The sequence below is a fragment of the Pygocentrus nattereri genome, chromosome 11 (assembly GCF_015220715.1).
Source record: "Pygocentrus nattereri isolate fPygNat1 chromosome 11, fPygNat1.pri, whole genome shotgun sequence".
NCBI classification, from domain to species: Eukaryota; Metazoa; Chordata; class Actinopteri; order Characiformes; family Serrasalmidae; genus Pygocentrus; species Pygocentrus nattereri.
The window spans coordinates 11,277,357-11,349,445 of NC_051221.1; the positions used below are offsets into that span (position 1 = coordinate 11,277,357).

At 40.0% G+C, this 72,089-nt stretch overlaps 2 protein-coding genes across 8 annotated transcripts in view; both read left to right on the forward strand.

The window, feature by feature from the left end:
* Nucleotides 1-20,126: 20,126 nt before the first annotated feature.
* LOC108435846 (CMP-N-acetylneuraminate-beta-galactosamide-alpha-2,3-sialyltransferase 1-like) lies at nt 20,127-50,005 on the forward strand. Of its 4 annotated transcripts, none has more exons than XM_017711955.2 (8): nt 20,127-20,222; nt 34,519-34,635; nt 37,933-38,126; nt 38,598-38,777; nt 38,937-38,982; nt 39,155-39,274; nt 47,180-47,358; nt 49,189-50,005. In XM_017711955.2, exons 1-7 carry the CDS (start codon nt 20,199-20,201, stop codon nt 47,345-47,347), a joined length of 849 nt encoding a protein of 282 aa, XP_017567444.1. In that variant the 5' UTR covers nt 20,127-20,198; the 3' UTR covers nt 47,348-47,358; nt 49,189-50,005. The 4 variants fall into 4 exon arrangements, 3 of the variants coding, with proteins under 3 accessions (XP_017567444.1, XP_017567445.2, XP_037398994.1); XR_005131025.1 differs by lacking the exon at nt 20,127-20,222 and adding an exon at nt 48,445-48,492 and having other exon boundaries at nt 34,360-34,635; XM_037543097.1 differs by lacking the exon at nt 20,127-20,222 and having other exon boundaries at nt 34,361-34,635.
* Nucleotides 50,006-53,312: 3,307 nt separating this feature from the next.
* The window catches only part of LOC108435830 (CMP-N-acetylneuraminate-beta-galactosamide-alpha-2,3-sialyltransferase 1-like), a 20,080-nt gene continuing 1,303 nt past the window's right edge, over nt 53,313-72,089 (forward strand). The window contains exons 1-7 of one of the 4 annotated variants that reach the window (XR_005130899.1): nt 53,313-53,577; nt 59,401-59,594; nt 60,966-61,145; nt 61,347-61,392; nt 61,559-61,678; nt 70,175-70,353; nt 71,280-71,362. Coding sequence is in view for 2 of the 4 variants with exons in the window: in XM_037542341.1 (XP_037398238.1) it covers nt 53,332-53,577; nt 59,401-59,594; nt 60,966-61,145; nt 61,347-61,392; nt 61,559-61,678; nt 70,175-70,342 (954 nt within the window). In the remaining 2 variants the exon portion in view is untranslated. Of the gene's footprint in view, nt 53,578-59,400; nt 59,595-60,965; nt 61,146-61,346; nt 61,393-61,558; nt 61,679-70,174 lie in introns of all 4 variants that reach the window. The other 3 variants (XR_005130898.1, XM_037542341.1, XM_017711937.2) reach the window with 3 other exon arrangements.

The following is a 72,089-nucleotide window of genomic DNA, read 5'->3' on the forward strand; positions in this document are numbered from 1 at the left end:
CTAATTTATTTTCTTGAAGTAAGGTAAATGAGTCTGCAGTGATTATAATATTCTCAGGATCTAGACTGGCATTATAAGGCAGCAGATTTGTAGCGTTTAACTATATGTTCTGAATTTTATGCCTAAATTATCACTACGAAATTCATAAAAATCATTGCTGCTATAGGCTAATGGCATCTGGGGTTCAGTAACAGATTTGTTATCCGTTATTTTAGAACTTGTGCTAAATAGTAGGCTAGGATTATTCTTATTGTTTTCTATAAGAGAGGAGAGTGTTGCAGTAAGAGCTCTTCTATAGTCTATGAGGCTCTCTTTCCAGGCAGACTGGAACACTTCTAGTGCAGTCAGGCGCCATTTTCGCTCTAGTTTTCCAGCAGTCTGTTTTAAAGCTTGAGTGTGGTCGTTATACCAAGGGGTGAGTTTTCTCTGCCGTACTATTTTACTTTTTAATGGAGCTACACTATCTAGAGTAGATTAAAGAGTATCCTCTAAGAACTTGGTCATAATATCTAACTTGGTAGGATTAGATGGACAGCTGACAGAGGCTGATAATTGCGGAACTTTTCTGATAAAGCTGCCAGCTGTGGAGGAAGTTATAGTCCTCTTAATATGATAACATGGTGATGAACGATTTTGTATGAGATTAAGTAACGATCTGAGGCTGCTGTGCTCTGGGGGAGAACGGCTAAATTATCCATGTCTACACCAAAGGTCAGTATTAAGTCTAGAGAGTGGTTGAGGTAGCATGTGGGCCCTTTTATAATTTGGGTGAAACCTATGGAGTCTATGATAGATATAAATGCCTTACTTAGTGCATCTTGAGGATTGTCAATGTGGATATTAAAATCTCCGACAATTATTATTTTACTTGAAGATGTTATTAAGCTTGTGCCACGATTGGCCCCTCCCAGTCCTGTCCATGTGCATTTTGTTTTGGTCCAACCCCTTGTTTTGTAACTCCTCCCCTGATTGTTTTCACCTGACCCTCGTTATCCCTGTGTATTTAAGCCCTGTGTTTGCCTCTTGTGTTGGCCGGTCTTTGTTCGATGTATTGTTCTGTTTGTTGGCTTCGTTTGAGTCTCTGTGTTGTTGGTTGTTTTCTGGTCTGTCATGTCTGAACCCCGTTTTCTCCGTGTTGGCTATATGAACCTGGACTGTCTTGACTATGACCCCGGATTTGCCCTTAATAAATCTCGCTTATCTCAGCGTATGCGTCTGCCTCATCGCTCCTCGTTACAGCTTGATAGAAACTCAGAGAATTCCTGAAAGAACTGAGAATGCGACCTGGGCGGCCTGTAAATTGTAATTAGTGAAAGAAGGGGAATAAAAATGATCTAAGGAAGCATCTAATGAAAAGTTTTTGAACAACCAAAGAGGTTCTTCTGTAGCATTGCACAAAGAACTCTTTTTGGCAGTTTTATTTTTAAGAGTGTGGGCTTTTATGACTTGTTTGAGTTTTGAGTTCACTGAATTTTGTAGGAGGGTCGCTTCTAGAGAGAGCAGATATGGCGCTGAATCGCTTCTAAAACTGCCTGACTGTAGGTTGACTGTAGGCTGACAGAGGCCACTTTTGTCAGATTTTCGAGTCTACAACAGCTTTTTTCTCGTGTCCATATCATATCATATATTGCACTTGAGCAGAATTTTGTTGTGCAGAGAAAGTAACTAAACCTTCTAAAACCTTTGTGTGTACACGTGTGAAAGAAAACATTTATTTAATATAAAAAGTATGTATTTTTAAGGTTTATACTTCAAACACTGACAGAAACTAATTGTGTCATTTTGGAACAATGCAAGACAACATAAGTGGCCACCACATGCTGGATGCACTGTGCTGTGTAATGCAGCACCCAAAAACTCAAAACCATTGGTTTTAATGGAGGTATGCAATGTGCACACTATTACTATATTAAATTAAAGCCATATTGAGATCACAGAAAGCAACAGAAGATCACACGCGGCTTTAAGTTTAAGATAAACACAGAAATGCTAATGGTGATGTGGTGAGTTTTACACCCCATCACCAGCCCTGATACATCCTAGAGACTGGTAATATAACCATCAGGAGTTATGGACTTTTAAATTATTGATGACTTTGATGTGTGTCCTTTAGGGGAAGACGGTGAGAGCTGGGGCTCCTCTTATCCTAGCTGGACAGATCCACTGACGGAGGGAGGTCCTGTAAAGAAAAGGGATCATGATCTTTATATGCAATATTTGTATATACTTACCGGTAAGACTGTCATGGGTTGCAATCAGGTGTATGTTGTTACTGTACAGTATGTGTGTGTATTAGTTATGTACCCCGGGGTTGGGTTTGGTGTAGGTTGGGGGGGTCTTAGAGTACAAGAGCTCTGGGTCAACCATTCAGAAAAAGGTCTCACCTGTAGTCACCACTAGCCGCCCGTGTAGTTCAAGTCAGCGTATGTAGATGTTTGTGGAGCTCCCTTACTCAAATCTACTTGTAAATAGTTTAAATATAATTTTTTTCCCGTTTTGTTCAGTATTTTGTTTATTTGTTTGATTATGTCCTGTCGTTTCATTAACTCACTTCTTGCACCTATCTGGAGTCATCACATTAGTAAGCGCCGGCCCACTCACACAGACCCGAACCATGAAGCCCATGTAAAATCCCCCACAGGGATCTGGCCCTGTGACCGGAAGGTTGACGGTTCGATCCCCAGGGCCGACAGTCCATGACTGAGGTGTCCTTGAGCAAGACACCTAACCCCCAACTGCTCCCCGGGGGCCGTGGATAGGGCTGCCCACCGCTCCGGGCAAGTGTGTGCTCACTGCCCCCTAGTGTGTGTGTTCACTAGTGTGTATGTGGTGTTTCACTTCACGGATGGGTTAAATGCGGAGGTGGAATTTCCCTGGTTGTGGGATCAAAAAAGTATCACTTAACTTAACTTAACTTAAACTGCAATCCTCCATCCGGAGGCGGGGGGGTCTCACCATCTAACAGTCAGTTACCTCAGCTAACATTACAGCCTCATCTTTTTTTCACCTCCTTTCTTTCAGCTTGAAAACAGTGTGTTGTTAGTGAGGTAGTAAAATGATGTTGTGCGTCATAAATGATTACGAGTATATGTAAAACGAGTGAAAAATTTATGTCAACTTGATGTTTACTCGGTGCTCTCACTGCATGTATTATACAGGAGTGCTCTGATACAGGACGCTAAGTGATACTGTGCTGCTCAACACTGTGCTACATGACGCCGTGTATCAGATGCACACTATTTAATGTACCAATACACTTCTGAGCTACTAATTAAGTTATACTGCACCTAAAGTGCACTAAAATGCATTTTAGATATTCCAGTATCACTAAATACACTTAAAGACATGCAACAAAAATGTATTTACCTTTTTAAAAATATAACAATGTGTACATGTATGACAAAATACAGATACCGTTGGTTCAGCTCATTCCACTGTGGAACACGTTTTTCTGCCACATATCTCTATAGATGGGGGAGAGCTAAGTGTTGGCCATATTTTCAGGAGATCATGAGTTCTATTCCTGGTGATGCTACAGCCGTCCATAGCTAGGAGTCCAAGAGAGCACAATTGGCCTCATTCTCTCTGGGTGGGTATGATGGCCCCCCTTCCCCCCACTTCACTCAACGCGATGCTAGTCGGCACAGGCGTCTGCTAACTGATGTAACAGATCTGGCGGTTGGCGCTTTCCTCCGAGCGCGTTCAGCTGTCCAATGACGTTGCGTGAGCAGCAGTTCAAAAAGGTGTGATTGCTGGCTTCACAGGTCTCACACCAAACCTGTGCTAGCCTTTGCCCTCCTAGCATTGATAACATTGTGTGATTGGGGGTGTCCTAACTAGCGGGTGGGATTAGAGATGACTAAATTTGGGAGATAATTGGGTAAAAACAAAAAAAAAAGATCTCCATGAATAGAGTTGAAAAACATTCAGCTTCAGTGGTAACCAATCAAAAAAAGTCTACAGTAAGACAGTTTTAATGGCATTTGAGCTCAGCTAGAAGATAAATCTTAAATCACTTGCATGTCTTTAGAAGTAGATGATGAGCATCACTCAGCACTGTAGTCTGGTGAGTAGTTAACTTTAACGTAGAAATATGATGTTGCTGATTGTGGTGTTCATGGCACAAGTTCATAGTCTTTGTGCAATAAGTGCTTCTTTAGTCTGTCTTTTTAGCGTGAAGTTTCCAGCTTCCCACCCCAAAAAGTGCCCATGAAGATCCGTTCCACTTTTTTTTACATCTGTCTCAGATGGATTTGCAGATTAGACACGTTAGCTAGCATCGCACTATGATGGGGTAGATGAACGACCAGCGTACGCCACCAGAGAAAGCGAGATAATGTAGATGATTTAATGAACTGTCAGAAAACATGCATTTTATAGCTACTATGAAAAGGGATTTCATTAAATAAGTGAAGATATATGATTAAGGCTTAGCTGAAGATCAGACCACTCCTGACAGAATTACACAGATTTCACAAACTGTACATTGCAATCTACTCAGTGACTATAATAAGGGCCTTATTACAAATTACTGTTAGCGCTGACATTCTGCCCTGGTGGTTTCCTCCCACAGGAGTGATGATGAAAGAGAGCGATGGAGCTTCTAATGCTGCAGGCTGCACTTACTCTAATATTGCAGACCACAAAGCAAAGGTCAACATCCGTTAACGTATAACAGCGGCGCTCAGTGGTCCGCTGGCGCTCCTCTCTCTTGTGGATTCTAGGAAAGCGGCCCTGATGTTTTGATAGACAGGGGCTTATTCGGTTTCACAGCGAGCGCAGATGCGGGCTTATTATCGGAAAGCCTCAACATTAGAGAAGCCTGAGTCCATCGACTTTCCTCAATGGTTCCTCTTCAATAATGCACACTCTGGCAAGAGCTTCCTCACTGCTGATATCAGGGTCGCGTTCAACGTCGCGCAGCTATTTGTCCCCAGTACGTCCGCTGCTGTAACCAAACACTGATTTCATGTGACATTCTCAAATGCGAGTAACTGAACGGCACTCTCAGAAACGCAGAGATCACTGTCTGAAATTACTGACCCAGCAATGAGTTTTATCTACAGTCTTTAAAAAACAGATGATTCTTCAAGGGTTGTTTAGTATTTAGTAATTGTTCTATAGAAGAACCCTTTGCATGATTAAAGGATACATGCATGATGTACAGTCTGTAACTATTGGAACTAGGCCTTCAGTTCCACTATTGCCAGAACTAGAACCTCCTTACAATCCTTACGTTTGGCATTAGAGGTCATTTTTCCCACCACTTTTGGAGGTTTGGCGCCACTTCCTACATCAAATTTGATATTCATTGAATCTTCCTCCTGTGAGTTGAGGGAGATCCAAATCAGTGAAGATTAATTTGATATGTTGAGATTCCAATTAGCTGTTTGAATTGATTTTATTGCACTTTTAATCCTATTTATCACTTTACAATTCACTTTACAGCTAAATTCAGTTCACATGTGTGAAAATCACATTATTAGCTGTAAAAAAATCATTTTACTGAATTTTTATTGAAATCTAATATTTATTAGTGAATTACTGAAGGAATTATAATTTTCGTATGTGCAAACTGAATTCATGAGATCAAGAAAAATAGGAAATTCAAGCTAAAGCAGCTTGCTATAGTAATTCATTTCAGCATGCCAGTTTCAGTTTTAATCATAACGGTAAAAACTGTTACAGCAATTAGAAGTAACTGGAAAAAAAGGGCATGAATTTCTGAGGAATTGAATCAGAAAGTTACAAAAGTTACATTCCTATGTTCTTAAAAGTTGAATTTTAAGATGCTTTTTTATTCATATATCTTTTTGATGGAAAAAATTCTTGATAAGTTAAAAGCATCACAATCAAACTATTGACTATTATTGTCCAGCACTTCATCCTTTAAGATCTGTTTCTGATCATTTTGGTTTTCATTGTTTCTTAGTTTTCATTTCTTTAAGCAGCTTCACAGGGCGGGTCTTTAATACGTATGACATGTGGATGTTAACTGGCTCTTGCCCAGGACACTGGTGACTCAGATTTGCTAATGACCACCACAGTGACTTTGCGAAATAGCTCTTATTTAGTATGTCACAGATTTTGGCTGGTGAAAATCTGTAACTGATGTTTTATGAATCTGGCCTTATTTGTTCTGAGCGTGTGGGCAGCGACATGCTCAGTCTTACAGGTTAACCAGCACTGCAGAAAACTTCCCTTCTTATATGTCTGTAAAACAAACTCTCTATGATTATGTGATTAGTGAGAGAACAGTGGTCTGTCTCTATGGCAGCAGACCATTTTTACTGCATTCCATAATAAGTGTGGATATTTGTCCATTTTTTCATCAAGCATTGCATGACGACTCTTTCAGGCACGCACATTCCAACAAAAGGGAGTCAGTCAGTCAGTCAGTCAGTCAGGACCAACACTGACTGGCCTGTTTTCCAGCATAATTACTGACTATGTAACCAAATCCAATATATTCATAAATTACAGTAATATGATTATTTTCTGTTACATCTGTATTACTTGTTATGTAAAAGTCATATAATTGAATCAATTTAAAATTTTTTAAACAAGGAAAACAGGACAACCATACCATTTTATCAGACAAAGTGATAAACAGTACTGTGTAGAGACTGTCAGAGACCACCCTTCATTTAATTTCCAGTCCAAACAGCCATTAGTTTTGCATTTTCAGGTGATAATTCTGAGAAGATTTGATACAAGATAATCAGTTTGCATAAGGAAAGAGAAAATATAATAAAAATAGAATGTGTAGCTGTTCAAGAAGCCTCAGTGAGTGAAGGAGACACATTAAACAAAGAAGCTGAACAATGGACTGACCACCCCAGAGTCCTGACCTCAACACTACTGAATGGGTTTGATTACTTCAGAAACTGATCAACCAGTTTCTAAGAAGTTGAAAGTGAGTCTCCTGAAAAGAATGGAAGCCGGAATATGAAAGTAATGCATGGCCATGACTTAGTAAGGCGTGGGAATGAGATAATTAAGCCTTGACCACAGCTTAATCAGGCATAGGAATGATGTCCTAAATGCATTTAAGGAGTGGGAATGAGATAAGTAATCCTTGACCACAGCTTAATAAGGCATGATCTCAGTCCCACACCTTTCTAAGTCATGGCCACAATAGAATTATCTGGCTCCCATGCCTTACTAAGTCGTGGATATGTATTAGGATCTTGTTGATCTTGAATCAGCCAGAAATGAACTGAATATAATTTCGCCAAACATGTAATCTCATCTTTAGAGTCTGACCAAATCAGACTGAGCCATAAAACTGCTGCAATATCAAGTTTAGCTCAGTTTTGTCCAGATCAGTATTAATGTTGTTTTGTTCCAGCCAGTCTGTAAAGCATCCTACAACCCTTTTAGTTTGGCGAATGGTATTGGGTTCATTTCTGGCTGATTCCAGGTTGCTTAGCTGCTCTTCTGCCACAGCTGGTGACTGAAAAGCTGCTCAGTGGTGATAAACATTTGGGATCGGCTGTTGGTCAAATGTGATCTTAACAGTATCCGATTTCTGTTTGTGGCAAAATAAGAAGTAAAAACGTTCAAATGGCTTGTGCGACTCTTACAGCTGTCAAAGTCGTTGCTTAGTAACAGTGTCTCAGTGAAGTGATACAATGTTTGTGAAAAAAAAGTGATGTTATGGCAAAATATCAGCACAGTTAGAACACTTCTCAACCAATCAGCTTGGCCAGAACTTACTGTTGTATAACGTATTTATACTATGCTGTTTTTTTTAATATATCCTGATTACATAACACTGTTACATGTACTATGTTATTGCCAAAGTCTGACTACAAAATGGTCACACTTTTACAAAAGCTGTAATTGTGATATTTCTCTGGAACAAACTAAACTCAATGCATGTGATCAGCCTCTGTCTCCACCAAGTACATCTACTCAGAGTAAAGTAAGGCTTTGTTAATATATTCCCATCTCTCTCTTAAGAGCTCTTCTCTAAGTGGGCTCTAGCCTGCTGAGATGTTGCTGAGCAATGTGGGCTTTCCAGGACAGCAAGTTTTAGCACTGATTTTCTCCTACATATTTGTAAGATTTCACGTTTTGGAGGTAAATGGGGAATACTGAAATCAGTCACTGGCCCTTTTTGTTCTTTTTTTCTGATTTTCAACACCTTAAATGGTCAGGGACTGTTGGCAAGTCCTAACTTCTATTCCACTCCCATAACTTCATAATAATTCATTGAGTTTGCATTGCTTTCCATGGAATTGCTCAAAAGTCCCTTCCTCATATAGTGAATGGAGACAGTCCCAGCCTGTCTTAACCTCAGGCCGTATTACAGAAACAATCTAACTATGAAAAAGTATCTTATTTGTTTAGCCATCATGCCCATTTCAGTTAGGACTGAATTTAAGACAGCAGCTTTTGCAGAACAGTAGTTCGTTGTTTTATCTTAACTCCAGATAAGAATAGAATGACACAGAAATATCCTAACTAAAAAAGATTTCCAGAATACTGTCCTAACTTTAGGATAACCCCAGTGGTGTCCTAACTTCTAAAAACTGCAAAAAGTTGGGAAACTATGTGAAATGCTAATAAAAATAGAAAGCAGTGATCAGTAAATTCTGGGGGCAGTCGTGGGCTGGAGGTCAGGGAACCAGCCTTGCAACCCGGAAAGTCATCAGTTCTGAGTCATCAGTGCTGACAGTCTGTGACTGAGGTGCCTTTAAGCAAGACACCTAACCGCAAACTGCTCCCTTGGCACCATGGATAGGGCTGCCCACCACTCCAGGCAAGTGTGCTCACTAATGTGCATGTGGTGTTTCACTGGACAAATGGGTTAGATTGCAGAGATGAAATTTCCCCATTGTGGAACTGATAAGGGTCTCTTAATCTTATGCTGAAAGCAGTACGAAGCTTTATAGTATATTTTGTGAATATACGCTAATTCATGTTTGATGGACCACTAATTAATACACCTCCATACTAATAGATGCTGACTTTTGAACTTTACACTGGTAACAATCTAGCTGATCCTTCCCATTTTTTTGCCCAGAGAACACAATCTGAAAATGTAGCTCGTCGGACCACAACACACATTTCCACTGTGTGTCCGACCATTTCAGATGAGCTTGAGCCTAGAGAAGTCGGCAGCGTTTCTTATCGTTGTTGACGTATGGCTTCTGCACATAGCGCATAGCACAGTCTGAACACTGAATTTATGTGTAGTCTTTTAACCACTAACCCATTAAAAATGAATGTTGTTTTTAGTCAACTGTGACAGACCATATAAAGTTCATTGTAACTAGATTGATGATGTTACATCTATTTATACTGCAAAACTTGTGAGGCTTTTTGAATTCTTCAGTTAAAAAAAAAAAAAAAAACTAGAAACTACAGGCGTGTTCTGCCCATTATCTTTTATTAACTGTATGAGTTAGCATCAGTGAAAACTTGACAAATGAAATATTGCAAAAATGGTGGTGAACAATAAGGAGACAGAGTTGAATGTGTAGCTTTTAGTAATTAGTAATTCATCAACACTGATTGAGTATTTTAGGATATACTAATTTAAGATAAAAATCTTATAAGATAAGAGAGAATTCCTAAATTAGGATAAGATTAGCTTCAGTAATATGTAAAAAATCTTACAACCCGGGATCCAAAAAGGGGACACTACAAAAAAGGGACAATGCTATGATGTGCAAACCATAAATTCAAAACAGGCATATTTTTTAAAAAGAAATAAAATGTCTGTTTTGGCATTTGATATGTCATGTTTATAGTATTTTCAATTAAATATTGGGTTTAAATGATTAGCACATCATTGCATTCTTCTTTTTTTTTAATTTTTTACAGTGTCCCAACTGATTTGGAAATGGGCCTGTATCTTGGGTTTGTCATATTTGAACTTAAGGCAAAAGATGGAGTTTGCTTTAATGCTGTCTCAGGAGAGATTTTACATTGAAGCACTGGAGAAGTTCATCGTGGTTTCCTAAGCTCTTTCTGCCGTGTTTTATTAATATTTGACTTCATAAGAAGAGAAAGAGCTTAATGTATAATTCGTTATATATTTATACACTTTGCCTGCGTGCATTTGCATGTAAGGAATTATGCGATATGAAAGTGCTAAGGGAGTATTGTTCGCTCAAGGACTCTGTACTCCTGGCTCTGAGACGCACACCAATGTGGTGAGGAGGTGCAAACTGTGGGGCTTAGGGATGACTTGGTTCAAGCATAGATACTGCTGCTCTTTTAGGTCTGTTTATTTGATTTTTATGGTGTAAACAGGACCTGAGTGGGAATTACACTGTATAAGCAAGCAAATAAACAAATACATAAACAGGGCTCAACACCTGCATCTGTTTTCACCGCGTGACAAAAGCTGTGTCTCTGTTGGAAATGACAAATTTTTATAATGAGAAAGGACACATCATGGAATAAGGTAACAATTATTGATGAGCAATTTCCATCAAACACAAAGACACAAAGGCTGCTGTCTGACGTTAAACAACTAAAAGCATGAACACCACAGTCCATTATGACTATAATTCTGCTGGATTCTGTGAAGAGAACTGAATGGCACTGTAATTATGATCAACATATACATCACAAACAAAAATATAAACGTATAAGGGAATGCCAATATGAGTCTGTCATCCCTCGCTGTAGCTTGGCTCATTTACGTTGCTCATCAAATGTTTTGGCACATCTTCCTTTTCTTTAAAATGTAAATTTTACCACTATTAATATTCATGGTCTGTTATGTGCCAGGGGGGGTTTGTCCTGAGTCAAAATCAAATTGTTGACGCTTGTGTTCATAGAGCAAAAGGTTCTAGGAGCAGGAATCCAATTTGGTTGAAGAATACAATAAAAAAGGAAACGAGGAAAACACTACTTTCTCTAGATTGACAAAGCACTTCTTGTAAGTCACTCTGGATAAGAGCGTCTGCTAAATGCTGTAAATGTAAAGAAAGTAACCAGGGATCAAACACTCAATCACTGTGATTCCACACTAATGTGCTACATGCTGTTCCACCGAACGGGTGATGGTTGCACCGACTCAAAGGCTTAAAAGGGCTAAACTAAACTGGAAAATTCCCAAAACTGAACTTAAAACGCTCCCTCTAATCTCTCTCTTGCTTCTACCTGAACACAGTGGGTGAGACAACACTTTTTTTGTTTGTTTTCTTTATACTGACACTGGGAATCAGCTAAAGAAAAAAAAACAAAGGGTCCAAAACTCGAGAGAGATACCAAAATTACTGGCTAAGTCAGAACGTCCTGCAGATTCTACAGAGGACTCAAGACTGGGCGCCGAGTAGCGTGTGAGTCTCACTTAAGTAGGGTAGAGCTGCTACTGCTCAGCCTTAATTACTCTGTCCCTGCTCTCTGGCCCTTCCTAGCAGCTGGAGATGGCATAGCAGGCCTCTTGAACATTACATGGTCCAGCTACTCGAAAGCTTTGCAGTATTAAGAACATCTTAAGTGTTAAAGATGGTGTTTAATATGATGCTTACTCTAACCACTGTAACTCCCATATTATGGAAAACTGAATTTTCGTTGCGTTTTAAATAAAAGTTTCATGTAGTGTGCATTCATACATTTTCAAAATGTACCAATAATTCCTATCTAAGGAAAAAAGCTTCCAAAATAGGGTATTTTAAATAACATACACTGAAGTTATAATGAATGTTTCAGCCCAGACTGCCTTTTAAATGAAGCTCAATACAGAGCAGCCAGTCAGAAGAGAGCTCATTTACATATCTTGCTCTTTAAGGCTCAGTAACAAACCCAGCCTGGTAAAGAATAAAATTTCCAAATTTTAAGTGAATGTCTGAAAAAGTTGGGAATAGAAAATGCAGAGTAATCAGTTTTTCCATTAATTACATTGGATGGGTTTGTACCTTTATTAACTCTCCGTATAGCAGTTACTGCCCTGCGATGGACTGGCGACCTGTCCAGGGTGTATCCTGCCTTCCACCTGATGACCTCTGGGATAGGCTCCAGCACCGCCCAGCTACCCTGAGGGAGAAGCAGCTTAGAATGTGTGTGTGTGTGTGTGTGTGTGTGTGTGTATAGCAGTTATGTACTCTGTCAACTGTACTTGACAGTAGCCCTAACTGGTCAGAGACACTGGGTGAAGTGGAGTAGGCAATGGCTCATTTAACGAGGGCTGAAGTCACTGTACCATTTCACTGTCGCCCACCAATTGCTCCCACAGCACACGTGCCAAACATGCGACTTTTTTAATTCACACTACATCAATATCGCTGTTTTTCTCATTTCTCTTTTATTGGTAAACCAACTTTTTTCAGCTCATCCAAGTGTAAAAACTTCTTTTGCAATATTTAAGTTTTTTTTCTGGCTTTTCCATCCAATTTTATGTGCAAAGCTACATTAGGTGAAACAGATTTTTTTCTGACATTGGGTTATCATGACACTTTGTTGGGTGAAATGGCACATTATGACAAATGACATGGCAGCTTAGTGTATATCACAGTGACATAATGCTGATAAGGTGAAATGAAAAAAGAAAAAAAAAACTCACTTTAAGGGCTGCAGAAAATGCTCACATTTGTTCAACCAGCCTGACATATTATGAGCATTATGTCACTCAAATACAAAATCTGTGTCATTTTACCCCAGAAAGTTTAACAGCAGCATAATATCAGTAAAATATCAATGTCACCTGACACAGATGTTATGGTAACTTGACATCAGAGTTGACAACTGTTATGACAAATGAGGCCTACTAGAAAAAAAACTTTAATATGTTCATGTTGGTCTATCTCAGGGCTTATATGTTTTGTGGACTTATGAACAATGCTTCCAAATTCTTTTGGTCCCAAAGTGGTTTCCATGTCTGAGTGCTGATGAATGCTGACATCCCAGCAAGGGAAACCAAGGTATGGGCTTTAGTTTTGGTGGTTGGGATAGTGTAGTGGTTAACACCTCTGCCTTCTATGCTGTAGACTGGGGTTCAATCCCCAACCGGGGCAGCACCCTACACTATACCAATAAGAGTCCTTGGGCAAGACTCCTAACACCGCCTTGGCCTACCTATGAAAAATGATCAAATTGTAAGTCGCTCTGGTTAAGAGCGTCAGCCAAATGCCGTAAATGTAAAGTTTTATTCCCAAGATAGTACTGTTGCTAATATTTGCAAGTGTGATGTTGTTTTCTTCTAAATAAACATAATTACCCTTTAAAATGTAAAAGGCTTTTAAATTCATTTAATTCCATTCAAAAAAAGAGATATTTTGAATAGATTAAATATAAGACAGTCCACTTACATAAGAAAAGAGAAAGTAAAACTGAACAAAAAAAATGAGTTTCCATTTTTGTGACTCCTAACAACCACCTGGAAGACCTGGTGGACACCAACACAGCCCAATCAGATAAACAGCACTTAAAGCTTTCGTCTCTGAGAGCGAGGAGAAAATCAAGCTGCTTCAGATCTGAAAACATCCACAGGTGTTTCTGTCCATCCTTCCACTGTGAGAAGACCACTCAGCGCTATGGGTCTGAAAGGATGTGTAGCTGTTCAAGAAGAACCTCACTGAGAAAAGGAGACGGACACATCAAACAAAGAAGCTGAAAAATGGACTGACCACCCCAGAGTCCAGACCTCAACACCACTGAATGGGTTTGATTACTTCAGAAAATCATCAACCAGCTTCTAAGACTGAACTTTGAAGGTGTGGAGAACATCCCTGCAGGTTTATTAGTCAAATCAAATCAAATCAAATTTATTTGTATAGCGCTTTTTACAACGGATGTTGTCACAAAGCAGCTTTACAGGATTTCAGAAAAGACAAAGTTTCCACAGGACTGAAAGAATGTACAGAATGTACAGAAACCCCCCAGTGGGCAAGCCAGGGGCAACAGTGGCAAGGAAAAACTCCCTCAGAACTGAGGAAGAAACCTTGGGAGGAACCAGGCTCACCAGGGGGGACCCATCCTCCTCTGGTCAAACTACCTACACGTGATTATACTACTAATATTATTAGCAGTAATATTGATATTAGGAATATCTAGGAGTCTATGAGAACATCAGGGTAGGGTGGGCAGCTCATCCAAGGTGGTTGGTGGTAGGCGTGGGCAGCTGGTCTGAAGTGGGTAGCAGGGGGGCTCGGCAGTCAGTCGTCCTTCAGTGTCCAGCCGGACATGTGGGCAGTTGTATACTCGGAAAAAAAGCAGGTAAATGGGATTAGTTTTGTTCTATCCGTTTGTATATAAACAGGGAATGTAAACATTTACAGAGTGTGGCTAACGACTCCGGCAGATCTGACTATGACAGCTTAACTAAAAGGAGAGAACCAGAAGGACACAGACACGGCAGCACTCTGAAACAGTTCGGCATCCCTCCGCTCCACCGTCCACAAACTTGAGTGACCGCGTGCGAGCGGCGGGACGACAGCACCAGCGTCTCAGTTTACTATAATTCCCTGTGTCCATGGACCCCTGGATCTGCTGCCTTTATCTAAGGGGGAACATTAGCTACCAAAAGCTAAACTGAACAAGTGTGTTTTCAGCCTAGTCTTAAAGATTGAGACTGTGTCTGAGTCCCGAACAGTTTCTGGAAGATCATTCCAGAGTTTGGGGGCTTTATAAGAAAAAGCTCTTCCCCCAGCTGAAACCTTCTGAATTCTAGGAACTATTAATAAGCCAGCACTCTGTGATCTGAGTAGTCGTGATGGCTCATAATGAGAAATAAGGTCTTGCAGGTATTCAGGAGCAAGACCATGTAGGGTTTTATAAGTCAGTAAAAGGATTTTATAATCAATACGGAATTTAATAGGTAGCCAATGAAGTGATGATAGCACTGGACTAATATGCTCAAATTTTCTAGTTTTAGTGAGGACCCTAGCTGCGGCGTTTTGGACTAGTTGGAGTTTGTTTAAATTCCTGCTCGTGCCAGTAGCGCGTTACAGTAGTCTAGCCTAGAAGTAATAAAGGCGTGTACTAGTGTTTCTGCATCACGCAGGGACAGGGCATTTCTGATCTTGGCGATGTTGCGAAGATGTAGAAAAGCTGTCCTAGTGATGCTGCCTATGTGTTGATCGAATGATAAATCTGAATCTATTATAACGCCGAGATTTTTTGCTGCTGAGCCAGGTGTGATTGGAAAGTCGGCGAGATTTAAGATTAAATCTGGTGATTTACTTCTTGCTAATTTTGGACCCAGAAGGAGAACCTCCGTTTTGTTACTGTTTAATAGGAGGAAGTTGCGTGACATCCAGCCTTTCACGTCTTTTACACAGTCCTCCATTTTCTTTAACCTGTATTGGTCATCAGGCTTGGCTGATATGTACAGTTGAGTATCGTCTGCATAACAATGAAAGTTTACACCATGATTACTTATAACTGTGCCTAACGGTAACATGTATAGTGTAAATAGTAATGGTCCTGATATAGAATTCCAAATCTCACTTTTGAATAATTGGAAGATAAATTGTTTACCCTAACGAACTGATAACGTTCTGATAGGTAAGATCTGAACCATGATAGGGCCGTCCCTGTGACTCCAACCATGTTTTCTAACCTTTCTAGGAGAATATTGTGGTCTATTGTATCGAAAGCCATGCTGAGGTCAAGTAGCACTAAGAGAGATATGTAACCTTGATCAGAGGCAAGAAGAAGATCATTAGTTATCTTAACTAGAGCCGTCTCAGTGCTGTGGTGTGGCCTGAATCCAGACTGAAATTTTTCATATATATGGTTCTTGTGTAGATATGAACTAAGTTGTTGGGCCACAGCTTTTTCTAAGATCTTAGATATAAACGGTAAGTTAGAAACAGGCCTGTAATTGGACAAAACGGCGACATCAATTATTAGAGAAACTGAAAGAGAGTCTCCTGAAAAGAGTGGAAACTGGAATGAAGGTCAAGAGTGGACACAATAAATACTGAAAAATTTGATATATTTAGTTGTTTTCCTGACTGAAAAACGACCAACATGTACTCGTTGGTCATTTACTGGACATGAATCAATGAAAGGTGGTCTCTGACTTTTGCACAGCGCTGTGTACAGATACTGTTTCTTATGAAAACTTGCAGTTGCATTACATCCATGTTCTACACTCTGTGTTGGCTTCTCTCCATGTTATTTAACACCACCACAGATGTATATCAGGAATACATTTGCACCACCAAGTCTGAAGCAAATAGACTACTAGTAATGTTGTGCTGCCCCCTGCAGGACAACTGAGATATTTTTCTGACTGTGGTTGTGTGTTTTTATGATGTAACTCACTGCTGTAAATTATTTGAATCAGTCTCAAATTCTCAAATTCACAGCGGGACGAAACGCTGCATATTTTAAAGCAGAACACAGAGATAATTATGTTTAGAAAAAATATGAAGGCGCTTTTTAAAACAGTATCTCACCCAAGTAGGCGGGTATGCTGGCACTGATCTGGCGAACCTTTGGGTGCCTCCATTCTGTGTGGGAGTTAGAGGGAGGACTTTCAGAGATGCTGAAGCTTTCGCTGCACATGATGAACCCAATTATAATATAGACAAATAAACTGACCTCTGGAGAACATTTGAAGAGCAACACTGTGTTCAAGGATGGACAATACCAGTGAGTTCCACCAATCAGTAATAACCATCCTGAGCTGACTGGAGACGTTAGAAGATGCTGCGAGAAACATGAGCTATTTTTACATCAACTGCAAGTGATGTGTAAAATATCTTCTGGTGCTTTTTTACTGACTGTTAACTGTTAACTGACTATTTAGCCATAAAAATACAAAACATATTGCTTTGTTTTCTTGCATAAACTGTTGTGACTTGATTTATTAGTAAATACTTGTATGTGAAATGTATTTTTCTGGACTTTCTCTTTTCTCTTTGTCGTATGCAAAAGTTGAAATGCCCCTAGTCAAGCAGTAAAAATCAGAGAAGAAAACAAACGGGCATTTTTAAGATAAGATAAGACAATCCTTTATTAGTCTCACAACAGTGTCATTCTTTAGCACACAATTTTTATTTATTTACTGGATATTGGGGGTGGGGTGGGGGGGGGACCACATTGCACAGACCACATTGCACAGACCACATTTTATGTTTTTATTTTCCCCAGTATGTTAAATTCTGTAAATAATCAGTAATTGTGTATTAAAACGTGCAAAGTGTGTTCTCTGTAGTAGATGTGTTCACTAGATATACACTTGCAAAATCAATAAAACGTCATTTAAACAGGGGTGCCCAAACTTTTGCATATGACTGTAGTTAGTGTCTTTTCCAACCACCTATGAGCATGTTTTAGATAAATAACTTAAAATATTAATTTAAAAAAACATGTATCGCATTTAGCCCACAATAACCACACCTATTACTCTTACTTTAAAAAAAAAATCTTAAAAACATGTAATTTGACCAAGGGTGCCCAAACTTTTGCATATGCCTGTATAGAGCTGTTTGAGCACTTTACATTTAGAAAGGCTGTAGTGTTTCCTGTAGTGTTGCACAGCGAAACTTTACGGCAGCTCCAGTTGCTTGAAACCTACATGACACTAAATTGCATTGGAGTTGCATAATGTAAAATGTCCTGCAAATCACTTGAAACTCTGCTGCAACAGTTGCAAGCATCTCATGTTTGAGAAAAAAGTTTCATGAAACAGCCAAACGAAAAGCTGGTGACGTGATCACATCTAACAACTTTCAAGCCATTGATTTCACAGGATCAGTGGACGCGACAACAAATTGCAAAGCTAACATTTCTGTAACCAGCTGTGTTAACTAGCCAGCTAAAACTAACAGCTGTTTAAACAGATGTTTGCTTCTCTGAATATTCTTCTTTAGCCTGCTGCTATTGTGATTTCTATCGCTAGATTCATGTTCTCCACCTAGTTTTACACAGGGCTCAGATTCAGAGACAGAGATGCAGTCCTGAGTGACCTCATGCTCCTAGGACAGGAGAAGTGAGACAACAAGTAGGCCATATACATAATCATTCAGAGTCATTCAGACTGGTTTGGTGTGAAATGGTGATAGGAACCAGATGTCACAATGTCTACAACACAGATATAGACGTTTCATTTACTATCCAAAACCACCAGGGAACCTACACAAGTCTTCTGAGTTTTATATGGAATGTTAGCAATGGGAAAATTGTTAAGGCACTATTTTGCCTTACAGTGCCCTGCATGTACCTCTCTGCCATAAAAGGATCAAAATTAATGTATTAAAAATACATTTTAAGCCAAACTTTTACTACAAAACTAACATAAAACAGTGTCTCAGACACCAGGCAGTGAATTCATAACCATTTCATGTAGTAACTTTCCATGAGGTAGCTTTTAGAGGTGGATGTCTGGTTCCTATCACCACCACTATTAACAGTTCTACTCTAGTTTCTCTAGAACAGAGCATATATGTGTATATCACTGCTGTTGGAACAAAACCTCATATCTCCAAAATGGTAACTTTACAGGAGAAGGAAAAACATGCGTTACTTTCAATGTAAGTCAATGGAACCAGGCGTTTTTTCCAAGTAATTTTTGGCTATTTATTTTGGTCCATCCTTCATGAAATGTACAATACAATGTAAAGGCCAACATGCATTTTTAAATTAAGTCAAAAACTGAAAATCTTGTGTGTGTGCGTATAAGGAAAAATTCAAGCATCACATGTTAAATACATTCACACATTATTGCAAAAATACTCTGCTTTTTCAAGAATTTGAATGATCATATTTCAAACCAAAGGTCATAGGTGTGGTAGAAATGGGCAATTGCTTTGTACTAATATTTTAAGCTATTTATCTGAAACATGCTCATAAGTTGTCGTGAAGGACAGTTTCCCTACAGTTGTATGCAAAAGTTTGGACACCCCAGCTCAAATTACAAATAGTCCAATGGCAAATAAAAAATAAAGCATATTTAAACCCCCCCCCCCTCCTATTTGCTGGTTTCATTGTTTTGTTTTTTCACAATATGTGAACCTCAGCAAATAAACAAAAATTGAGCTCTAAGATTTGCAGAAAATGATGTATTTAGGTTCCCTCTAGACGCCCTGTTGAATTACTTTCATTATTAGACCAGGGGCATTGAAACTATTCCAAATGACTGTGTGTTTAAAATGCCTTTTAGTTTTACTTTACATCCAATTATAACACTTTACTTGAACCCCGCTACATAACCCTGACATTATCACGGCATAAACATGTCATGGCTGACGTCATTTGCTGTCATTTCAGATTTTGTTCAGTAATATAAACATGTCATTCTGGCATTACCGTAAACTGTCATGTCAGAGGTCATAATTTCGTATGGCTAACAAGAGCATGTGACCAAACATTATAACTTGTTACAGTCAGCTACTGATAAGTGTTAACATGACACTTTTATATTGTGTCCACAAACGGTCATGTGAGGAAGCTCTAAAGGGTCACGGATTCACGTTTTTTCTCTGTATTTATGAGTCATTTCCATTTGTTTTCTTGGGATCTTGCTGAATTTAAATAACACCAGTGTTGTGTACCGTCTGCAGAGCCTGTGTTGCCCTCTGCCCTCCACCGTTGGGGTAGTTACTCAAAAAAAAGTGGTCAATCCACATGATTACTTCTCTCAAAATTGAATAGATATGCATAACTTATTACATCTTGGACGTGAAGTCATTACCCATCACTTTAAAGCTTCCTTATCAAATGGCCTCACTGTACATACTGACAGATAAGGCTGTCTGCTTCAAGCCTTATTTCTTACAACCAGCAACACTAGCTGCCAACATAGTGAGATCATTTTAATAATAATATTTAAAAAATAATAATACATTATGAACAATAATCAAATAAATAAAGATGAAAATTCAAAAATAACATCTAACGTTAACGGTGATCTTTTTTTTAGTTCAATTGAGAAGAATCCGCCTAAATCTAAATCTCTGCTCGTGCAGGTTGTAATGAGCGGTGATTAAGTGACAATATCAGGGAAACATCACCGAAAGTAGCAAACAAACAAACAAACAAACAAAAACAAACAACGAAACAAACAAAACTAGCAAAACAAACTAGCATCGACCACAGAGCTAAGAGGGAGCCTGGTGGGCGGGGCTTCGCGTTCCCATGGCAGTGACGTCAGCGCGGGTTTCTGAAGTCTGTTTAGGTGGAGTTTGAGAGAGAGAGAGAGAGAGAGAGAGAGAGAGAGAGAGAGAGACTAAATAAAGTTCACTTCCCCGCACAGTTAGGCCCGAATCGCTGTCCGTCGGCTCGGCATGGTGCACTCCGGTCATCCAGCGGTAAGACTGCATCGTTTTATTCGCGGAAACCTTGTTTTTGTGGGCGTTTTGATCCGCTGAAGTAGCGCTAGCTAGCCAGCTGGAGGAATCTCCAAAATAAAAGTCTGTAACGGTCAACAAGCCGACACGGTGACACCGTGATTACGGACTGAAAACAGCGGTGAACTGAATGAGGGAGGTGTGTTTGGGCCATTTAAGCACTTTCTTTAGTAATTTACCACTAATTTAGTGTTGAAAATCGTTTTAACGAAAGAACCGATCGTGCTGACTAAACACAGCGTAGTGAGAAGGTCACGCTGGTGGCTGAAGAGATTTCAGAGACTTTTAAGTGTTTTAAATAGATACCCGCTCTGTTCAGGCTAGCTTCATGGTTAACATTGTTTTTTTTGTGGACAAAAGACGCCGAGCCGATGATATTACTTCATAAAAAATGAAATTAAAGAGGAATGAAAGCATATTCTGGATTAAACTCTTTTAAAAAGATGGTGCTTCAATGGTTCTATAATAAAGGGAGCGTTTCTACTAAGAACCGTGAGTTTTGTACTATAGAGAACCATTTCATGCTCAAATTGAGCCTTGCAGGGTGAGCTTGTTCTTCAGATATGGTGCTGCATAGCACTGAAAAGGGTTCGCTGTTGTTATGATGTGAAGCTCGTAAGGACAGAAGAACCCTTTTTGGTGCTAACGTTATAGAGACATTTTCAAAACACCTAAACACTTCACCAGGGAAAGAACCATTTAAGAATGCAGATGTGTTTTTAATGGTCATGGTTCTGAACAGAACAGTTCCCTTTACTGAAGAACCCTTGAAGAGCATCTTAAAGCCTGTTTGGATGCTCAAACGTTTGGCCCTTAGGGTGCATTGAAAGGCAAAAAACTGCAAACAAAAGCCCATTTTAAGGCTAAATTCAGCAAAAAAGTTTCTGTTTAAATACACGATTGAGATCTGAACAGAGTCATTCCGAGTGGCTTGGTGTGATGTGGTTCATTATAGAGAAACTTGCAGACTTGGATGTCTTTACAGTGGTGGTGATGGGAACCAGACGTCACAATGTCTACAACACAGATACAGCGATTATTTATTATACAGACCACCTGTGAACCCACACGAGTCTCTCGAGTGTTTCTGTGTAATGTTGATGATGGTAAATTAGTGATAGTGTTTATTTTCCTTTGGTTCTTATTTGGTCTTATAGCCCGCCTGCATGTGCCTCTCCACCATGTATGGAGAGAAAATGTTTTATGTGAAAGGCTCATCGTAAACCTATCATAAAACAGTGTCTCAATCATCAGGCAGTGAATTCATAACCACCTCATGTAGTGACTTTCTGTGAGGGAGATTTCAGAGGTGGATGTCTGGTTCCTATCACCACCACTGTGAACAGTTCTCACCACACCAGATCACTCTGAATGGCTCTATTTACATCTTGACCATTTTAATTATGAAGAAATTAAAAACCTCCTCAGTGATGAGAATATAGACAGTTTACTAGTAGTAGTAATGCCTCAGGTGGACATATTTTGTGTTGGTTTTCTAAATCGTTTTCCTTTGCTTGTTTGCTAAATGGGCCTAATCCTTATTTACTTGTAATAGGTCCATTTATTTACCCAACATTTAATAGTAATGAGTTCAGTTTTTACTGAGGTTGTCATTTGAGCTCTAAAACCAGGTTTGCCTTCTTCTTACTGTTTTTATTTTCTTTTTATTCATGCAAATTGGTTATTTTTGTCTGCTCGTGTTAAACATCGCAGCACTTTTTCGAGTAAAAAAAGCTCCGTGGGGTCCGTTTTGTGCCGGACTCGGCCCTAACCCTGCGGCCAGTGCAAATGCTGCGCTTGCCTGCTTTCTCTTGACCCGGGCAGATGTTACTACAACAATGAGAGCGTGTCTGCTAGTGGTCAGAGAATGAAGCTCAACCTCCATCTGTCAGGGAGAGTGAGAGGACAGGGAGCTTTGTGATAGAGAAGTGTTGTTGACCACTATGACCTGGTAGCTCCCTCGCCCCCAGTAGCCACTCCCAGTGCTGGACAAAGGTTATGGGAACTGGACACTGCTAGCATCTGCTTGTTCCCTTTAGCTGAACCCTTGGCTGGTTTACGTGGACCTGCAGTCTAAATCTCATTAGCAGTTTAGTCCTGCCATGCCTGCAGTGCGAGTGACCTTTCCCTCGGATGATCTCTGACTTTGTTGGTGTGTGGACATAAAAGCTAAAATCTACTTGCGGAATATCCTGGCCAATGGCAGTTTAGGCAAATGCCGTTTGGATATCATGGAATTAAACTTAAAATCTTTAAGCATGCGGCATGCAGTGCTGCTGAATGCCGGTGTAAGGGTTTTCCAAACCTCATGCTGGATATTATTCAGTACTTTTCCATACTTAAACAGATAAGTGACTTTGATACCGGTTACTGAAAAATGTAAAATAAGTATCATCCATCTATCCATTTTCTAAGCCGCTTCTCCGTCAGGGTCGCGGGGGGATGCTGGAGCCTATCCCAGCAGTCTTAAGTATAATATATAGTAATAAGTAATAAATAGTAATAAATAAGTATCATATTTAGAAGAAAATATGATAATAAAAAACATAAAAGAACCACACACACACACATTTTCCAAGCCGCTTCTCCTTCTGGGTCGTGGGGGCTGCTGGAGCCTATTCCAGCTGTCATTGGGCGGAAGGCAGGATACACCCTGGACAGGTCACCAGTACATCGCAGGGCATAAAAGCACCATTTATATTTATTTAGAATTAGAAAAGTATTTGTTCAGTACGTCAAAATTGGTGGTGTTTCCTTTTGTTTCATTTTCATTATTAACTAGCCAGCTAAGACTAACAGCTATATAAATGGCTGCTTGCACCACCATGTATTCTTCTTTATTAGCCTGCGGTTCTCATGATTTACACTGATAAGGCATAACATTACGATCTACACTCACTGTCCATATTATCAGCTCCACTTACTATATAGATGCACTTTGTAGTTCTACAGTTACAGACTGTAGTTCATCTGTTTCTCTGATGCTTTGTTACTGTGTTGTTCAGGGGTCAGGACCCCCACGGACCTTCACAGAGCAGTTACTATTTGGGTAGTGGATTCTCAGCACTGCAGTAACACTGACGAGGTGGAGGTGGTGTGTTAGTGTGTGTTGCACTGGTCTGAGTGACACAGCAGTGCTGCTGGAGTTTTTAAACACCTCAGTGTCACTGCTGGACTGAGAATAGTCCACCAACTAAAAATATCCTGTGGGCGGCGTCCTGTGACCCCTGATGAAGGACTAGAGGATGACTAATACAAACTGCAACAGCAGATGAGCTGCCGTCTCTGACTTTACATCTACAAGGTGGACTGACAAGGTAGGAGTGTCTAATAGAGTGGACAGTGAGTGGACACAGTGTTTAAAAACTCCAGCAGCACTGCTGTTTCTGATCCACTCATACCAGCACAACGTCAGTGTTAGTGCAGTGCTGAGAATGATCCACCACCCAAATAGTACCTGCTCTGTGAGGTTCCACGGGGGTCCTGACCACTGAACAGGGTAAAATGGGGCTAACAAAGTATCAGAGAAACAGATGAACTACAGTCTATTAAAAATGTGAATTTAAGAATTGTGTAAGCCATGTAAACAGTAATGAAACCAGGGAAATCTTTTAGCCACTGGACTTTAAAGCAGCAGAGGAAGCGTTGATGGAGGATGCCATCACTGAAACAAGTCAGTTTGCAAAATTTCTTCCCTCCTAGATATCCCACGATGCACTGTGAGTGGTATTCTTGAAAAGTGAAAGCATTTAGGAACCACAGCAACGTAGGGCCAGACACTCGCCGAGTGCTGAGGAGCATACAGTGCATAAAGCCGTTAACGCTCTGCTGACTCAGTAACTGCAAAGTTCAAACCTTCTCTGACATCAACACAAACTGCGGCAGGAGCTTCATGAAGTGGATTTCCATGGATGAGCAGCTGCATACTAGCCTTACATCAGCAATGGCAAGTGTCAGATGGAGTGGTGTAAAGCGCCGCCACTGGACTCTGGAGCAGTGGAGACGTGTTCTCTGGAGTGATGACTCACACTTCTCTATCTGTCAGTCTGATGGATGAGTCTGGGTTAGATGAATGCCAGGAGAACATTACCTGCCTGACTGCACTGTGCCAGCTGTTAAGTTTGGTGGAGGAGGGATAATGACAGTGGTGGACAGTAACTAAGTAAATGTAATTCGTTATTTTACCTGAGTAGTTTTTTTGTATATCTGTACTTTAGGTATTTCCATTTTGGGTGACTTTTTTACTTTCACTACACTACATTTCAAAGTCAAATATCTTACTCCACTACATTATTCAAAATCTGTCGTTCCTTTTGATTTTTGTGTGTATAAAAACGTAACATGTCAAAACAAATGAAGCGCAAAGTAAGAACACCAATCAGGGCACAGCGGTCACTTTGTTCTGAGCTTGTTTTGACCCAGTGCAAGCACATGGTTCAACGTCAGTGCATCAGCGTAAAAATACATACGTCTGCTTAAATGATGGAATTAACCTAACTTTGTGTAAATAGACCACAATATAGAAATATGTACACACATATAGTCGTGACTGGCATGTTTCCTTTTTTCTAAATTTATACAAACACCTTCATTTTATAGTACATTAGTTTCGGTTAGTTAATGTTTATGAACAGAGACCTACAGATCAATTTAGTAAAGGAAAACTTATTTGTGATCCTGAGTTTAAAGCAAGTTTTTATTCAGCTTGTAACTAAGTTACAAAGAAATCTTAAACTGAAACTTTGCTTGTGTGTAAAAAGTGATTTCAGATCCACTCGGTTCTCCCTGATTGGAACTGTTTGCCTTCAGTGTTTTGTGCTTATAATTTTAATAGACATCAGCGTCACTAATTAATGACGTTCTATTAAAAGACTGGTTTACCAAGAGAGACACTGGAGTATTTTCACCTAAACTGAGTTCATGAAGCGAGTCTTGTTATAAAAATGATAACAGGACATCAGAGACATCATTAATATTTTAATACTTTTACTTTTGATACTTAAGTACATTTGAAGGGAAATACTTTAGTACTTTTACTCAAGTTGAGGTCTAGAGTAAGGACTTCTTCTGGTACTGGAGTAATATTTTACCTTGGGTATCTCGACTTTAACTCAAGTACATGATTTGTGTACTTCGTCCACCACTGGATAATGATATGGGGCTGTTTTTCAGGGGTTGGTCTAGACCCCTTAGTTCCAGTGAAGGAAAATCTTAATGCTTCAGCATCAAGACATTTGTATGCTTCCAATATTGTAGGAACAGTTTGGGGAAGAACCTTTTCTGTTCCAGCATGACTGAGCCCCAGCGCACAAAGCAAGCTCCATAAAGGCCTGGCTGGGAGAGTTTTGCCGTTGGATAACTTGACTGGCCCTCACAGAGTCCTGACCTCAACCCCATCAAACACCTTTGGGATGAAGTAGAACAGAGATGGGGAGCCAGGCGCTCTCGTCCAACATCAGTGTCTGACCTCACAAATGCTCTTCTGGATGACAAAAGTTCCCACAGACATGAGAGTGGAAGCTGTTATGGCTGCAAAGGGGAACCAATTCAATATTAATGGCTATGGATTTAGAGATATGACATAAAAGCTCCTGTAGGTGTAATGTGTTTACGTGTGTGTGTAATTTTATATATATATATATATATATATATATATATATATATATATATACATACATACATACATACATACATACATACATACATACACACACACACTGCTAAAAAAATAAAGGGAACACTCAAATAACACATCCTAGATCTGAATTAATGAAATATTATCATTGAATACTTTGTTCTGTACAAAGTTGAAAGTGCTGACAACAAAATCACACAAAAATCATCAATGGAAATCAAATTTATTAACCAATGGAGGCCTGGATTTGGAGTCACACAAAATGAAAGTGGAAAAACACACGACGGGCTGATCCAACTTTGATGTAATGTCCTTAAAACAAGTCAAAATGAGGCTCAGTATTGTGTGTGGCCTCCACGTGCCTGTATGACCTCCCTACAATGCCTGGGCATGCTCCTGATGAGGTGGCGGATGGTCTCCTGAGGGACCTGGACTAAAGCATCCGCCAACTCCTGGACAGTCTGTGGTGCAACGTGGCGTTGGTGGATGGAGCAAGACATGATGTCCCAGATGTGCTCAATCGGATTCAGGTCTGGGGAATGGGCGGGCCAGTCCATAGCTTCAGTGCCTTCATCTTGCAGGAACTGCTGACACACTCCAGCCACATGAGGTCTAGCATTGTCCTGCATTAGGAGGAACCCAGGGCCAACCGCACCAGCATATGGTCTCACAAGGGGTCTGAGGATCTCATCTCACTACCTAATGGCAGTCAGGCTACCTCTGGCGAGCACATGGAGGGCTGTGCGGCTCTCCATAGAAATGCCACCCCACACCATTACTGACCCACTGCCAAACCGGTCATGCTAAAGGATGTTGCAGGCAGCAGATCGCTCTCCACGGCGTCTCCAGACTCTGTCACGGCTGTCACATGTGCTCAGTGTTAACCTGCTTTCATCTGTCAAGATCACAGGGCGGCAGTGGAGAATTTGCCAATGCTGGTGTTCTCTGGCAAATGCCAAGTGTCCTGCATGGTGTTGGGCTGTGAGCACAACCCCCATCTGTGGACGTCGTGCCCTCATACCATCCTCATGGAGTCGGTTTCTAACCGACTCTAATCATTTGTGGCCTGCTGGAGGTCATTTTGCAGGGCTCTGGCAGTGCTCCTCCTGTTCCTCCTTGCACAAAGGTGGAGGTAGCGGTCCTGCTGCTGGGTTGTTGCCCTCCTACGGCCTCCTCCACGTCTCCTGGTGTACTGGCCTGTCTCCTGGTAGCGCCTCCAGCCTCTGGATACTACGCTGACAGACACAGCAAACCTTCTTGCTACAGCTCGCATTGATGTGCCATCCTGGATGAGCTGCACTACCTGAGCCACTTGTGTGGGTTGTAGAGTCCGTCTCCTGCTACCACGAGTGTGAAAGCACCACCAACATTCAAAAGTGACCAAAACATCAGCCAGAAAGCAGGAAGGTACTGAGAAGTGGTCTGTGGTCCCCACCTGCAGAACCGCTCCTTTATTGAGTGTGTCTTGCTAATCGCCAATAATTTCCACCTGTTGTTTATTCCATTTGCACAACAGCTGTGAAATTGATTGTTAATCAGTGTTGCTTCCTAACTGGACAGTTTGATTTCACAGAAGTTTGATTTACTTGGAGATATATTGTGTTGTTTAAGTGTTCCCTTTATTTTTTTGAGCAGTGTGTGTGTGTGTGTATATGTGTGTGTGTGTGTGTGTATATATATATATATATATATATATATATATATATATATATATATATATATATATATATATACACGTACACACACACAAATGATTGTATATCTCATCGTTTATCATAGTTGCAATACGAATTCCTTCAAAATGCATTAAAAAACAATCAAATTGCTGTACCATTGCATAGCTTACAATTACATACGCTCACAGCTGTTTATGATTATCATTAACTGTTAGCTTGTAAATGTACTATTTAAAATGAGAGAGCTCTAAACAGCAGACCTGTGTGGTGATTGTGAAGGCCATGACGTGTGATTTACACCATTTCCATGAAAATGTATATATGAAGACGCCGGTGCTGTGGCAGGTTTATGTATGGGAGTGGCAGCTCGTGGCTGTAAACATCCCCGACTGGAAGCTGTTAAACATCATCTGGGCTTTCAGTCTGATGTTTGCTGCTGCTGGCTGCCTCCAACGACTCTAACATACGCGCTCACACTTCACGTTACACTCCACAGCCGCAAATGTGGACCCCCAGTTAGCCTAATCATTTTTTAGATATGTCATTAGGATGCTTCTCTAGGTTTAGTGGAGGAAGTAATACTGGATAACCGTCACTAGAGGTCCACAATATGACATTTGATTCTTGAGCCACTATGTTTTACATTAAAATGTTAATAGTACTGGCCCAAACAGGGTCATAGGGTCAACAGGTTGAGCTTCGTCACTGTATTTGACCTGTGCCATTTTATTTTCCTGCAAAGCTTCTACACTCTTTAAAAATAAATAAATAAATAAATAAAAATGGTTCTTCATATCTTCTATAGTAAGGAAAGTGGTTCTGTATAGAACACTCAAAGAACCCTTTTCATGATTTTATGATAAAATTGTTCTTTGCATGGTGAAACGCTTCTTCAGAACGAAGGAGAATGTGCTCTATATAGTTGCATATATATACACACACACACATACACACACAATATATAGCATACAAAAGTTTCTTCTGTGGTTACAATGTCAATAGGAGAGCCCATTTGGTGCTATATAGAACCATCTACAATACGTTCTCCATCAACCCGAAGAACCCTTTTCCAATGCTATGAATCTTTTAATCAGGCAAAGGGTTCGTTGAGTGTTCCTGGTTCTATATGGAACCATTTTCTGTTCTAAAGAACCCTTGAAGAACCATCTTTTTAGGTGTGCAGGGGTATTTCACATCGTACGACTCAATTTGTTTATGCAGAAATGTTTGAAAAATCTGATGTGTAAAAGCAGTCAGACTGACTGTCCCTCGACCTCAGTCACTTGGAGACACTGTGGACGGCGCCGTCTTCCACGCTGCACTTTTCCATTGTGTTCAGCATCTATTTAACTATTCATTCCTGTTATTTCCACTTCACTCCACACTGCTAGACATCTGTTTTATTTGGTGCCCTTGCTATTTTTTTTACTGTTGCTTGTTGTTTGGTGTAGGTCCCGTGTGTGTGTGCAGAACCCTTCCCGTATGTGTTTTGTATTTTTGAATGCTCTGTGTTCTGAATACATAGAACTATAAAACTAACGTGGACTTGGAGATGAGTTTGTACGTAAGCTTTTCAGTTAGGCAGAGCTACATTTACACCTGTTTGGTTGTGCACAGTGATCATTTGCGCTTACCAGTGTTGATTGCTGCCGCTTTCAGTAAATTAATTTAAATACTATTATTTATGAATGTAATCTCTAATAAATGCTATTTTACTGTCAGTTGTCTTTTGTCAGATCAAACGTAAAAGCCTCATTTTCAGTGTTTATATGCAACACTTTGATTTAATAACAATTTTTTGTAAATTGTAAGGACTTGAAAGTACACATTCTGTAATTAGAGGAAATATTGGTGCAGGATTCACCAGGGGATGCAAAGCTGCACCACAACCCACATTCTCAGCACTGCAGTGACACTGACGTGGTGGTTGTGTTGATACAAGTGGATTAGACACAGCAGTGCTGCTGGAGTTTTTAAACACTGTGTCCACTCTGTTAGACACTCCTACCTCGTCAGTCCACCTTGTCTCTGACTTTACATCTACAATAGCTCATCACAGCTTATGTCGGTCATCCTCTAGTCCGTCATCAGTGGTCACAGGACGCTGTTGGCTGGATGTTTTTGGTGGCTGGACTATTCTCAGTCCAGCAGTGACACTGGATGTGTTTAAAAACTCCAGCAGCACTGCTGTGTCTGATCCACTCAGACCAGCACAACACTCACTAACACACCAACACCACCACGTCAGTGTTACTGGAGTGCTGAGAATGATCCACTACCCAAATAGTACCTACTCTGTGAGGGTCCATGGGGGTCCTGACCACTGAAGAAAAGGGTAAAAGGGGGCTAAGAAAGCATCTGTATTGTCTGTAACTGTAGAACCACAAAGTGCATCTGTATAGTAAGTGGAGCTGATAAACTGGACAATGAGCGTAGAAACAAGGTCATAATGTTACACCTGATTGTTTTATGTGTATGTATGTATCGAATGTGCTTTGATGTGGTGGTGTTGTGGGTGTGGGTTGTGTATTTACCATAGAGAGAAGCTGTATGGCTAGAAGTGACACCCCCCCCCCCCCCCAATTCTGAATGGTTTTCAGTGGCCTTTCCTGTTTTGTTCAATAAAAGAGCATTTCCTTGCAAAGAAATAATGGCCTCCTGGTTCTTCTCTGAGGTGGTGTGAATATGAATAGGAAAAAGCAGGCAAGCGTTTCCTGCTGGCCACTAGGTGGCAATATAATACAGCCAGTGTGTAGAAGAGTGTAAACATTTGGCAGAGTTCTAGGCGTGTTTCACACTGCGCACACAACAGATATATTTATTTGAACATTTTATAAGTGAAATCTTTTTCATTGGTCTAAGCCGACCTAAGCTTGTGACCATGTGTCTCTGTGGTATCTGGGTGCAATTCAGAGGTTACTTAGGGCCAAATAACGGCCATGACGTTATTTTCTGTTAGACCAGTCAGGCCATAACAAAACATAACTGTTAAAAGTCATAACAGCTGTTTAGTCCTAAGTAGCTGGAATTGCACCTGGACACTTTCCCTAACGTCCTGATTAAAAAAAAATAAAAAATAAAAACAAGGTCATTGACAGTAAATGGCGCTTCATGGTCCTTCAGCTTCATTTGCGTGCCTTAAGAGTTTAATATCTACAGCATTCATGTTCCCAGGGAATTAAAGGACATTTTAAATTTTTAAATAAAAAAGCTGGAAAGGATTTTTTTTATTGCAATAGAATATGGTACTATGATGTTCACCTGTCCACAGGTACCAAAAATGAATCCTTGAGGGAACCATCACCGAGAGCAAGTTTGGACAAATTTCTTCCCTGCCATAAGTGGATTTCAGTGGGAAATAAAATACAAGAAAACTGTAGCACATGTGAGCCTGAATTTCCAGTGAAAATGTCCATTAATTGCAAGGAATATGTTACTTAGGAAATGAAATATGAGATAATCCGCTTGCATGAGGAAGGGAAAGTCAAAGGAAAATAATCGAAGTTGAAAAATGACTAAGGTTGTGTTCAGACTTTTTGATTTGATTAAATTTGAGGTTTGATTAAAATGAACCCTGTTGTGTTTCATTTGAAGTGTGAATGCAATACAAACCAAAGACGACTTAACAGACCAAAGACAGAACGAACTGTCATCTCCTCTCTGCAGAACTCGGGTTTGTGGAAAAGATGAGTTTTCTCATCTCTTCATAAGGTCTGAATCGGTAATGAACAGATAACTTGGGTTTCAGAAATACTCCATACACATTGACTGCACATCGCTGCTGTTGGTAGAAAACCCCCTATCTCCAAAATGGTAACTTTACAGGAGAAGGAAAAAACCTACTTTACTTTTAATGTAAGTCAATGGAACCGGACTTTCTTCCGAGTCATTTTGGGCCATTTCTTCTGGTCCATTCATCATGAAATTTTCTCACAATGTAATGTGTCAACAGGCAATTTCAAATTATGTCAAAAATTGAAAACCGACAAAAATGGTCATATGAGGTTTTGTCCTGAAAGCAGCAATATATTATGTATTAAGGAGCCAAGGATTCTGTTTTTCATACAAGCAGTGAGCCCCTCAAGGCTGTTACTGAGTCCTAATCACTGTAACACAGTGAGCCTCTTGGAGTCGGTGTATATCCATCCATTTTCCAAACCGCTTCTCCATCAGGGTCGCGGTGTTGGTGTGTATATATGTTTCTTTTTTCTTCTTTTTATATATGTGTATATATATATATATATATATATATATATATATATATATATATATATATATATATATATATACACACACACCTAAGATTTTCACTCGCCTTCCATCTGTGTAATTGTGATGTCACAAACATGATTTGATATAAGACAGACAAAGCTAGACATAAATAAAACCAACAAGCCCAGACTGAACAGCACAATTCAGAAAGTTCGGTGGACATTTCCACAGTTATTGTACATATTCCATTGTAGTAAGATCCTCAAGGGTTCTTCAGTAAAGAAAATGGTTCTATACAGAACCATGAACACTCAACGAACCCCTGAAGTAAAGGGTTCGTCAGATTGATGGAGAATGGGTTGTAATTACTTGGATGGTGAGAAGCAGAAAATACTGAACCAACATCTAAGACTGAACTTTGTAGATGTGAAAAACATCCCTGCAGGTTTCTTTGAGAAACTGAAAGTGGGTCTCCTGAAAAGAGTGGAAGCTGTAATGAAGGTTAAGCGTGTCACCCTGAAGACTGAAACATTGTGTTGTGTGTGGACAGGAGACCAAAACACAGAGGGGGGAAAAAAATCGGTTTCAATCAGTATCTAGATACATGTGAACATAGAAAAGAAAAAAAAAACCCACCATATTCACATTAAAGGTTTTCTGATGTTAGAGTGACCAAAGTTGTCCATGTTCTGAGTGAATTACTCTGTAGAGGATGCGTTAACTTACTTTTACAGTCAACAATACATGTCATTTTGTGTACGATTTCAGATCTCTGTTGTGTGGAACCGGACATCAGAGTCACCTTGAGGAGGATTATAATCTCTTGCTTTATGGTTTGCGACACCTGCAAACCCTCTTGACTGTACTAGATCAGTGTGTTGATGAAGAGTCTGTTTCTTCTGATTCCATCTAGTGGGTAAACACAGCTTGAGAAAAGTGTATTTGCATAAATGTCATAACACCTCATGGACAAAAACCCCTGTAGTAAACTTCATATCTCATATCTCTTTTACAACATCACTGCCAATGTTTGAGCACGTCCTCTGAGATATAATTGGCCAGCGTTCAGCAGACGTGATGTGCAACTGGTTTGCTCAGCTCATTCCACCAGGGCCAAAAGGAATGGTGTTTTACACTGCTCCTGGACATCCAGTGGCCTTTAGAGACTAACCCTAGAGCAGCTGGGCATGTCTAGGGTACTGTTATCAGTCTCAATCATGGTCAACACTAACTGAATTCACTGGGCCTCAGGAATCAAAATCGACTGACACGCATTACTGCAAGTACTGAACAGAACAGGCTGAGAAATATACTGCCTGCTTTTGAAACAAATGTGTAAATAAGAAAACCTGATAAGCACACAGCTGTGTTAGTAATAGTAGTAGGCTTAAGTCAATTGGTAATATTCTATGATAACAGTAGTTTATAAGCTGCTTCTTTGTCATTGACTAATCATCAACTTTCCGCCCGATGACCGCTGGGATAGGCTCCAGCACCCTGACGGAGAAGCGGCTTAGAAAATGGATGGATGGATGGATGGATAATCATCAACTTGAAGTATTTTGTAAAATGCTAACGAAAAGAGAAAGCAGTGATTTCTAAACCGTCTTAAACAGGTATTTAATTGAAAACAGCACAAAGATAAGATCAATAATATTTTACATTATCAATATTGTTGAGATTTGTGAATATGTGCTTATTTCAAATTTGATGCCTGCAACACATTCCAAAAAAGTTGGGCCAATTTAGAACTAGGACTACTGTGAATCGAACACCTGTTTTCGAACACCTGTTTTCTAGTCGAACAGTCTGGTTCGGTGCAGTAGCGGTTCTTTTTGTTGTTATTGGTAGCTGTTATTTGTCACCGTTAGCATGCTAACTACCATTTCTGGGAAAATTCTGCTGATAAAGTGGACACTTGTGTTCAGTTGATCCCTCGTCTCTACAGGGGCTCGTCTAACACACTTCATTTTTATCACCAGTGAAATTTTGGTATTCATCAGATAAGGTTTAGGTTTTAAGGCCAAGTGAAGAAATGTAGGCATTGAAAAGGGAGGTGGCTCTAACTGGCTGATGGCTGCTAGCATACTTCCTTACACACCACTGCTATAATAGGAGCCCTGTTTGACTGTACATTTAATTAAATGGTTTAATTTACTTGAGATGTTATTGTACCATTATCTATGAATGCCATTCAAGAGTAGAGAACCCCTAAAACTGTCATTTCATAACCTCTGTTGCCTAGTTTCCATTTTTTCCACACATTTCCCAGTGTGGCACTCACAGTATCTCAATGGGTTTTGAAAGGTGCCTGAATTTCAGCTAATACACTGTGTGGTACCTGTCCATCATTTGTTGTGGACAGACCGGATCAAACACATCAAAACCAGCGGAGCATTACTGGGTTAGCAAATGCTGGGTTAAGCACAGCACTGGAGACGTCAAATGAGATACGTATGTATTTTTTTTTTTTTATATAAGCAACAGCGAGCACTTCAGCCAATGAGGGCAAAGGGGGCCACACCTTGAAAAATTTTTACTGGCCCTGTGTAATCAATGCAGCAAAGGCTCTTTGTACCTGATTTCAGACTTAGAGGCTTAGAGGATGACACTCTGCACCAGTATCACTGGGCACCTTCAGGAACTGTTTGTGGGAATAATCATCCTCTGCCTGGTTGGGTTAAACTACATCCAGCTTAATGTTGATTCAGAGGAGATGTGTGCCTGTTTCCAGTGTATGGCAGAAAGTAAAGACGACCCCTGGTTTGCGGAGCGCTACAAGAACCTGGTGCCAAAACTTCTGTCCAGGCAGAACAGCGAGCTCAGTCCAAACACCAGGAAATGGTGGGAGGTAAGATAAAGAACATCAGCACTGACCTGTCAGTTTCAGCCTTTCTTGCTTAGCATTAAAAATAGAAGGTACGGTCTGATGTTAACGGAAGATCCAGTGTCTGTTCTGTTTCTATGCATCACTGCAAATTGCTGATAAAAAGCTGATACGCAGCACGTAATACAAATGATAGTGTTAAAGTTAGCGCAGCAATATCTGAGCTTTACCTTGGAAACAGGCCCATGTCATCAAATTATCTGCCCCTGAGCAATTATCTTGGTTGGAACTTTATGATATGACAGCTGGTTGCAACCTGCAATGAAGAGGGAATGAATTAAAGTCAGACAGCTCAGAGAAGTATGTTACAACGATAAAGATAACACCACCACCAATTTCAGATCTCAAATTGTCAACCATCCTAAGCTAAAATGTACTCCGACAATGGGCATGGACAATGTTATGTATTTATTTATTTACACTGCTCAAAAAAATAAAGGGAACACTTAAACAACACAATATATCTCCAATATATCAAACTGTCCACTTAGGAAGCAACACTGATTGACAATCAATTTCACAGCTGTTGAGCAAATGGAATAGACAACAGGTGGAAATTATTGGCAATTAGCAAGACACACTAATAAAGGAGCGGTTCTGCAGGTGGGAACCACAGACCACTTCTCAGTACCTTTCTGCTTTCTGGCTGATGTTTTGGTCACTTTGAATTTTGAAAACAGGAGGAGCGCTGCCAAAGCCCTGAAAAATGACCTCCAGCAGGCCACAAATGTGCATGTGTCTGCACAAACGGTTAGAAATCGACTCCATGAGGATGGTATGAGGGCCCGACGTTTTGCTCACAGCCCAACACCGTGCAGGACGCTTGGCATTTGCCAGAGAACACCAGGATTGGCAAATTCGCCACTGGCGCCTTGTGCTCTTCACAGATGAAAGCAGGTTCACACTGAGCACATGTGACAGACGTGACAGAGTCTGGAGACGCCGTGGAGAGCGATCTGCTGCCTGCAACATCCTTCAGCATGACCGGTTTGGCAGTGGGTCAGTAATGGTGTGGGGTGGCATTTCTTTGGAGGGCCGCACAGCCCTCCATGTGCTCGCCAGAGGTAGCCTGACTGCCATTAGGTAGTGAGATGAGATCCTCAGACCCCTTGTGAGACCATACGCTGGTGCGGTTGGCCCTGGGTTGGATCAGCCTGTCGTGTGATGGCCGCCTGCCTGCAGTCCAGACCTGTCTCCCATTGAAAATGTGTGGAACATTATGAAGCGCAAAATACGACAACGGAGACCCCGGACTGTTGAGCAACTGAAGTTGTACATCAAGCAAGAATGGGAAAGAATTTCACCTACAAAGCTTCAACAATCAGTGTCCTCAGTTCCCAAATGCTTATTGAGTGTTAAAGGAAAGGTGATGTAACACAGTGGTAAACATGCCCCTGTCCCAACTTCTTTGGAACATGTTGCAGGCATCAAATTCAAAATGAGTGAATATTTGCAAAAAACAATAAAGTTTATCCGTTTGAACATGAAATATTTTGTCTTTGTAGTGTATTCAATTGAATATAGGTTGAAAAGAATTTGCAAATCATCGTATTCTGATTTTATTTATGTTTTACACAACGTCCCAACTTCACTGGAATTGGGGTTGTACAAACTGTATGACTTTGCTCAAATACTCAATATTATCCCATTCATTTTGGAATCAATGTGCCTACTAATGTTTGACAAACCTAATTGAATAAATGAAATAACAAACACATCAATATGACAAAATTAAAATAAAACTGTTTAAATACAAATTGCTTAGTATACAATTAAAGTGTGGTAAAATGGTTAAAAAGGCTTTAATCTGTAAGACAAACACAGAGCCATTTTTTACCTTGATCCCCAAGAAAAATCACAAAGTGTATGTAGTAGAAGGCATGCATTCAAGATTATATTATATATTTAAGATTATATATAATGTGAATATATATAGACAGTGGGGCAAAAAAGTATTTAGTCAGCCACTGATTGTGCAAGTTCTCCTATTTAGAAAGATGAGAGAGGTCTGTAATTTTCATCATAGAACACTTCAATTATGAGTGACAAAATGAGAAAAAAAAATCCTTCATTCTTCCCTCAACACGGATCAGTCGTCCCATCCCCTTTGCAGAAAAACAGCCCCAAAGCCTGATGTTTCCACCCCCATGCTTCACAGTAGGTATGGTGTTCTTGGGATGCAACTCGGCATTCTTCTTCCTCCAAACACGACGAGTTGAGTTTTTACCAAAAAGTTCTATTTTGGTTTCATCTGACCACATGATATTCTCCCAATCCTCTTCTGGATCATCCATATGCTCTCTGGCAAACTTCAGATGGGCCTGGACATGCACTGGCTTAAGCAGGGGGACACACCTGGCACTGCAGGATTTGAGTCCCTCTCGGTGTAGTGTGGTACTGATGGTAGCCTTTGTTACTTTGGTCCCAGCTCTCTGCAGGTCATTCATCAGGTCCCTCCGTGTAGTTCTGGGATTTTTGTTCACCGTTCTCATGATCATTTTGACCCCACGGGATTGGATCTTGCGTGGGGCCCCAGATCAAGGGAGATTATCAATGGTCTTGTATGTCTTCCATTTTCTTACAATTGCTCCCACAGTTGATTTTATTCACACCAACCTGCCTGCCTATTGTAGATTCACTCTTCCCAGCCTGGTGAAGGTCTACAATTTTCTTCCTGGTGTCCTTCGACAGCTCTTTGGTCTTGGCGATGGTTGAGTTTGGAGTCTGACTGTTTGAGACTGTGGACAGGTGACACTTATACAGATAATGAGGTCAAACAGGTGCCATTGATACAGGTAACGAGTGGAAGACAGAAGAGCTTCTTAAAGAAGAAGTTACAGGTCTGTGAGAGCCAGAAATCTTGTTTGTTTATGGGTGACCAAATACTTATTTTCCACCATAATTTACAAATTAATTCTTTAAAAATCCTACAATGTGATTTCCTGGATTTTTTTTTCTCGTTTTGTCTCTCATAGTTGAAGTGTACCTATGATGAAAATTACAGACTCTCTCATCTTTCTAAGTAGGAGAACTTGCTGAGTTCATCAGTGGCTGACTAAATACTTTTTTGCCCCACTGTATTTATATATATTTGTTTAATCAAACACCTTCCATTCATGTTTTAATAAATTTGGAAAAAAACGATGAGCATCATGTCATTGACCAACATACAAATGAAAATATATGGACATTTACAAAAACATTACAAATGCAAATGGTTCCTGTACTTGAACAATCAAAAATACTCTTATTTCTCTGCAGAGGCTTCAAGGTAGACCAACTAAAAAGAACTACAGTGCAGTTGTGGAGACTCTGTTCTCGCTGTTCCCTGATGAAGAACACTACTCTGACGCTGGTCCTCACCGCTGCAGAACCTGTGCTGTGGTGGGAAACTCTGGAAATCTGAAAGGATCTCATTATGGCCCTCTAATAGACGCCCATGATGTTGTCATAAGGTACTGACAAAGACGGACTGATGAATGTGGTGATATGTCATGAATGATTTGGAGACTCGTGATGGTTTTAGTAGCTCAGCTAAAAGTGGCCTTTTTAAGTCTGTGTGACATGCGCCCCGACAATGACGGCCAAGAGAGCACCCACTGGCGACAAAGCTTGGTGAGGATGGCATGGAGAGAGCTGCGAGTGTGCAGGGGGCGAGCGCAAAGCTCAAGCTCCCTTGATGGACGCAAGTCACGGGAGTGAAGGCGGGAGGAGGTGGAGGACGAGGATGCTGGTGCCGGCCACGAGAGGCACCAGAACAAGGAGCCAGTCCCGAGCTCCGCCACCTGGGCCCTGCCCCTAATTCAGCACAACCTCCAGCTCACTCACTCATGGTTTAATACGCCACAGGCTTGATAAGATCTGTGCCTTTTGTTGGCTGCATCAGCATGAAAAACTGACAATGTATAAACTGTTCTGTTCTACAGGATGAACAAAGCCCCCATTGCAGGCTTTGAGAAGGACGTTGGATTGAAGACCACTCACCATGCTATCTACCCCGAGAGTGCTGTGGACATGGACAACTCCACCCACCTCGTCCTGGTACCATTTAAAATTCTGGATCTTGAGTGGCTCATCAGTGTCTTCACCACCAAACACATCACGCGGTGAGAGCACACACCTGACCAGAGAAATACACATAATACACAGATAGCCAGCAACAATGGATGTAACATCAGGTTTGACTTGGTATGTACATCTTTCTGATCCATAGAAAACATGTTCAAATTATATAATCACATTTTTCCTTGTTTAATGTTGTTTAGCACACGTCTTGCAGTGAAAAACACAATACAAGCAGACATGGACAAGGTGAGGACCAGGATCAATGTTGTCCTTATTAACTCTATTTAGTGCCTAAAGAAAAATCAACATTTAGTATTACATATTATTTTGGTTGCTGTACGTAAAGATTTCATCCAACAAAGAAGATCTATCATCTTCTGTATGTTTTGCTTTAAGTGCTCCCTGTTTGCTGTTGAAGGTGATGATATTGCACCCTGAGTTTATGAAGTATGTCAGTGAGATCTGGCTGAAGCAAAAAGGGAAATATCCTTCTACTGGATTCATCATGCTTGTGTTCTCCCTGCACATCTGTGATCAGGTAAAACACCAATTTTGCTGGTCAAAACAGATCAGTGTGGCTTAGAATAGACAAAGTCAAATTTAGGTGTAGAAGCCTTGCTCTATGTTTAAAGAGTTAAATATTATCCAGGCATTTTTAAACTTGGTGAAGCCTCTACCAAAAACAAAAGAAATATGGATCCTTCCATGCCTAATAATTAAAAATAATAAAATCTAATATGCATATCTAACATCAGACAAATGACATGAGAGGTTTCGATCAGGATGTCATTCTAACCGTAGTACTGAAACAGCATTGGTTCATGTTGTGAACAAATTCAGGCTCAGCACTAACACGCAAAATCTGACTTAATCTTAGAGCAGATTTTGATAATATTGGTCACACGATTCTAATCCATCGTCTTGAATTCTGGGTCAGCCTCTCAGTTTTAGAATGACTTGATCATAATGAGTTATTAGACAGTTCATGGTTTCACTGGGAAATCGTTCATCAAACAAATGTAACATTTCTTGTGGAGTTCCACAAGGTTCAGTTTGAGGGCCCTTGCTTTTCTCCTTGTATGTCACCTCTAGGTAATGTCATTAGGAAATGTATTATCGATTTGTGCTATATTAAAGTAAAATGAGATTATCTAAGTTGTACTAGTAAATAACTTCTTGAGTTAAACATTTCTGCGAAGTATGATGACTTAATGTACAGTTTAATTACTCGTCATTTATTTGGTATTGTTAGAAAGAAGGTCACTGTGTTGAACTGCGCTGGTTGCATAAAGACAAAGGCAAGTTGACAACCAGTACTTTTCCAAATGTGCTGTGTACCGCTGTGGCATGACATTCAAATACACTATAATGGTAAAAACCAAACCATAAGATTATACTCATATTTACAAGAACACATAGGTTAACAACCCCACAGCCAGTAGAAAACGTCCTTATAAAACATTAACCCCAATGAAGATTCTCTTTGCGTGGTCTAATAGTTTCTCTCTATGATGAAAAACCAGTTGCATATGGTTCTTTAGCATTTTTAAAATGGTTCTGTATAGCACCAATTGAATGATGAAAGAAACCTGTTTGGTGCTATATAGAACCATATTCAACACATTTCCCTTAATCTGAGGAACCATTTCATCATGCAAAGAACCCTTTAAGCATGCCCCGTGGTTCCAAACAAACCTCATGGTTCTGTGTAGATCTAGTCTCTTGACTAAAGAACCCCTGGAGAACAGTTTTTTTTAGTGTGTAGACGGTTCACAAATCACTGCCAACAATGACGCAGCAACTTTTTCCATCAACTCAGGCTGACATTTTTGTTTGCCTTTGAAATGAGCACCTTCTGCTCTGTCGAATTTATAGTTCTTGCTTTTACAGACTCATCAGCCATATCTTTTGTGTATCTAGAGCGTCAAGTTCAAAGAACAAAGTACAGCCCTAGCTCAGTGTAAATGATAAAACCGAAGTAATGGAGGACAGTAGAACATTTTCTAAGGGGCAACTGGAAGAGGAAATAAAACGGATGTTCAGAAAAGACGTGGAAAGAATCTGGATTATGACTGACCACAAGACTGAATTTTTTTCCCTGTTCTGCTAGTAAAGTTCCAACCACAAGTCAAAACCGCCGTTAAAATTTTGTCATAATTACTCTCGGGGGCCATGCAGTGGCTCAGGCTCCTAAAACCCATGAGATGATCTAGTCCTGTGTGTGTTACAGTGGATTATTGTTGTAAAATATACAGGAACATAATGAGCCTTAATAACACTTTATATGAAGCCTGCATTCATAAGCCGTTAAAAAATTCATTTATATCTCTTTATGACCCTGTAACAACGCACTGTAACCTGATTTGTAAACTCTAATAATGCCTCATAAGGCTCTAATAACACAAGTGTCACTGTTCATTATAATGCCCTTTAAATGGATAATGACCTGTACATAACGCATTATAAACATTTATAATGCCATCACTGATTGTTTTAGGTCAGTGATATGTTATTCTTGGTTAAAAATAAATTAATAGATGAACTGTTATGAATAAATGAAATATTAATAAATAAACAATATAACCTTGATTTTTTTTTTATCATGAGGTGGAAATATTGCTAAACTAATTACAAAAGCACAGATGCATTATTACAATTTTAAAAAACTTTAATTTCTCAAAATGCTAATAATAATAGCAAAAATAATAACAATAATAATACTAAAAGATCACAGTGAACACAAATGTTTTGTTGACGTATGACTCTTTTGAACATCTGTTGGTCCTACAATGTCCAAATATGACCTGAATACATGAATGTCATCTAATTAACCTTGCAGGGCTGAATCTGCAATAATACAACATACATTATAAGTTATAGAGCATACTAACAGACATAAATGGTACACATCACATTTAACATTAACCTCAAATATGAATCACTTTACATCAAAACTTATGTTCATGTTTTTATAATTGGTGATATGTCTTATATGGGTTTTATAATGATCAAATTTACTGAAAAGGCATTCGAATGAACAGTACACTTGTGTTATAACATGTTCATAATTCAGCAAAGAATTAATAATAGTACATTACAGGCTTATGTGGCATTACATTCATTTATAAATAGGTTCAAATCATTGTTACCAAGTTATAAAGAGTTATAAGCACACTTGGAACTATTTATGAATTCATAGAAAGTGTTACCAATGTCAGCTGAGCTGTAAGCACACTTGGCTCTTAAAGCGAAGGAGACGAGGTAATGTGCTTGGCTGTAACACACAAACGGGCCTGTTTTCCCATTTGTACACCTTTAGCGTCTGTGCTCATACGATAAAACCTCACGTGCTAGTTGGAACTTTGTACCTTATTTCTGCTCTTGTGACAATGCAGTCTTGTTGTCACGGTAACAGCGCAAATGCAATAATAAGAAGCAAAACCCCAGCCGGTGTGTGAAGGTGTGGCAGATGCACTGCTAGCATTATCATCCCTGTGCAGATGAGCAGTGCAGGTGTTAAAGTGTGTTAGGTTAGATAACAATATAAATAGGCAGTCAAAGCATCTCAACTCATTCCCTTTAAGAGCCGAGTGTAACGGCAGCTCAGGTGATGATTATTTATAAAATGGCAACAATGACAACAAAGGAATATTCCAATGATCAGTAAATTATTTTATTGTCATTTTTTTGTATCCATTTCAGTGAAGATTGTAAGGTTTGTGGTTGTTGTTATTAGTAGTAATAGTAGTAGTATTATTAACAACACTGACTAAAAATACCATCAATGATAATAGGAAGAAGAATAAGAATAAGGAGGATAATAAAAAGGAGATAATCAAAAAGGAGAAAAACAAGAAGAAAGGAATTATATGGTAAGAATGCAAAAAATGTATTACAGACACCAGCATTTAAATATCACTAAGCTAAATAAAATGGGAAAAAAAATGTAACTCAATCAAAAAGTAAACGATGAAAAAGCATATGTAAATGAATGCATGCATATAAAGCAAATAAATATCCATTAAAATGTAATAATGTATGTACTTTTGCCTTGCGCGCATGTAGTAAGTAAGAGCTGTAGTTGTAAAAATATTGGTCAACGATTTTTCCATGAACCTCACATTGTTTTTGATGTTAGTGTGGGTCCATATTTTCTTGCCATTATTAGTTGCAGTCACCAAACATTACGTGACATTTGCTTAAACTGGTACCTTATTTATAGATTTAGGGATGTTTCACAAAAGTTGCATTAAATCCAAATAATTTATCAAACTAAGGAGATAACTTGAAATGAGTTGCTAAGTTGAAATAATGAAATATTAAGTTGAGATATTGACGTAGCCCTGTTTCCAATAAGGGATTCCATAGTTGCCACACCCTAGAAAAAAAATTGTGAGCTCTAATTTTTTTGGAGGTTTTGATTATTGAAATTATACAAGTAATACAAGAGCATTTTTTTCTCCTGAACTCAAACACACTTGCAATTTTTTTTATTTTTTGCATATTTCCCTTCAGGGCTTTTTACTTACTTAAGTGAACCTTATTAGTCCCACAACGGGGAAATTTCACTGTGTGCCTTTTGACCCATGTGCTCCCATATAACACCAGAAAAGTCCTTCTGCACTACACGGTTAATTTATTAGCGAATTCACAGTTGAAAATATGGCCTGCTGACATTAACCTAAGCATTAGCATTCGCCTCGACCAGTCACCAGCACAATTTTTGTACACAATGTCAGGTTTCAGAAAAAACTATCAAAACACTGAATGAAAAGGGAAGGTAAGTTCCTTAAACTAAGGACTGTGTAGGTTAGGCAATATTGGGCTCCTCCACAACAACAGATGCTTGTTTGTTGATGTCACCATGCTGCTTAGCATCTACTTTGCCACCATTTTATGGGATAGTAGAGCTACTTTTAGATGCATTAGCTCCCTCTAGAAGCCTGGATGTATTAAAGCTACATTACCTCCTCACCAAAACTAGACATGTAACTGGAGGTAAATCTGTTGCCCCTGGCTTGCCCACTGGGGGGTTTCTGTACAGTCTGTACATTCTTTCAGTCCTGTGGAAACTTTGTCTTTTCTGAAATCCTGTAAAGCTGCTTTGTGACAACATCCGTTGTAAAAAGCGCTATACAAATAAATTTGATTTGATTTGATTTGATTTGTTATATACCCCATCCCTCCACTGAAAGGCACTGCTGGGCCGTTATAACTTTGAATGTTCTCTTGTGTCTTTTACCCTTGGAGAGTCAGGGTACTCAATCTAGTAATTTACTTTGTTCATTTGTTGTACAATTCTGGCTGGACCTTTTCATTTGGCAGCTTGCTTGGCAGAAATCCCAGAATCAGCCAGAGACATGGGATGAGCCCTGACACACACTAATTGTCTTTCTTTGAACTCTTCAACCTTGCTATGGGCATTGTAATATTAGACCTGCCTGAGCTGACTCTGTTGGGCATTCTCCTTTACCATCTCCTGCATCTGCTCCAGGTGCTGAATTTTGTCATAAGCACTTTGTTCAGCATCAGGAGCATGCCTGATGAGGTTCTCTAAAGGTCCTTAGAGTTTTCTTTGAAGAGCAAGTTCTCCTGGGGTAAATCCAGTGCTCTCATGCAATGCAGAATTGATTGCAAAACTGAATTCTGACAGCCATCGATCCCACATCCAGTGTTTGTATTGAACATATGACAAAGTAACATTTTTCATTACCTTGTTGATGTGTTCAGTGAGGTTTGTTTGTGGATGGTAAGCTGTTGTCAATGTCTGAGTTCCTCCCCATTCTTCGCAAACTTCACGAATTAGCTGGGAAGTAAACTGTGGTCCTTGATCTGAAACTAGGTGCTTTGGAATTCCCCAAAGTGTAAAAGGTCTCCGACCAAAAAAAACACAAGCTTTATGGTACACAAACTTAGTCGAAGTCCTATAACTTAATAGTCCACCTGGTCAGTCATATCAGTTGATTGAAAATCCAGGTAAAGGCAGCATGGTCAGTAACCATGTTGAACTTATGCCCCTTCCAGATATTGCCTCAACTTCACAACTGCCCAAACCACCACCAAAAACTCTCTCAGGCACTAAATATGATTGTTCTTTAACCACGTCACTACTAAACTTCACTCGGACTGTGGACTGTCCCACCAGAGAGGAAAGAACACTTTACCGGCTGTATGCTAATGTTAAGGACGCATACAGCTGTTCCCCGCCCCCCCCCTCTGGGTAGATCAGACCACAACATGGTGAACCTCAGTCCCTGGTATGTGCCGCTGGTGAAGAGTCAGCCTGTGACCACGCAGACGGTGTGTAGATGGTCTGAGAAGACTTACAAGGCACTGCAGGATTGCCACATGGAGAGGACATCAGCGGGCTCACAGAGTGTATCACGGACTACAGTGACTTCTGTGTAGACTCCACTGTCCCAACCAAGACTGTTAAATGTTATCCAAACAAGCCATGGGTAACAAAGGACATTAAAGCTCTACTCAACAAGAAGAAGAGGGCCTTCAAAGCTGGAGACAGAGTAGAGGTGAGAACGATCCAGAGGGAACTGAAGACAGCTATCAGGAAGGCTAAGAACAAATATAGGAGGAAGCTGGATTGGAAACTCCAGCAGAACAACACGAGGGAGGTTTGGAATGGAATGAGGACCATCATCAGCTTCAGGTCCAGCAACAACAGAGGAGTAGAGGGCAGCGTGGACGGGGCCAACAAGCTAAATCTGTTCTTTAACATTTGACACTGCAGGCTCTGTCCTCCCCCCGCCTGACTCCTCTGCTGCCGGTCCTCAGCAGACCATTCCACTCACCCTCCCTCCCTCTACTGATAGCCTGCCCCCCTCCTGTGACAGCCCACCTCACACCTCCACCCCTCCCCCACCCATCACCTCTACAGCAAGTCTCATTGCTGACCAGGTGAGAAGAGAACTGAAGAGACTCCACACAACCAACCCCAGGGTGCCTAAAGCCTGTGCCATCCAGCTTTGTGAAGTACTGCACCATGTCATAAACATGAGCCTGAGTCTCCAGAGGGTCCCTATGATGTGGAAGACGTCCTGCATTGTTCCTGTTCCGAAGACGCCATGACCTAGTGACATCAAGGACTACAGGCCAATGTCCCACATCATGAAGGCCACGGAGAGGCTCATCTTGGATGAGCTCTGGCCCATGGTCCAGCCACTTCGGGACCCCCTCCAGTTTGCCATTTTCACTGGCATCAGTCTGAACAAAGAGTTTAGAAAAATCTGGGACTTGCAATATAGGAGCAGACTGAAGGGCTTTCTTAACACCCCTAAAGACATCTTGGCATGCACTGCTTCAGTTGCAAACAGCTCTATTCTTCAACTGATGAAGAGGTACTGCTTGCTGGGAAAACTGTGGGATAAATCAATGATACCATCCCACCATGCCAAAGAACTGACCTGTTACTGACCAGTTGCCAAAAAAACATAATTCGTTGTGAGATGCTCTATCAGGTGTTTTCTTAGCTGTACAAAACTTAACCAGTCTATTTTGTCCTTGTCCCAACTTTTTATAAAAAAAAACAAATCTCAGTTTTAAAATGTGATAAACTGTCTTTGTGCTACTTTGTCAAATATAGCATTTGGATTATTTGCACACCTTTGCATTCTGTTCTTATTCAGATTTTGCACCTTGTCCAAACATTTTGGAATTGCGAACGAGATTATCATTGTGCCATTTCACTTTATTCTGTCCTTGAAATGTGGATTGCATCTAATTATGTGTTTACTTGCCCAGGGGCTGCGGATGAAAAATAGCTAGTTAGCTAAGTATAAAGCACTTTTTCTCACATAAGATTAATGTTTTTGCGTGGTCCTTTATAAAATTAACACAAAAAAGAAAAAAAGGAAGCAAAATCGTGACTATTTCTATCAGCGAATGCTAAACATGCCAACGTACCTGTTAGTTAGAATCTGAAAATCTGCAGCGGAGATCACAAAGATCATCTCAGTTGGTGGTGTATAACTTGTTACTTCCTGCCAGAGGAAAACATCCTAGAAGAATAGCTAGCTATATGTGTGTGTGCATGTGAAGACAGCGAGGCCATAAGATCGGGCTGGTGAATTACAGTCATGGAGGCATGATTTTCAGATTGGGGCAGGAGGGATGGAGGTTAGGGAACCAGCCTTGTGACCAGAAGGTCACCGGTTTGATCTCCTGTGCTGGCAGTATGTGACTGAGATGTCCTTGAGCAAGGCGCCTAACCCCCAATTGCTCCCCGGGCGCTGTGGATAGGGCTGCCCGCTGTGGGCAAGTATGCTCACTAGTGTGCATGTATGTGAGTGTTTCACTGTATGGATGGGTTAAATGCAGAGGTCAAATTCCACAGTGTCAGAACAGTTTGCTGTTTTGTTTTTTTAACACATCTGCCTCAACTCGGGGACTAATGACTAGGTTTGGTAGAGCTCTCTCTCTCTCTTTGTAGGTGAATGTATTTGGATTTGGTGCCAGTAAAAATGGGAACTGGTACCATTACTTTGACAAAAGATATCGTCATCATCTCAATACGGGCCACCATAAAGGAAGCGCTGAATACAACATCACTCTGACACTCTCTCTGAAGAACAAGATCCAGATGTATAAAGGATGGTGAATTTAAGTCAGGTAAAAGGGCTTCTTCTTTCTGTTTGATCCTAATGAAGTTCTGTTAAAACATTCATTTTTGTGTCAGAAAGCCATGGATCTCAGAATAATTAATTATTTTTAACCTACTTTGAAGCTTCACTATGTAAGTTTTGAGGATCTGTAGGCTTCTCTGGTGGAAACAGCTGCATGTGGAAAAACATTTTGTAAAGTGGTTTGTGCTTCAGGCTCCATCTCTGAGCGGATAAATCTGATGATTGAGAGCGCTTTGAAAAATAATTCCAAGAGAACTTTCAGAGAACTCTCTGAACTCAATTTAGAGAGGGGAGTGTCTTCTGAGGATGGGAATGAAAAATCCATTTTACGTAGGGCAGTATGAGGATGTAAGGCACCCTTTACACATCACAACATAAAGACTGGTTGTATGTACTTACCTGTACTTACCTGAGGACTGATTATCTTTTTTGTGGAGCAAATGAGAACTGAATGGGCTCACCTGAGCTTTACTTACCTGGGTGAGTCCATCCTTTGTAGAACAGGAGGGAAGGACAAAACCTGAATGAGAGAGAGAAAATTACGTTTAAGTGTACGCTGAATCATAAAATAGATGTAAATGATGTCATGAAGTAAATGTAACAGTAAGTGAAGAAGGGCATCTGAATATCTGAAGCACTTGTTTTAACCCAGGCCAGTAATGGTTTATCCTAGAGGAGGAGCACCGCACATATAAGCAGCATTACTGGGGGTGGGGGGTGAAGAGAGAGCTCTCTTCTTTCAGCAGAATGGATGACTAAAGGTGATGAGTGTGGAGACGGGTCTGTCTCATAGTTGTAGAGACTATTTTCGTTTTGTTTTTGTTTGATTGTGTGTGCGCGAGTGTAAATATGTACATATTCATGAGTGTTGGTGTGTAAATAAAAGTGACGGGGAGAAGAACTCACCAGTTACCAGTTACACGCGTACACTTTCCAGTCTCCGCTACCACAGCATACTGCCGGGTCGAGGTACGCACTTTGTCACAGGCAGTTTTAAGTAACACGTGCCCTTCTGCTTGCACCTTATATTGTTAGCGATCTGGGGTTAATTCCTAATTCATTTCTCCTCTAGATTAATAATGTAGGAGCTGATTGTAGGATTTCTGGGGGTTAACCTTCAGTAAGTAGATTGATGAAATGAATATTTTCATATATTTCAATTAAATACAGTGGGAGCCAAAAGTCTGAGACCAGAATGAAAATCTGTGAAATTTTAAAACACAGGAACATTATGACAAGAATACATGTTCAAGCTCAGGCACTATTTTTATGTCATATTTCAAAGCAAAATTAAACAAATCTACCAATCACAAAAGAAATTTTGCAATTTGTGTTAAAATTTCAGAGATTGTACTTTTCACTCAAGGTGTTCTGCTGGTATAGGCACCGGCACCCCCCACGACCCAGAAGGAGAAGTGGCTTAGAAGATGTGTGTGTGTGTATGTGTGTGTGTGTGTGTGTGTGTGTGTGTTCTGCTGGTAGTATAATTTGTAACAAAAAAAATATTAAATAAGAAAACAAAATAGAAGCATTATCATTAGTGGTCTCAGACTTTTGGATCCCACTGTATATGTTTTAATTATCTGAAGAAATCAATATGTATGTCTGTTGTCTGCCCTGTGACGGACTGGCGACCTGTCCAGGGTGTGTCCTGCCTTCCACCCAATGACACCTGGGATAGGCTCCAGCTCGCCCTGCAACCCAGAAGAAGTGGCTTAGAAGATGTTTGTGTGTGTATCTGAAGAAATCTGTTATTAATGCATTGGTTTAACGTCTGTCTCTCTCTCTCTCTCTCTCTCTCTCTCTCTCTCTCAAGATATCAGACTCCAACAGTACTCATACAGTATACTATGTGGGATGTATAATTTCCTTTGGGAAAGAAAACGGTTGGCAACATTCCCACCATTTATTAGCAGATGGCACTCTAACCTGACTTCAGAAGCGTGGCATACATGCAGGGCTGACCGCGGGTAGTGATGGACCTGACCAACCGACGTCCTTCCTGAAGAGGTCCCAACAAAAGACTCAGAAATAAACTTATTTTAGCTTCTAGTTTTGATACTTGATGTTATTATACAAGACTTGTATTGTTTTCCTTCATAATCTTTTAAAGTCTGCTTGTCTACCTGTTGTTTCTGTTATGCCCGCACATCACTCCCTTAAATATAAAGTGAGCACATGTATCGTGGAACTTCTCCACTGTCAACTACAGATGTCAGTCAGTAGCTGTCCAGCAGTTCTGACTTGACTAAAATGAAAATCAGGATTACACAAACCAAACGAGCAGAGAGAAGCAAAAGAGGGGAGGCAAATCACGACCCATTGCTTTCAGAACACAGATGAGCCCGAAGCGCCAAACGCAAACATAGTAATGGGAGCTATATTAACTAGGTTCGCTAACTAGCAATTTGCTGTATTTGCAGTCATTTCTAACAAGTATAAGCAGATAAAGAAGCATGGGATTTGATTCAAGGCAAGTTTTTTTTTCCCCAATAACGTAACAGACAGTGTTTCTGCAATCACAGCCCAGTTAAGTTCAGTCTCAGCTCAGCAGCTAACCTATAAAATACACACTGTTAGTTCCAGAGGTAACACTTTATTTGAAGGCTACCTACATAAGGACTTCATGACGCATTCATAAGCACTGAATAATGTGTTTATGAAGCACTACTTGAACATTTATTAAGTGCTTATGTCGGTTCTCGCAACCTGACATAAGATGTTTTATGAAATAAATGACATTGTACTGACATAATAAGAATAAACGTTGAACATATTTACAGCACTAAACATTTAAAACACTATACATAACTATTTATGTCAGCATTCTTAAGACGACATTGTACTGATATCAGGTTAAATATGCCTGGAAACCACCCCCTCTTCGCTCCATGGTATGGATAAGATGATTGATGTAATTATGTATAGGGTTTTAAATGTGTTTAGTGCTGTAAATATGTTCAATGTTTCTTCCTATTATGTCAGGACAATGTCATTTATTTCATAAAACATCTTATGTCAGGTTGCGAGAACCGACATAAGCACTTAATACATGTTCAAGTAGTGCTTCATAAACACATTATTCAGTGCTTATGAATGCATCATAAAGCCCTTATGTAGGTAGCCTTCGAATAAAGTGTTACCGTTCCAGAAGCAGCAACAGTCACTTAGAGAGAGAGAGAGAGAGAGAGAGAGAGAGAGAGAGCAGCTCCTCTTCATGTACTGACACAACTGTAGACATGAGACAAGGTGAGCTCACTGAGGTAGACAGGTAATCAGTAACTTCTTAACAGCCGTTTGCTGAGCAGTTTTAGTGAAAATGACAGCAAATACATATGTGTGTGTGGGGGGGGGGGGGGGGGGGTGTATATATACACACATATGCAAGTAGGAAAAAGCTTTTCTCTTGAATTTCCCTGTAATTATCATTGTTTTGGACAGAGAAAGTTTAATCTAATTCTTACTGAACTACAGCAAGATTGATAACTCAAAGCAGATGTATGTTATTGAATGTCAGCAATTTATTTTATAGTATCACAAGTAACTAGTATTCAGTAGGTAAATGTGTCCTATTATTTGCCAGTAATATTCTGATACATACTTTGTATGTACATCCATGCAAATATACATTCTGATGCATACTTTGCACTCTCAGTTTTCAAACGCAGGCTGAAGACACACCTCTTTACAGAGCACTTAACTGAGCACGGAGTTAAATATTGATTGTATTGCATTGTACTGCACTTGTATATTGTAGTGTAGTGTATTGCACAGAGTTCTGTGTTCAACTCTTCCTTTTTCTCTGGGTATCTACAGTGACTTTGTTTCTAGCAGTATCTGAGCTCAGCACTGTCTTTCTCTCTAAGCTATTGGTAACTAGCAAAGATACTTTCTCTAGATAGACAAAGCACTTCTTGTAAGTCGCTCTGGATAAGAGCGTCTGCTAAATGCTGTAAATGTAAAAGTAAATATAAAACTACTATGTGCTTACAACGGCACTTACTCAGGATTTAATAAGGAAATTCTAATTATTTACAAATAATTTTCTGTGCATATTGTTAATTTGTAATATGATTGAAACAGGACTGTAAAATAAAGTTACTTTGTACATAGTATTTACACAGTAACTCTTTGAGAGAATATCCATGTGTATTGTGCATAGGCATACATAATGTTATGGATCTGATCTAGATAATAGCGCAGCAGTGGTAAGCGTTATCCATATTGTAGCATGAAATACGAATTAAGGAAAAAACACAGGATTTAGGGCAAAAATAGAAATGTAATAGAGCAGTGAGCTACAATACACAACGAACTAAAACAAAAGTCAAAATCGATTTCGACCAAATGATGTTGACTGAGACCTTTAATTCACATTTTCAAAACCAAGACCAAAGTTCAGTACTACAACACTACTTACAACAATATGCACTTATGCTACAGCAGATTATTTTACTTTGGGATGATGTCAATTTGGGCAGTTTCTCATAAAATATGGCAGCATCGAGAGCTCCACCAATCATCACATACAGAAGCTAAGCTTCCAGTCCAGAAATTACATTTGTACAAGCCTACAGTCCAATAAACGCCAAGATGGTTTTCATAAGAGTGTCATTAGACTTCAAAATGTAATACATGTTAATGATTTTATCTCCCTGAGTAAGTTTAAAACTTTGATAAAAATAGAATAAGAGAGCAACGGCTGTTTCTAAGCTGGATTTTGTGTTTTGTTCTTTGTCTGTTTTGAGCATGTTTTATTCAAATTGTCCCATGTATGTTTTGTTATGCACATTTTTTTTGATTGCTGTAACTGGAACCTCTGTGTTGTCTTGGCCAGGCCTCCCTCGAAAAATAAGCTTTAATCTCAACAGACTTCCTGGTTCAATAAATAAATAAATAGACACTGGATGCTACACAGTGGTAGACATGGCCCTGTTCCAACTTTTTTGAGATGCATTGCTGCCATCAAGTTCTAAATAACTTAATGATTTTTTATGAAATTGTAAAAATCTCTCACTTTCAACATCTGACATGTATTCTATGTTCTATTGAAAATAAAATATGGGTCTATGAAATTTGTAAATCATTGAATTCAGTTTTTATTTACATTTTTTTTTTCACATTTTACACAGCGTCCCAACTTTTTTGGAATTGGGGTTGTAATTTACTTGACCAGTTATTGTACCGTTCTCCATAAATGGAATCAAAGAGTAAACTAAAATGAGTAAAACTATAATTTTGCAAGCTCCGTATGAGTTATCATGCTCAAGTAAACCTTGTTTACATCCCAGTCTACATCCTTTCCACACCTTTCTCAGAATGGCACTCACAAGATCTCAATTTTGAAAGGTGCCTGAATTTCAGTTAATAAGTGATAGTTTTTTTTTAAATCCCACAAACGGGGAAATTCCACCTCCGCATTTAACCCATCCGTGAAGTGAAACACCACATACACACTAGTGAATACACACACACTAGGGGGCAGTGAGCACACTTGCCTGGAGCGGTGGGCAGCCCTATCAACGGCACCCGGGGAGCAATTGAGGGTTAGGCGTCTTGCTCAAGGACACCTCAGTCATGGACTGTCAGCACTGGGGATTGAACCGGCAAAAAAAGTAAACTGTGGACATCTGACATTATCCATCATTATTTGTGAACAGATGGGATAAACACATCAAAACCAGTTGCTTAACATCAGTGAATGAGAAATGTACATGTAAGCACTACTTTTTTTTTTGCCACTGTGACTAAGTGACTTTATAAATGTTCTGGCATTTCTGTATCGTTTGCCTTATTATTATACTGAGATCAATAAAGTGTATATATAAGTTAAGAGCAACAATGAGCACTTCAGCCAATGAGGGCAAAGGGGGCCACACCTTGAGAAATTTTTACTGGCCCTGTGTAATCAATGCAGCAAAGGCTCTTTGTACCTGATTTCAGACTTACAGCTTAGAGGATGACACTCTGCACCAGTATCACTTGCCACCTTCAGGAACTGTTTGTGGGAATAATCATCCTCTGCCTGGTTGGGTTAAACTACATCCAGCTTAATGTTGATTCAGAGGAGATGTGTGCCTGTTTCCAGTGTATGGCAGGAAGTAAAGACGACCCCTGGTTTGCGGAGCGCTACAAGAACCTGGTGCCAAAACTTCTGTCCAGGCAGAACAGCGAGCTCAGTCCAAACACCAGGAAATGGTGGGAGGTAAGATAAAGAACATCAGCACTGACCTGTCAGTTTCAGCCTTTCTTGCTTAGCATTAATGATAGAAGGTACGGTCTGATGTTAACGGAAGATCCAGTGTCTGTTCGTTTTCTCTGCATCACTGTAAATTGCTCCATAGTGCATCTTATCAGATAAGCTGATACGCAGCACGTAATACAAATGATAGTGTTAAAGTTAGTGCAGCAATATCTGAGCTTTACCTTGGAAATAGGCCCACGTCATCAAATTATCTGCCCCTGAGCAATGATCTTGGTTGGAACTTTATGATATGACAGCAGGTTACATGAGGACTGTGCAGCACCACCCTGGCTGCATGCCAACTGCTGTGTTGGATACATCACCACTACAAACACTAATATATATATAAAACTAACCTCTTCAATGAAATACTTCTGTTAAGTAAGTTAATTAGCTACTAAGTAAGTTAAATTAGACATTATTTATTTGTTACTGTTTAGAAGGAAGATTTTCCGAAGGCGCTGTGTACCGCTGTGGCATGATATGAGGTTACAGGCTATTACTTACAGCAGTACAGTCATCATTCTGTATGTTTTAATATGCTATAACAGTTAAAACAAAACCATAACAAGAGGATGTCCTTATAAAGCGTCTCTTCAACATTTACTCCAATGAAGACGACATGAATTAAAGCTAGACAGCTGAGAGACGTACGTGACAAAGAAAACACCACCAGCAAACTTCAGATCTCAAATTGTCAGCCATCCTAAGTTAATTCATACTCCCACAAGGGGCATGCAAAATGTATTTTTGTATATATTTATTTTTGCATTCATTATCTTGGCTTTGAGTTAGACACTACGAAGGTCACCTCAAGTTCTTTTGTTTGTGTTTGTCTTTAAAAAAATTTGCATCCTCTACAGGTTTTCAGATTTGGCATTTCTATAGCTTCAAGTTGAAAGTACAACCCTAGCTTGTAAAAAAACACAAACACAATCCGCTAAGCTCCCCAGGGTAACACATTTTTCACACCAGAAGCCATGGAAATGGAAATCGACTTTTTGAATTAGTATCATATCAAATGTGTTTTCCCTATAGCTGTTATTAGATTAACTCGGACACTGTTGGCTGTTTGTGTGTGAAATATTGTGACTTTGTGTTGAGCTGCTAGTAAAGAATGGGGGGGTGAATAAAAGGGAAGAGGTGAGAACCCTGGCATGGCTGTACCAAGAGAAAACGAACAGCACAGACGGCCGTCTGCCTGGGACAGTCATTCACCCCTCAGTCTACATACGCAAACTAAACTGCAAAAACAGCCTGTTTCAAATTGTTTTTGTGACGTAGCCAAAAGCAGCACATACCTACTTATGAGTCCATCCATCCATCCATCCATCCATCCATCCATCCATCCATCCATCCATCATCTTCTGCTTCTCCAGGGTTCGGGCCGCGGGGGCAGCATCCTAAGCAATGAGGCCCAGACCTCCCTTTCCCCAGCCACTTCCACCAGCTTCCTGGGGGGGGTTCCAAAGCGTTCCCAGGCCAGCTGGGCGATATAGTCACGCCAGCATGTCCTGGGTCTTCCCCCGGGTCTCCTCCCGGGTGGACTTGCCTGTGACACCTCCCAAGGGAGGCGTCCAGGAGGCATCCTAGCCAGATGCCCGAACCACCTCAGCTGGCTCCTCTCGACGTGGAGAAGCAGCGGCTCTACTCCAAGACCCTCCCGGATGACCGAACTTCTCACCCTATCTCTAAGGGAGAGTCCAGACACCCTGCGGAGGAAACTCATTTCGGTTTTTCGGTTTTCGGTTTTTCGGTGATTGATTGATTCGCGATCTTATTCTTTCGGTCATTACCCAAAGCTCATGACCATAGGTGAGGGTGGGAATGTAGATCGACCGGTAAATCGAGAGCCTTGCCTTATGGCTCAGCTCTTTCTTTACCACAACAGACCAGTAAAGAGCCTGCATCACTGCTGACCCAGCACCAATCCGCCTATCAATCTCCCGCTCCCTTGTACCATCACTCGTGAACAAGATCCTGAGATACTTAAACTCCTCCACTTGAGGCAAGAGCCTATCCCCGACCCAGAGAGGGCTCTCCACCCTTTCCCGCCTGAGAACCATGGCCTCGGTTTTGGAGGTACTGATCCTCATCCCGGCCGCAATACCTACTTATATGTTTACTTATTAAATCGGACACATTACACAATATCCAAAAGCTCTGCTTTGTTTTTGTGCATAGTGACAACACAGAGCTCTTGGATACTGTGGGCCCGTAAGCTGAATTAGACTCAGAGTGCGGAGCTAATTCATCTAATAGAACTGTGAGTTGGTGTGCTAGTCTAATAGTCTATCCATGGAGCTCAGCTGATGTTTGCTCAATCACAATGCTTGTAAAGGAGTGAAGGAGCCATTTTTGTTTACTTCCACTGTGATCAGAGCTGATTAAGGGGAAGCCTGGCCACTTCCAATTTCTCTCTCTATATTAAAAACTGATTGATTTAACATTACCGCTACTGCTGCTGAGCGCTGACGGATCAGTATTACTGCTACTAAGGGCTTGCCATTACTGCAGCTGATCGCTGATTGGCTAGCATTACTGCTACTGAATTTTGAGCACGTTCAAAAGTGCTGAAAAAATATAACAGCAGTTAAAATGTTTTATGCTGTTCTGTGTTCAGGAAATTAATGTATTCTTCTATATAAACATATTTAAACATTTACAAACTTTGCTCAAATACTTCATTTTATCCCATTCGTTTCGGACTCACTTGAAAGCGCCCTCTAATATTTGACAAATCCCAGAAGTGAGTCGCTATAAGTTGTCTGCTATGATCGTCTTGGGCCTGCAAAAAATGTTACTATTAAAAAATATTACTATTATTTTTATTTTTATGATTTTATTGGAAATTCTATTAAACAACTGCAATGTATGTACTATGTAAGTATGTACTACAGGAACTAAAAGGGATAAATACAGTGGTGCTTCTAGAATTTTCTATATTTCTGCATAAATTTGACCTAAAACTTCATCAGATTTTCACACAAGTCCTAATAGTAGATAAAAAGAACCAAATTAAACAAAAATATTAGACTTGGTCTTTCATGTATTGAGAAAATGATCCAATATTACATATCGGTGAGTGGCAAAAGTATGAAAAGTCCTTTCAGTATCTGGTATGAGCCCCTGGTGCAGCAATAACTGCCCATTGCTCCATACAAAACAGCTTCAGCTCTTTATGTTGGTGGGTTTCCAGCCATGAACTGCTACTTCAGGTCCTTCCACAACATTTGTACAGGATTCAGGTTAGGACTTTGACTTGGCCATTCCAAACAGCTTTATTTTTCCTTAACCATTTGTTGGTAGAATGACTTGTATGTTTAGAGTTGTTGTCTTGGTGCATGACCGACGTTCTCTTGAGTTCCAGTTTGAGGGCAGATGTACTGACATTTTCCATTAGCATTTACTGGTAAAATTCGGAGTTCATTGTTCCATCAATGATAGCAAGCCATCCTTGCCCAGATGCAGCAAAACAGGTCCAAATCATGATACTACCACCACCACTACCACTGTTTTTCACAGATGAGATAAGGTTCCTACACTGGAATGCTGCGTTTTGGGGCAGTCGTGGGCTGGAGGTTAGGGAACTGGCCCTGTGACCGGAAGGTTGCCGGTTCAATCCTCAGTGCCGACAGTCCATGACTGAGGTGTCCTTGAGCAAAACACCTAACCCCCATTTGCTCCTCGGGCGCCATGGATAGGACTGCCCATCACTCCGGGCAAGTGTGCTCACTGCCCACTAGTGTGTGTGTATGTGGTATTTCACTTCACGGATGGGTTAAATGTGGAGATGGAATTTCCCCGTTTGTGGGATTAAAAAAGTATCACTTAACTTTCCTTTCTCCAAACATATCACTTCTCATTTAAACCAAAAAGATCTATTTTGGTGTCATCTGCCACTTCTAGTTTGTCCAACAGTGACTTTCTCCTTGCAACCCTGCCATGCACACCATTGTTGTTTAATGTTCTCTTGATGGTGGACTCATGAACATTAACATCAGCCACTATGAGACAGGCTTTTAGTTTCTTAAAAGTTACCCTGGGTTCCTGGGTTTGTAGACTTGTCTGACTGTGGATTGGTGGAGTCCAAACTCTTTCGAGATGGTTTTGTAAGCTTTTCCAGCCTGATGAGCATCAACAACACTTCTTATGAGGGCCTCAGAAATCTCTGTTGTTCACACCATGACACACTCCACAAACGTATTGAGAAGATCAGACTGTGACAGATCCCTATTTTTAAACAAAACATGATGGTCCCTCACACCTGATTGCCATTCCATTGATTGAAAACTCCTGACTAATTTCACCTTCAAATTATCTGCTAACCCTAAAGGTTCACATAATTTTGCACCTCACAGATCTGTGAAATTGGAGCAATTGGAGCGAATAAATTACCAAGTTCAATATTTTTGTCTTATTTTTTAAACATTTGGTTCTCTGTATCTACCCTTAGGACATGTAAAAATCTGATTAAGGATGAATTCTGCCCTCTCTGCCTCCATGGCAGCTGCATGCTCCATCAGCAGCACATTCAGGAAATTCTCCAGCAGTCCTCCTGCCCAACATTCTCAAATGCCAGGTATGCTGGATAAAACCATCAGGCTCATCAGGCTCACCTGCTTTGCCTTCTGCCTTTGAAAACATGACCTCTCACAAGACAAATCTCAATTTCCAATTAAACCCAGCATTTATTCAGTGCTTCAAAGAGTATTCAGTGCTAAAAGTCTGGTGTCCACCAAACTACAGACGTCTTTAAATTTTCACTTGTGATATTTCATGTTGTTTACATTGATGTGAAGAAGAACCATGTTGGCACTCTTGGCATTGTTTATGACAGTGGGAGCTTGTGTGGCGATATCTGCAACCCAAGCACCAGGAAAGAAGTGGGTTGAAACTTTACACTACTTAAGGTCTATACGAACACAGTCTCTGATGATAACTGTCTCATACACAGGGGAGGGAAGTAGGCAGTAAGGTAAAATCACTAAAGATTTCAAAGCATCTTTGGTGGTTAGTCTTCTCTGTTAAAAAAGAAGTTAGTCTTCTCTGAGGACTAGTCTGCATCTTACAGTGCTGGTACAACAAGGGTGCCTGGTAGGATGTCTCCAGAATGAAGGAAGCCCACACCTGATGGTCTTCTCAGTGTGGGTGTTGCTGGAGCTCCTGTTCATAACCCCCATGTCCAGCCATGGCATTATTCGCAAAAAAATGATTTGCTTCCAAAGTGACTTTGCAGAGCCTGATTTTCCAACAGATCATTAATCTGCTGCTTCAAGGCCAACACCAATGTTCCTGAAGAATATGTGACATTGTGTTTTTGTCAGTCCAAGCCTGTCATTATCTTTTATAAAATTTGTGCTTGTGCTGAAAAACTCTAACTTTGAATAAATAAAACAAACACAACAATAAGCTAAAACCAAGTAAAACTGTGTTTAAATAAAGAAAACTGATTAGAACAATAAAATGTGGGAAAAGATGGTTCAAAAGGCTTTAGTCTGCAGACTGTCCACTCTCTTTAAGACTGACAGTTACACAACCTAGGCATTTTATCTTTAAGCCCCGAAACATCTCAAAGTGTATGTAAGAGAAGGCATGTATTCAAGACATTTTCTATATCAAATATGCCATTCCATTCTTGTTTTAATTCATTTGGAAACAAATGAGCATCCTGTAATTTATCAATGTAAATATAAAAATTTAGAATTCATTTACAAAAAGCATTACAAAATGTGGTTAATTTGTTTTACTTGAACAATCAAAAATACTCTTATTTCTCTGCAGAGGCTTCAAGGTAGACCAACTAAAAAGAACTACAGTGAACTTGTGGAGACTCTGTTCTCGCTGTTCCCTGATGAAGAACACTACTCAGACGCTGGTCCACACCGCTGCAGAACCTGTGCTGTGGTGGGAAACTCTGGAAATCTGAAAGGATCTCATTATGGCCCTCTAATAGACGCCCATGATGTTGTCATAAGGTACTGACAAAGACTGACTGATCTATGCAGTGATATGATGTAATGCGAGATCTGGAGGCTCCTAAAGGTTTTAGTAGCTCAGTTAAAGGTGGACGTTTGAAGTCTGGATCAGTGTGCACTTTTTTTGGAAACCTGTATATACAAAATATGATCCTATAATTTCTTTGGAATTGTTTCACAGCTTGCCAGCTGTACCAGCCTGTGCTAGCTTTGTAAAGTGGTCCATTATGGGCATTTTTTACACTGCAAATATCTAACCAGACTAGCTGGGGTAGAAATCCTGATATTTTCTAAAAGGGTACTGGTAAATGGCTCAGGTTTCTTGGCTTACCAATACTAAGCAGGCAATACTTCATATATTCCCTGACTCCATGTTCCAATATTAGGCCAGAAAAATGCACTGTCATGCAAAGTAAAGCATTCTGCTGTGTTCTTATTACCAAGGATTTCAGTTCAAATTTGTATAGGGTGAGTTTTGACTCAAATTTTGTGTCAGATGAGATAAAACATTATGACCACTCACAGATAAAGCATCATTATCTCAAACAATGGCTCATGTCAAAGTGTGGGATATTATAAAATGGTAGGCAAATGGTTGGTTCTCATAGTTGAGATGTTGACTGCAAGAGAATTGAGCAGGTGTGAAGACCTGAGTCACTTCAACAAGGGCCAAATCATAACAGCAATAGATGAGCATTGCTTGGTCCAGTAAGTCTTGCTTTCTTTACATCACCTGGACAGCTGACATGTCACAATGAATGGAAACTGATCTGTATTCAAAACGATCAAAAATTATGCCAAAGGCATTGGAAAGGGTGTTCTTGTTTTCTATAATTTTTTTGCTGTAGGTGCACTGGTTGTTGCGTTCATGTTAACCTGTGTTCTTGTTCATTGTCTGTTCTGCATTTCAACCATGGTACCACCTTGGGAAAGTCCTGATTAACCATTAACCATGTGGCTCAGGTCTATACTATAGCAATTGCAGGGTCATGTGCTGTTGTTTATCATACCTGAATAGTTTATTGTTAAATCCTGAGCTGGAAAGAACAAATATCTTGTCACTTTCTGTCTGATAACTCGATAATTGACAGTTGGAGGGTCGCATCCCGTCTCAAAGTCACTGTTGATTTGCAAAACCTTAGAATTACAAGGTGATGTTAATTCTACTCATTTATTAACTGTAGTGTAATTGTACATGATACATTTCTTGTTTTTCATTTATAGGACTAACAGATGAGGGGCAAGGGGGAAGCAATCGCAGTCCCCGTGTTCCCTGTGCCATGAGCCCCTTATAACTTTCAGTTTAACCTTAAATTGCTCCAGAGGGTCAGCATGTTTTAAAAAAAATTAAGTGTATAACCTATTCTGCAGGATGAACAAAGCCCCTACTGCAGGCTTTGAGAAGGATGTTGGGTCAAAGACCACTCATCGTGCCATCTACCCTGAGAGTGCTGTGGACATGGACAACTCCACCCACCTTGTCCTGGTACCATTTAAAATTCTGGATCTTCAGTGGCTCATCAGTGTCTTCACTACCAAACACATCACACGGTGAGAGTAGATCCCTGATCAGAGAAATACACATATAAATACACAGAAAGCCAGTGATAGAAGTGAAATCAGGTTTTAGAGAAGGTCATATCAAATCTGCTCCTCAACTGGTATGTATTTGTGTTTTTGTGATTCATTTTCTGATCCGTAGAAAACTTTCAAATGATCTATCACCCTTTTATCTTGTTCTTTGTGGTTTAGGACATATACTGTAGTGAAAAACACAATACAAGCAGACTACGAAAAGGTGAGTACCGTGCTCGGTGTTGTCCTTATGAACTCTGCTTAGTGCCTAAAGAAAAATCACAGTCTACTGTATAGTATCAGTTGCTGATGTTAAAGATTTGATCGAATAAAGCAGACACATCTTTGTAAATCTGGCTTTAAGAAGAGCTTCCTGTCTGTTGTTCAAGGTGATGATATTGCACCCTGAGTTTATGAGATATGTCTATGAGGTCTGGCTGCAGAAACAGGGGAAATATCCTTCTACTGGATTCATGATGCTTGTGCTGTCCCTGCACATCTGTGACCAGGTAAAGCCATAGAGTCTTGCTCTAGAGTTAAGTTACTAGCTAAACATCGTCCAGACAGGTTCTGCTGAAAATGATTGAGACAGCATTGATTTGGGTTGCGAATGGCCTCAGGCTCAGCGCTGACGCACAAAATCCTTCAGGTTTTATTGGATGTTAGTGCTGATTTCAATACCAATGAACACAAGGTTCTAATCCACCATCTTGAATGGGGGTTGGCCTCTCTGGCACACTTTTAGTATGATTGAAATCACACTTAGGTAATAGACAGTTCAGGGTTTCACTGGGAAATCATTCATTAAAAAATAACATTTCTTGGGTAGTCCCCACAGGTTCAGTTTGAGGGCCTTTGCTTTTCTCCTTGTACATGTTACCTGTGACGTGATGTTATTAGGAAACATAATATAATTTTTCATAGTTTTGCTGATGACACACAATTATACATGTCTATTCCTTCTGATAATCAAAACTCTGTAGACAGACTGACCAGCTGTGTGTCGGATATTTCTCAGTGGATGAATCATGAAAAAACTGAAATACTGATTCTTGGTACAGAAACTCAGAGAAAGCTGCATTATAAGAAGCATGGGCACAAATGTTGGGTGAGCCCCTACATGGCTACCATTTTTGGTGGTCATTTACATGAAGGCTGAACCACAGCATACTAGCCATGGTGTTGGACACATCACTGCTATAAATTATATATATAGCACAAGCACGCAACAACTCAGGCTGACAGTTTTATTTGTGTTTGCCCTTGAATTTATAGTTCTTGCTTTTATAGAGTCATTAGCCATGTCTTTTGTGTATATAGACCAGTACAAAGTACAACCCATGTTCAATGTGAATAATGAATGAAAAACCTTAAACCTTGACCGAGGTAATGGAGGATAGTGGATTGTCTAAGGAGTGCCTGCAACGCGAAATGAAGCAGGTGTTCAGGAAAGACATGGAAACCATCCAGACTATGATAACCAATTTTTTTTGCTGTTCTGCTAGTAACAGTTCTCACGACGTGTCAAAACAGCTGTTGTCATAATTATTCTCAGGGCCATGTAGTGGCACAGGCTCCTGAACGCCATGTGATGATCTGGGCCGGTCTGTGTTACAGTGGGTTACTGTTGTGAAATACACATGAACACAATGACCCACACCTGCATGAGAGAACACTCATTTGAAGATATGTGAGGCATATATTTATCTTATTTTATATACAAGTTCATCTTTTTTTTGTGGTTGTTCATGGTAGTAACAGAACACATCCACTTTGTACTTGGGCAGCATTACGAAAGTATCAGCTGAGCTGCGAGCACACTTGGCTCTTAAAGGGAAGTAGACGAGGTGATGTGATTGGATGTGGCTGCAACACCTCAATTCACCTGTTTATAACGTATTTATTCCAGCTTCTCCCATTCCCATACAACTTTAGTGTCTGTGCTCATAGGATAATGCTAAAAGTATATCTGTCACACCCTCATGTGCTATGAGTAGGGAGTTTGCACTTTATTTCTGCTCTTGCATCAACAATCTGGGTCCTGTTGTCATGGTAACAGTGCAATTCCAATAGTGAGAAGCAAAACCCCAGCAGGTGTGTGAGGATGTGGCAGATATACTTTTAGCATTTTCATCACTGTGCAGACGAGCAGTGCAGGTGTAAATGTGTGAGTTTAGATAACAGTATAATTTCTTGCTGCAGCAATAGCCAATCAAAGCATCTCAATTCATTCCATTTAAGATCCGAGTGTGATCGCGGCTTAACTCATATTGACCTGAAAGCAGAACATCAGTACCTTTGTATTTTACTTTCACAAAGAAAATTTGTTTCAGGGATGTCATTTTTATATTTTAGTAGTAAATGTAAGATTATGTTAGTAATTTAACATTAAAAATTTAATTTAATACAAACATTTCTCTGTCTCCTGTACAGCCTTATAAAACAAACATAAAACAAAAAAATATGACAGAATATTCTAATTGGCAAATAATTATTTTATTGTAACTTTCATAGTAACATAAGCAAATATTGTAATATTTATTATTATTATTATTACTATTATTATAAAAAACACTAAAAATTGATTATGCAAAATTGTACTTACTATTTATTTTATTTATTACTGCACTTCATGAACACCAGAACTTTAAAGAAATTCAAAAAAATCCAAATCAAACTTTTTTCTTACAATTACTGTTAACAATAAATCTGATCATAACTATTACTGCATTTGTGAATTAATAAATTAAATGATAAATATATCATGAATAAATGATAATTAAAATGTATAATTGAAACCTCCTGTGTAAATAAGTGTAAATATATTTTTACCAAATCTTAATATATCACATATGTTTGGTTTTGTGCTTATATATGAACAAGCATATATGAACAGACTGCCAGTGGTTGAGGAATTCACCACCGACCTTAATGCAGTAAAGGTGCTTAGAACTCACCAAATGAACATATTAAAATAAAAACACTAAAGACATTTCTTTGAGGCTACAGGGTAATAGTGAATAAACCATGGCCTTATTCATACAACTGGGGTTGGTTCACAAAAGTTATGTTAAACTGCAATGATGACTTATATACCGACATAAAGAGGCAGTAACTCATAGAGTCAAGTTGATAAGTTGAAATGATGAAATATTAAGTTGAAATAATGACATAGCACTGTTTCAACCTTGCAATTAAAATTTCCATGACTTGTGCTACAGTAGCTCTTTTGCCAGTTTGGTCCAGATGGGATAGTCTTTGTTGCCTCATGCACTGACTTGCCTCAGACAACAGACAGCTGAGTGGGAGATCCCTACAAGCCTTGCTCTGATCCAGCAGTTTGGTCATAACAAGCTGGTCCTTGTCAAAGTCGCACATGTCTTCGTGCCTGCCCATTTCACCCTCATCCAGCAAGTCGACTACAAAACCTGACTGTTTGCGTACTGTCTAATATGTCCCAGACCTTGAAATGCATGGTCATTGGGAGATAAAATTATTTGCCTCATCTGTCATAATGATTTGTGTGCATGTATACAGTGAGTCAGATGTTTTCAATCAAAGGGATGGCAATCAGGTGTAAGTGACCAGCCTGTTTTATTTAAAGTGATGCCTTTTTTAATCCCACCTTCACATTTAACCCATCTGTGAAGTGAAACACCACATACACACACACTAGGAGACAGTGAGCACACTTGCCCGGAGTGGCGGGCAGCCCTATGCACGGTGCTTGGAGAGCAATTGGGGGTTAGGTGTCTTGCTCAAGGACACCTCAGTCATGGACTGTCAGCACTTGGGATCGAACCAGCAACCTTTCGGTCACAGGGCCAGGTCCCTAATCTCCAGCCCACGACTCCCCTAAGAACAGGGATCTTTTACACTCCGATCTTCACAACACATTTGCGGAAGTGTATCAGGGCATGAACAAATGGGATTTTTGAGGACCTCAGGAAGAAGAGTTGCTGATGTTCATCAGGTTGGAAAAAGATCTCGAAAAAGTTTGGACTCCACCAATTACAGCCAGACAAACTAGACTATGGATAAACAGACCACTATTACGCACCCCAGGAGTGGACAACCAACAAAGACCACACTAAGAGCAAGGAGTGTAATAGTCTGCAAGGTCACAAAAGAACCCAGGGTAACTTCTAAGCAACTAAAGGCCTCCCTCATAGTGGCTAATGTTAATGTTCATGAGTTCATCAGAAGAAAACTAAACCTGGTGTGCATGGCAGCTTTGCAAGGAGAAAGCTGCAGTTTGCTGAAAATCACATGGACAAGCCAGAAGACTATTGGAACAATGTTTTGTGGATGGATGAGACCAAAATACACAGTATTCCAGAATAAAAACTTTACCAAACAGCTTCCCATAAATGATGGAACAATGAACCCTAAATTACACCAGCAACTTCTAAAGGAAAATGTCAGGACATTTGACTGTGAGCTGAAACTCAAGAGAAACATGGGTCATGCAGCAAGACAATGGTGTCAGCACACAGAGACCTTTCATTCAAGCTCATATTCGTAGGGAAAGAGACAATTACCCACAGGTGTAAGCATCCTAATTCTGTCCAAGCCTCCCCCGGCAGACCACGCTTGACCATGCCCCTGCTGCCCCTGCTCTAGTTTGGTGAAGAAAGTGGCTCTCATAAATGTTCTAAGATCACTGGAATAAAAGGAAGCAGCTAAGGGTATTTTTTGTTATTTGATTGATAGATTATACAGAGATGAAGACCCCATCCTTTTTCTTGCCAAAAGGTAATCCTAAAAAGGTCTAATAAAAACCTGATCCAAAGCCTCTTTGATATGTGTCCATAGCTTGTTCCTCCTCCTGAATTAGTGGGCATATTCTGGATTTGGGAAGGACAGCTTCTATGGCAAGTCATCGGGACAGTGTGGGGGTAGTTTGGTAGCATTGATCTCACTGAAAGCTTCAAGTAAACCTAAATACTGTGGAGGGATACGACTGAGAAATTCAGATTTGGGACTTTAAATGGAGGTGGACCTGACTGCTAAGGTTGGCAGCTTAAGACATTTGTTGATAGAAATGCTATCAATTGCTCTACTGGGATATGCAACTCCTCCAGAAGTTGATCATCAATGAGACTTTTCTCTGCTTCTGAGTCAGTTATGGCAGGACACAATAACAGGCAAGAAAAACGACTTTGAGACCAACACTTTTGTGGCAATACTCACCACATTACCATGTGGTGTGTGGAGTGGGTGCCTGATGTTTGCGCAAACGGGCCTGACAGTCACATAGAACATGACCAGCACTGCCGTAGTACATGCATGCTTTAAACCACCAAGCTGTTCTTGTGATAGACATGAAGACTCACATTGCATGAGTTCCTAATTTTTCCCCCATCGACTACAATGCACTGCACAAATTGGTATCCAAAGAATTCTAAGAGAGTTTCAGAATTATCAAAACATTTATGGAAGTGTTGCTACTACATGCCAATCAATTAATGTCCAGAGTTTTTACAACTTACATACATTCTCTGATCAAAACTAAATATGATACAGACATACAGAATAACACTAAAGGAGCATGCTTAGTGGAGTCTAAAAATACTCTTAGGTCTTTAGTCTGAACAACTTATGCCACTATGTGTTTCTGTAGCAACACATTCTGATTTATAGACATTTTCAACACAGTGGTGCATGTACAAGGATTGTGTAATTCACACAAACTGTGCACCTGTTGCATGCTTACTTTTGAAATAGGGTGCAAAGACTGGAGAACTTATGTTAATAGGGGGTGTTAATTCCACATGGTTGTACTACTTTCAAGTTACTCATTTTATGAAACAAGTATTACAAATATGTGTATGGTAAATACTCCATCAATCCCTTTTGGTTTTCATTTTTATGAATGAACTAGACTGTAGTGATTGGTAGGTCAGACCATGATCTTATTTTAGTAGCTAGAAAGCTATCAAAACATGATATAGGAGTAAAATGTAAAGCACAGGACATGTTCCATTCATCCCATGCAGTTGTAATACATGAAGAATGTGGTTTGTCATTGTCTTACTGAAATAAGCAAGGCCTTCCCTGAAAAAGATGTCATCTGGATGGCAGCATATGTTGCTCCACATTTTGTATATGTTACTCAGCATTAATGTTGCCTTCACAGATGTGCAACTCATTCATGCCATGTGCAGTAATGCAGCCCCATACCATTACGGATGCTGGCTATTGAAATGGGCACTGATTACCTGGATGGTCCCTCTCCTCTTTAGCCCAGAAGATGCAGGAACCATGATTTCCAAAAAAGTATTTCAAATTTTGATTCAACAGGACACTTTTTCACTTTGCATAAGTGCATCTTTAATGAGCTTAGGCCCAAAGAAAGCGACAGCGTTTCTGAACTCCTAACAAATCCGAATTCCTAACAAAACTATCCGTCGTTGATGCTGCAAACAGGCCACCATCCTGACCAAATTCTGCAAACACGATGGTTTGGATGTCTGTCTGTAACCAAGCACCTGGAAGATACAAGCATGGGGAACCAAAGACGATGTGGCTTGACCATATCATGAAGGGTCTGGCACCATAAGGAATCTGACTGGAAGAGGCCCAGGAACATGCAACCAATGACTAAACAGAATGGAATAATATCTGCAATTTTATATGTGAAGTTGGCTTTCGGCAGCCCCCCTAGTGTCGTAAGTGTTCACAGACAATGGTTTTCTGAAGTGTTCCTGAGCCTGTGCCATGATTTCCACCACAGAATCGTGACTGTTTTTAATCCAGTGCCACCTGAGGGCTCACAGATCATGGCTAGCTGTTAATGCTTTTCGGTCTTGTCCTTGGCATAGAGATTTCTCCAGATTCCAGATTTAATAGTATGGACTGTAGACCAGTGGTGGATGAAGTACACAAATTATGTACTTGAGTTAAAGTAGAGATACCCAAGGTAAAATATTACTCCAGTAAAAGTAGAAGTCCTTACTCTTGAGTAACTTTTACTCTTAACTTGAGTAAAAGTACAGAAATATTTGCCTTCAAATGTACTTAAGTATCAAAAGTAAAAGTACTGAAAGATTAATTGTCTCAAATGTCCTATCATTTTTATAACAAGACTGGCTTCATGAACTCAGTTTAGGTGAAAACACTCCAGTGTCTCTCTTGGTAAACCAGTCTTTTAGTAGAATGTCATTAATTAGTCTGACACTGATCTCTATTAAAATGATATGATTGTGAGACACAAAACACTGAAGGCTCCATCAGGTAGAACCGAGTCCCTCTGAAACAACTTTTTACAAACAAGCAAAGTTTCAGTTTAAGATTACTTTGTAAATTAGTTACAAGTTGGATAAAAACTTGCTTTAAACTCAGGATCACAGATGAGCTCCTTTACTATGTTGATCTGTAGGTCTCTGTTCATAAACATTAACTAACCGAAACTGATTTACTATAAAATGAAAGTGTTTGTATAAATTCAGAAAAAAGAAACACGTCAGTCACGACTGCATATGTGGACATATTTCTATATTGTGGTGTATTTACACAAAGTTAGGTTAGTTCATCATTTAGAGAGACGTATGTGCTCCCAAATTTTTATGCTGCTGCACTGACATTGAATCGTGTACTGCACTGGGTCGGTGTGACCAACAGGTCAAAACAAGCTCAGAACAAAGTGCCACTGTGCCCTGATTGGTGTTCTTGCTTTGTGCTTCTGTTGTTTTGACATGTTACATTTTTATACACTCAAAACCCAAAAGGAATAACAGATTTCTCAAAATGTAGGAGGAAAAAGTCAGATATTTGACTTTGAAATGTAGTGGAGTGAAAGTAAAAAGTCGCCCAAAATGGAAAACTTTCAGTAAAGTACAGATACATGAAAAAACTACTTAAGTACAGTAAAGAATTACATTTACTTAGTTAAAATCCACCACTGCTGTAGACAACGAAATCTCCAAGTGTTTTGCTATTTACACTACATTAGTTGGTGCACTATTTGGTTGTGCAGTCTTTCACAGAGTGGTGAACCCCTTCCCGTCTTTACTTCTGAAAGACACAGCATCTCTGGGATGCTATTTTTATACTCACTTATGTTACTGACCTGTTGCCAATTAACCTAATTAGCTGTGAGATATTGCATTAGGTGTTTTTTACACAACTTTACCAGTCTTTTGTTGTCCCCATCCCAACTTTTGTGAAATATGCTGCTGGCATCAAATTAAAAATGGACATATATTAAAAAAACATTTAAAGTACACTTTCGCTTTCAATATTTAATATGTTGTCTTTGTATTATTTTCAATAAAATATAGGGTTCTAATTATTTGCACAACTTTGCATTGTTTTTTCACTCACACGTTGCACCAAGTTTTTTGGATTGAGATTGTCCTTGCGCCATTTTGCTGTATTCTGTATTAATAACGTGCATTGCATCTAATTACGCATGTACCTGCCCAGGGGTTGTAGATGGAAAATAGCTAGTTAGAATTAATATTCTTGTGCATGGTCCTTGACAAAATGAGCACAAAAGAGGAAAAAAGGAAACACAATTGAACATTGAACGTGCCAACATACCTGTCAGCTAGAATCTGAAAATCAGTAGTGGAGATCAGAGATCATCTCAGTCTGTGGTGGATTATTTTTGATGCATCTTGCCAGGGAGAAACATTGTATAGAAATAGGTAGCTGTATGTATTTGCATGTGAGGGCAGCAAGGCCACAGAACAGGGGTGGCCTACTCCAATCCAGGGCCAGGGTCCAGCACATTTTGTCATTATTTTTATTTTTTATTATTTATTATTTATTTTTTTGTTTTGTGTGCTGGACATTGGTCCTCCAATCAAAGAAAGTTTAGGGAAAATGCTTTTATCCTGCAGAAACATCCCAATGCCGATCTGTTTCTGCCTGCTGCTAAGAGAAGCTCAATAATGGACACTAAACATGTGGATGAAATATCTAATTACATTAGTCAGTGCTACTATCTCTCTCTCCCTCTTTCTCCCTCTTTCTCTCCCTCCCCCTCCCTCTCTCGGCAGGTGAATGTATTTGGATTTGGTGCCAGTAAAGATGGAGACTGGCACCACTACTTTGACAAAAGATATCATCATCTTCTCAATAAGGGCGTTCACAGAGGAAGCACTGAATACAACATCACTCTGAAACTCCATCACAAGAACAGGATCCGGATGTATAAAGGATGGTAAATTTAAGTCAGGTAAAAGTGCTTCTATATTTTTCTTTAATCATAATGGAGTTCTGTTAAAAAGGAAATTTTTGTATCAGAAAGCTATGCATGTCAAGAGTAAAACCAGGAAACCTGTTTTGAGAATCAGGGCGGTAATAAAAACAGAATTAGAGAGAAAAATAGCGACAAATGCTTGTCTGGGATCTAAAAATTTGGCCGTGTGGAGATATTCTAAATTTTTATGGTCGGTAAGGACCTGGAAAGGATGAACTGCACTTTCCAGCCAATTATGTCAAGCTTCAAGGGCTAGATTAACTGCTAGCAGTTCACAGGTAAATGATGCCATAGTTACATTGCACTGAACTTGGAGTAAAATGTGACAGGGGACAACTCAGGAGTACCACTGCATTAAGATAGAACAACACCTACTCCAGTCTCAGACGCATCCACTTCTACTACAAGTGGGTAGTACTCAAAGGCTGTCTCGTCTTTGTCTTGGGGTCCATAAACATTTTTTGGAGGCACCTTTAAGTAGGGTACCAGGAGTGCAGGTATGGTACTGAAATGCCTGTTGAAGTGCCTGTAAAAGTTTGCAAAGCCAAGAAATTTCTGCATTTCCTTAATAGAGTTTGGAATGAGCCAGTTAACTACTGTTTTGGTCTTGTGATTGTCCATAGTAACCCCCTGAGCACTGTGAATATACCCCAAAAAGAAGACTTGTTGTATGTGAAATTTGCACTTCTCTCTTTTAATGAACAAGTTGTTGTCTAGCAGACATTGAAGAACTGGCCAGACATGATGGACATGGGTGTCTAAATCCAACCTACCAATCATATCTCTAAGTACATCATTGATCAATAACTGGAGAAAAGAGGGGGCTTTAGAGAGGCTGAAAATCATAATAAGGTATTCATAGTTCCACCTAGTGGTGATAAAAGATGTCTTTCATTCATCAGCCTCCTTTACCCGGACTAAATTGTATGCACAACAGTGAAATACTGAGCACCTCTGAGCTGTTCCAAGGCTACCAGGATAAGAGGTAGGGGCAAATTTCTTAGCAATTTCACTGAGAGCACAATACTCAATACAAGGCCTTAATCCACTACATTTCTTTTTAACAAAGAAAAATCCAGATGCGGCTGGAGAAATTGAAGGATGAAAGAAACCCTGGCCTAGTGCCATCAATGTACTCTCTCATAGCTTATAACAGGCAGGAGAACAGACTTCATGATCAACCCCTTAGTGGAAACATTTACCACATTTCCCAGAGTTGGTGCCTGAGGCCTGTGTGGATGAGCCCAACAGTCACGTAAAATGTGACGAGCTGCGCAACAATAAATGCACAGACCTCCATGTAAATGACAAAGCCTCTCTGCTCAGCCTAGACTGATCGCATCGCATGGGTTCAGGAACTGATCTTGAACTGGAGCTGGAACTGGAAAGAGGGCTGTAGGTGGGCCTAGAACTGGAACAGGAGCTGGGACTGGAACCAGAATGGGGACCGGAGTTGGAGCTGAAACTGGAACCGGAACAGGAGCTGGAGTTTACATATGTTGAAGCAGAACTTGTGTAAAGGCAGATTTTGCAAGAGCTGATCAAGACTGACAAACTAATGAGTTGGTCCAAAGTCAAACTGTCATTCTTGCAAGCTAACGCAGTCAATACTTCAGGACAGCGAAAAGCTACCATTTCTCGCACTTTCTGCAGCCAAAGTGCGAACCTCTAATACATTGGCTGCCACCGAGCAATCATTCCTGTTTAAGCTT

Bases quoted from the DNA above. Each gene is read 5' to 3' on its own strand.
- LOC108435846 (XM_037543097.1), top strand. From the start codon at position 34,390: ATGACACTCTGCACCAGTATCACTGGGCACCTTCAGGAACTGTTTGTG. The intron at 34,636-37,932 runs GTAAGATAAAGA...ATTTCTCTGCAG, and splicing joins ACACCAGGAAATGGTGGGAG to AGGCTTCAAGGTAGACCAAC. The intron at 38,127-38,597 runs GTACTGACAAAG...TCTGTTCTACAG, and splicing joins GCCCATGATGTTGTCATAAG to GATGAACAAAGCCCCCATTG.